General features: G+C 46.5%; 1 protein-coding gene across 1 annotated transcript; it reads left to right on the top strand.

The window, feature by feature from the left end:
* The first annotated feature begins 19973 nt into the window (after positions 1 to 19973).
* On the top strand, positions 19974 to 62032 carry LDLRAD2 (low density lipoprotein receptor class A domain containing 2). Its single transcript, XM_088464164.1, has 3 exons — positions 19974 to 20188; positions 60364 to 60861; positions 61776 to 62032. The coding sequence occupies exons 1-3, from the start codon at positions 20095 to 20097 to the stop codon at positions 62030 to 62032; spliced, it is 849 nt and encodes a 282-aa protein (XP_088320290.1). The 5' UTR covers positions 19974 to 20094.
* Positions 62033 to 72089: the final 10057 nt, after the last annotated feature.

Raw genomic sequence — 72089 nt, 5'->3', positions numbered from 1 at the left:
ATCACTATCATTGTATATAGCATGGCTACCGTTTAAAAAATGTGAACGTAACCCTCTATATAAGCAGAGAAAATGTATTGACTATAAATGAATAATGTCCTGTTACTGTCCTAGTAGTAAAGCCTCTATGGGGGTAATTACTCGGATAAGGTTACCGGAATTTGGACAGACATGGAGCGTGCGTGTCCATCATATCAAAGGCACGCACAGTCCCACAAAGTGAATAAACCACAATCAATAGAATCCCGAACCGGGTACAAACTTGTGGTGAGGAAGCTGCGCAGTGCAACCACAGACATCCATCCGTCCCCGACGCGCGTTTCACCACTAGAGCTTGGTCACGAGGGTGATCACATGTGGCAGAGTTCCTGTTAAATACAAATGTGTGTGCTTGATTGACCAATCAATTTCATGAGTTTGGACTGACTCATAGTCCAGCTTGTCAGTATACCGGTTTAAGGGAGACAAGGTATAGGAACACCTCGTCCAACAATTAACCCCTACTGATACCGGATTTCCCTACCAACAATATAGCTGCAAATATTTATTCCCAGGAATGTAAATTATAAAGGATTTGGGATTGTGGGGATCGAAAAAGGGGGGTACATATCAGTGATATTCGATAATTTTCAACTATTGAAGTTGGACAAAAACTGGGCATCAATGAATCAGTAATACATGGTATACAAATAAAAATTATTATGTAACGTGTCATGCGAGTGCTTATGTATATACCGGTTAATTGCGCTACTGACCATCCAAAATAGTATTTACAATAATAAAGAATAAAACATGTGACCTTTAAGTGGCACCCACCCATCCTCAAAGTGTCACTGTTGCAGATAGCAGATACTCCGTATATAAACTCCATTGGAGACAGGAGTTACTAATCGTTGTTCACTATCACCCTTCCCCTATGCTACATATGAGTGACAGGGGAAGCAGTTTGTAGGTGGTAACGGGCTGGCCATTAAAAACAGGGGAGTGGAGGTGCAAACGCAGGCATGTCTGAGCATCTCAACGGTGTTTTAGAGGTGTGCATAATTATATACAGCGTCATAGTACACGTCACCTGGCTTGTTTTTACACTGAAGTGCTCGCAGTGCTTGGGGCAGGGTATGGTCAACCTCAAGCGCTGCGATAGCATCCGATGTATCGATGGTTGCATACACTTCCTGGACATGACTTTCACAAGTGGGTGTCTTAAAACAGGCAGGTGGGTGTCTGCATACACTATGCGATCGCTCTCTAAGAAATACTGGGCGTCCTAATGCATTACTGTGTGATTGTACTGCCTACGCAATTTACATACACATCGTGCGAGCGATCGCACCTAGCGAGTGGCTCTGAATCAGGCCATGAATTCCCCAGTAGAAACGTTCCTTACCAGAACATTATTTTAGTTTAAAACTGGATAAATCTGGATAAAGAAAATGCTTTTATTTTATTGTCAGGACACGAGGCGGTCTCCGAGACTCACAGTTCGGAGAGAGATCTGAGGGGCGCAGAACATATAGCAAAAATATTATTTACAGATTATGCTGCCAGCTGCCAGGCACAGTACAGTGTAAGCTACGAAACATATTGCTGTATTCATTATTTCATTCATTCTACACCAGTCATATCAAATGTAATTTTATAACAAAACAGAACAATTTCCCAAGAGAAGTAAAACCTGAATGTTAATTTTCCCATCAAACTAATAAGCTCCCAGCGTCCAGTGGTAGACATAACATAATAGGGGAAAAGCAGCTCCAAACCATGAGAAACTCAGTAACAGTACACAAGCATGGTAATAGGAAGTTTTATTTTACAGTGGGCACAAACACACCTTACTAAGGGGCCTATTTACTAATAATCGCGGACCCGCCGCGATTATTATCTATCCAGCTCGCCGTATCTCCACTATGTAAAAAGAGGAACTTGCAGGGACAGCGGTTGTGGTAACCGTTCTCCCCGCAAGTTATATCCCCGGCATTTAGCAGAAGTCTTTCACAGAATGCGCACAGTGTCAGCCTCCGAAGCCGGCCGGGGGCTGCCGGGGAGAGATTGAAAGATCTCTCTCCTGAACCTGGAGCCCCCATAGGCTTACAGTAGTTTACACCATCTAAAGATCTCTCTCCTGCACCTGGAGCCCCCATAGGCTTACAGTAGTTTACACCATCTAAAGATCTCTCTCCTGCACCTGGAGCCCCCATAGGCTTACAGTAGTTTACACCAACTAAAGATCTCTCTCCTGAACCTGGAGTCTCCATAGACTTACAGTAGTTTACACCATCTAAAGATCTCTCTCCTGAACCTGGAGTCTCCATAGGCTTACAGTAGTTTACACCATCTAAAGATCTCTCTCCTGAACCTGGAGTCTCCATAGGCTTACAGTAGTTTACACCATCTAAAGATCTTTCTCCTGAACCTGGAGTCTCCATAGGCTTACAGTAGTTTACACCATCTAAAGATCTCTCTCCTGCACCTGGAGCCCCCATATGCTTACAGTAGTTTACACCATCTAAAGATGGAGTAAACTACCAGGGCTAAACTCCAAAAAGCTTAATACCTCGAGTTTAGTACCAGGACCATTTGTAGGGGCTGGAGCTCCCAGTGCGAGCAGTCATAAAGCGCCATCCCTCTCTAACACCCCCCCTGAAAGGAGAGTGGTCTCACAATAAGGGGTGTGGCGTCAAATTAAAAAACTGACTTATGAATAAATTACCTTAAAATAACCATATGATTAGGGACAGCAAAATCTGTTAACATTTCCAAGGCACATAATATTGCTTCCCACAGAGATAAATAACATTGCTTCCCCACAGAGAAAAATAACATTGCTCCTCCATAGCAATAAATAACATTGCTTCCCCACAGAGATAAATAACATTGCTCCCCCATAGCGATAAATAACATTGCTTCCCTACAGAGATAAATAACATTGCTCCCCATAGCAATAAATAACATTGCTTCCCCACAGAGATAAATAACATTGCTCCCCCACAGAGATAAATAACATTGCTCCCACACAGAGATAAATAACATTGCTTCCCCACAGAGATAAATAACATTGCTCCCCCACAGCGATAAATAACATTGCTTCCCCACAGAGATAAATAACATTGCTCCCCCATAGCGATAAATAACATTGCTTCCCCACAGAGATAAATAACATTGCTCCCCCACAGAGATAAATAACATTGCTTCCCCACAGAGATAAATAACATTGCTCCCCATAGCGATAAATAACACTGCTTCCCCACAGAGATAAATAACATTGCTCCCCCATAGCGATAAATAACATTGCTCCCCCATAGCGATAAATAACATTGCTCCCCCATAGCAATAAATAACATTGCTCCCCCATAGAGATAAATAACATTGCTCCCCCACAGAGGAAATAACTTTGTTCCCCACAGAAAAAAGCACATTGCTCCTTCTATGTCCCCAGCCTGCCAGCCTCCAATCTATGTCCCCAGCCAGCCCCCCTTCTGTGTTCCCAGCCAGCCAGCCAGCACTTCCTTCTGTCTCCCACCAGCACCACCTTCTGTGTCCCCAGACAGCCTGCTATCATCCCCTTCTGTGTCCACAGACAGCCTGCTATCATCCCCTCCTGTGTCCCCAGACAGCCTGCTATCATCCCCTTCTGTGTCCCCAGACAGCCTGCTATCATCCCCTTCTGTATCCCCAGACAGCCTGCTATCATCCCCTTCTGTATCCCCAGACAGCCTGCTATCATCCCCTTCTGTGTCTCCAGCCAGCCTGCTATCATCCCCTGTATCCCCAGACAGCCTGCTATCATCCCCTTCTGTGTCCACAGACAGCCTGCTATCATCCCCTTCTGTGTCCCCAGACAGCCTGCTATCATCCCCTTCTGTATCCCCAGACAGCCTGCTATCATCCCCTTCTGTATCCCCAGACAGCTTGCTATCATCCCCTTCTGTGTCTCCAGCCAGCCTGCTATCATCCCCTTCTGTATCCCCAGACAGCCTGCTATCATCCCCTTCTGTATCCCCAGACAGCCTGCTATCATTCCCTTCTGTATCCCCAGACAGCCTGCTATCATCCCCTTCTGTGTCCCCAGACAACCTGCTATCATCCCCTTCTGTGTCCCCAGACAGCCTGCTATCATCCCCTTCTGTGTCCCCAGACAGCCTGCTATCATCCCCTTCTGTATCCCCAGACAGCCTGCTATCATCCCCTTCTGTGTCCCCAGACAGCCTGCTATCATCCCCTTCTGTGTCCACAAACAGCCTGCTATCATCCCCTTCTGTATCCCCAGCCAGCCTGCTATCATCCCCTTCTGTATCCCAAGACAACCTGCTATCATCCCCTTCTGTATCCCCAGACAGCCTGCTATCATCCCCTTCTGTGTCCCCGGACAGCCTGCTATCATCCCCTTCTGTATCCCCAGCCAGCCTGCTATCATCCCCTTCTCTGTCCCCAGACAGCCTGCTGTCATCCCCTTCTGTATCCCCGGACAGCCTGCTATCATCCCCTTCTGTGTCCCCAGCCAGCCTGCTATCATCCCCTTCTCTGTCCCCAGACAGCCTGCTATCATCCCCTTCTGTGTCCCCAGACAGCCTGCTATCATCCCCTTCTGTATCCCCAGACAGCCTGCTATCATTCCCTTCTGTATCCCCAGAGAGCTTGCTATCATCCCCTTCTGTGTCTCCAGCCAGCCTGCTATCATCCCCTTCTGTATCCCCAGACAGCTTGCTATCATCCCCTTCTGTGTCTCCAGCCAGCCTGCTATCATCCCCTTCTGTATCCCCAGACAGCCTGCTATCATCCCCTTCTGTATCCCAAGACAACCTGCTATCATCCCCTTCTGTATCCCCAGACAGCCTGCTATCATCCCCTTCTGTGTCCCCAGACAGCCTGCTATCATCCCCTTCTGTGTCCCCAGACAGCCTGCTATCATCCCCTTCAGTGTCCCCGGACAGCCTGCTATCATCCCCTTCAGTGTCCCCGGACAGCCTGCTATCATCACCTTCTGTATCCCCAGCCAGCCTGCTATCATCCCCTTCTGTATCCCCAGACAGCCTGCTATCATCCCCTTCTGTATCCCAAGACAACCTGCTATCATCCCCTTCAGTGTCCCCGGACAGCCTGCTATCATCCCCTTCAGTGTCCCCGGACAGCCTGCTATCATCACCTTCTGTATCCCCAGCCAGCCTGCTATCATCCCCTTCTGGGTCCCCAGACAGCCTGCTATCATCCCCTTCTGTGTCCCCAGACAGCCTGCTATCATCCCCTTCTGTGTCCCCAGACAGCCTGCTGTCATCCCCTTCTGTATCCCCAGACAGCCTGCTGTCATCCCCTTGTGTCCCCAGCCAGCCTGCTATCATCATCTTCTGTCCCCAGCCAGCCAGCCAGCCAGCACCCTTCTGCATGCCTCTGAAATGGCGTTGAGACACTCAGGCACGCCTGCATTCGCACCTCCACTTCCCCGTTTCCAGTGTCTAGCCCCTGTCACCATCCACAAACGTCTTGACCTGTCACTCATTCTGCCGGGCAGTCTATGCACAGCGAGCGAACGCATCCCGATCTCTTGCACTGGTTCGTGCACGCGCATAATGATACATACGCATGCACAGATTGAAATAGGTAGAACACCTACGCTGTTGAATGGTTAAAAACACAGAATATAACACTGATGGACAGTGAATAAATAATAAATGTTTAATACATCAATATAATTAAATGAACATATAAAAATGCTCGCAATGAGCTAGAGAAGTGCTCTAAAAAATACACAGGGTTGGGTATATATATTATACAGATGAGAATAGGATCCACTTGATCCGCTCCTGTAGTCATTGGTAATTGGGACTGACTCTCATTTGCATGATAGATTGTATTAAGGCAGCAGAACTTTACCAATAATGGATATGTAGTTCCTGGGGAGATCCTCTGGCATCCAGCCCATCAAAAGATGGTAGTGAAGCACAAATGTTGAAGGTATCCTCCAAATAGCTGCATATAGTTCCAAAATTGAGAGAAATAGTCCAATAATGTCCAAAGTAACACTGGAGTCCGGAAAAAGTGTGATATGAAGTCTCAACGCGTTTCCCTGAACAATGGTCGCTCAGCTTCATCAGCAGATTGCAAGTATCGGCCAGCTACGAGCATTCGCATCATAGCGAGCGGGTCTGAATCAGCTCCTCAGTCCCCAATGAAAACAATGGGAACTGCAATCTGAAGTGCTAATTAGCACTTTGCCAGAGATTTCTGTGAAATTTCCTACATTGTGCTATTAGTACATAGCAACAATACATAACAACAATACATAACATTATGCAGAAACTGCAGTTTCTGCATAATTTTATGTAAAAAAATAAAAAAAAAAGCTTGGTACATAGGGGGTACCAGGTGATATCTTGATAAAAAGATACCCCCTCTGAAACATTGACCTCCACAGCTTTCCCTGTGTCTTTATTTGTGGACAAATCCCTCGGAGTGCCGTCCACTACTGGCTCTATATATATATATAATATATATATATATATATATATATATATATAAAGCCTGCAGAATTTGTTAAGTGATATGGTGCAAAAAGTGTAAATTTTTTTTAAGTCGCGTATCCAAATTAATTTTAAATAGGCCCCTGTATTTGTAATATTAACCCAATACAGGTTGAGTCTCCCATATCCAAATATTCCGAAATACCGAATTTATTTAGCATGAATTGGATAGTGAAACCTTTGCTTTTTGATGGTTCAATGTGCACAAACTTTGTTTAAGACACAAAATTATTAAAAATATTGTAAAAGATTACCTGCAGGCTCTGTGTATTAGGTGTAGATGAAACATAAATGCATTCTGCATTGAGATTTGGGTCCCGTTCCCAAGATATTTTATTATTTTATGCAAATATCCTAAAATACGGAATATTCCAATATCCAAAATACCCCTGATCCCAAGCATTTTGGATATGGGAGACTCAACCTGTACAATCTAATATGGGCAAAGCAGGGAAGAGGGGGGAGGCTGGACAGAGTGGAGGGCGGAGACAAAAGTGACCCAGCTCCAATATATCCGATATACAGTATATGTGCTTATACAAATGCAAATTTAGTTGGTTTTAGACAGAGAATTAGCATGGGAGCCAATACAAGAAATACTGGAGAACTGTGAGTAGGCTGAAGCAACACTCCAAAGGAAATAGCACAGAGCAACACTTGGTGAGTATCACAAGTCACTGGAACCGCAAAGTTGAACAGCAGTTTCCTGTTCCTGGAGTCAGACTTAAATACCCCTGGGTAGCTGATCATTGGATCAGCTGAGTGACCACAGGACTACCATTGGGAGAGACTAGTCAGGTGATATGGACCAACATGGCTGCGCTCATGCCCAGCACCCCAGAAACCAGGACGCATGCACGGAAGCCCTAGCAGACCCTGGGGAGAATACTCAGACACCACTCACAGTGAGTGGACACCTAAGCCTAGATCCCATTGCAACCCCTCCACTGGGCATGCGCCAGAGATCCCATTGTAACCCCTCAGAGCTGACAGCGCTGATGTGCCGACATTGCGGCAAGTTTGAATTTTTAAACTCAGTTTGTAATACAGAGACCCCACTTTTAAACAGAGCCCACTACTTGTTTCTAAAGTCATGAAATCACTATAGTGTCTAAGAGGGGTATTTAATATGGGAGCGAAAAGTTAGTGCTGGACTTTTCGCTCCACATCGGAGATTTTCCTGGGATAAAGTATCGGGCGCGCGCTTTATCCCTGTATTCAATATAAAACCTACGAAAATGGGAAGGTGCGAAGTGGGATCTGCGCAAAAAAATGAAATTTTCCTGGAATAAATTGTAGGACCCCCCTAAAGTTGTAAAAACATGGGGGATCAATATTGGGTACCCCCGTTTTAGCCTGCAAATGAAAGTCGGGGATTTAAATAGCCGCAGCAGGTGTTTTTTCCTGACATTGAAGTTTTGCAGAAGAGCACAGATTATTTTTTTCGTTTTTTTAAGTGGTCCTATCAAATTTGGGGTATATGAAAATGGGTACTAGCATATTTTTATGTCCCTAAAGTAAGTTTTTAAACATTCTGCAACTATGCAACTGCCGCTAATAATCTGTTCTAGAAAACACCTGCCGCTAATATCCTATTCCAGAATACACCTGCCGCTCATAGCCTGTTCTAGAATACACCTGCCGCTCATAGCCTGTTCTAGAATACACCTGTCGCTAATAGCCTGTTCTAGAATACACCTGCGCTAATAGCCTGTTCTAGAATACACCTGCCGCTAATAGCCTGTTCTAGAATACACCTGCCGCTAATAGCCTGTTCTAGAATACACCTGCCGCTAATGGCCTGTTCTAGAATACACCTGCCGCTAATAGCCTGTTCTAGAATACACCTGCCGCTAATAATCTATTCTAGAATACACCTGCCGCTAATAGCCTGTTCTAGAATACACCTGCCGCTCATAGCCTGTTCTAGAATACACCTGCCGCTCATAGCCTGTTCTAGAATACACCTGCCGCTAATAGCCTGTTCTAGAATACACCTGCCGCTAATAGCCTGTTCTAGAATACACCTGCCGCTAATAGCCTGTTCTAGAATACACCTGCCGCTCATAGCCTGTTCTAGAATACACCTGCCGCTAATAGCCTGTTCTAGAATACACCTGCCGCTAATAGCCTGTTCTAGAATACACCTGCCGCATCCTTGCAGAATAGCCCTGAACGTATTTCCCTATTTTTAAACACTTTTTTCCCATTTTTTTTTTTCACCCCAATTTTTAAATTAATTTTTTGGGGTGTCCCTATTTTTTTTTTAAACTTTTTTTGACACAGTTATTTTTAAAATGTCATTCCCAGGGGTGCAGGCTATTTTTTTTAAGCCTGCACCCCTAAACCCCAATTCTGCACTTTTTTTTCGCCACCTATTCAGTGGTGAAAAGTTATCCACGTTTTTTTTCAAAGACTTTTCGAACCTGCGAAAAGTCTTTGAAATTGAATACGGTGTAAAATCAAAACCTCCGAAAATTACGTCATCTGTGCGAAAACTGAGTTTTCGCTCCATATTGAATACCCCTATAAGTCCCATTGTGTGTGACTCCCGACACACTGGGCATGCGTAGTGCTATGATCCTCCTTACGCCACAGCATGGCGCGACTCCCAGGGTGCTACATGGCTACGGAGCAGCTCCACTGGGCATGCACCAGAGATCCCACTGTAACCCCTCAGAGCTGACAGCCACCAAAGCGCCAACAGAGCTGACATTGTAGCAAGTGAGCGCCTTGAAACGCGCCCTCAGTGTGTAATACAGAGACCCCTCTTTTAAACAGAGCCCGCTACTAAAGTCATGAAATCACTAGTCTGGGACAGCGCCGACATTGACGCAAGTGTGCAGTTTCAAACACAAAGTCAGTGTGTAATACAGTGCTGTGCCTGCCTGTGATATATTTGTATATAAAAACAGGACTCACACACTTTAGGACTTAAAACTTTATTAGACTTTTCATCTTTTTGTCGTCTGTTCTCATTCCATATTTGTGTTAAAATGTAAAATAGAAACGATTAGTAATGGATAATAAGCAGCCCACACTTAATTACTCGTTATTAGGGGTCTGTTTATCAATATAGCCAGAAAAGAAAGTTGTGTAATATATAGAGGACGCTATCGCTGGAGACGGTCACTGCCAGCGCCTTCATAAATAGTAATAAAATCTTTATCTAAATAAATACCCCGATAAATTCACATCATTATTCATGATTGGCCAGGAGAATCTGCAATCGTAATTTTTCGTTGCATTTTTTCCTATCATTCCATATGAAGGGCTACAAAAAAAGTTTAAATTTTTTTATTTTATTTATTTTTTATTATTTTAGTTTGACACAAATTCACAGTATTACATTGTTACAGAATTCTTTTTGAACAATATGAAATTATTACAGAGCAAAAACAATTTCTTTCTCTTCTCTCCTTCCCATACTGACATTTAATTAAGAATTGCACAATCCTAGGACACAATGATTGTCTGTTAAATTATGAATAAGTTACTCCAACTGTCATCTGGAGTAATAGTGTCTTGTTTAACCTTTATATTAATCATCAGCTTCATTTGTAAATAATTTCCTCGTAAATCTACCAAAAGGAGAAGGAAGAAAAACAAAAATCATACAAATTTTTAAATCATTAACAGTAACACTTGTCTTGTCCTACACATTAGAAAGGTGTTTGACCAGGGCCGGATTAAGGGGGGGGCATTGGGGGCATGTACCCCCGGGCCCCCCTCTCGGAGAGGGCCCCCTGCCACCAGGCCTGGCGACGGGGGGACTAGGGGCACATCTGTGCTGGGCCCCGAAGTTCAGAGGGGCCCCGAGTGCTCAGGGCACCAAGCACCTTTCTGCCGCGTTTCCGCGGCAGAAAGCCAGGCTCCAAGTGGAGACTCTGCATCGCCTCCACCGCCGGCCCTGGCCCCCGTCTTTCTTACTTGAATGGGCTGTGGGCGCCACCGACAGAGGTCAGATGCTTGCACTGCGCATACTCTCTATTGGCAATGTGATGCGCGGCGCCGCGTCAGCGTCATGAACTCAATCCCATCTCATGACGCTGCGCGACTGCCTGCGCCGGTCCTCCACTCTGGCCTCCTTTCTTATTCACCACTGAGGAGCGGGCACTGGGCTCAACAACGACAGCAGGGAGCCTGGTCTGTGCACTGTCTGTCCCAGTGTTAGGGTAAGTCAGTGACATACCTTATTCGTTTAGGCAGCTCAATTTTTGTTATATAGATTTATATATATATCTATCTATGTATATATATATCTATCTATGTATATATATATATATATATATATACATAGATATATATATATATAGATCTATATCATATACATATAAATCTATATATAAATCTCTCTCTCCATATATATATATATATAGATATATATCTATATATTATACATATATATCTATATATAGAGCTATAGAGAGCGATAGATAGATGTGTGTGTGTATATATATATATATATATATATATATATATCTGGTATAGCTAGAAGTGATATGCTTGTACTTTAACACAATAATTGGAGATTGGTTTGTGTGTCCCTATGGCCAAGTCCCTATATTATTTTACTCCCTGGACAAGATAGTCTGCCTGGATTATACAAGGTTTTTTTTGATTGCTTATCCCTGCTTCTTTATACCGAGATTGTGTATTTATCATGTTGCATAGCAACTCTCTTTTGAAGCGCCCATTGGTTAACACACACTGGTCACGTGCGCAGGGGTTTGCGTGCCGCGGGTGGAACGCATCGCTGTTCAGCACGCAGCAAACGCGCTGTGTTATACAATGCCTATGATGCCACAAAAGTGACATGGCTTCAGTTGGCTAAATGAGTTGGAGATGTAGGTTATCGGTAAGTCACTTTTTTTTAAATGTGAAGTTTGGCACTCTGGAAAAGAAACAGTATGCCGGAGTGCACTCCTACTTTAGTAGACGCAAATAGGTACAGTATCCTGTAGAAAGAAAGAAGCATCACTCCACATACTTTTAAATTAGTGTAAATATGTACCCTGAGGAAAAGATTCATAGAGGTCTTGAAATATCGGTAACTATTTAAACAAATTTGAACTATTTTAAAAGTCTGTGGAGTGCAGCTTTTTCCTTTCTACAGGATACCTATATGCTATATATAATATTAATATTTACCACCGAATTGTACCGTAATTCTCTCTCTAGTGATTGATGATGAATGATTTTAATTTTAGACTTTAGGGCCCCCCTGTCTTAAGTGCCCCGGGCCCCCCAAAGCCTTAATCCAGCTCTGTGTTTGACCGTCCATAACTGCTAAACTGTACCAGGTTGTCCATTGAAAACTGCGCTTGAGAGCCGCTTTCAGTTCAGGCGATAATGTATGAGTGAGAGGGAGCCATATTGAAAAAAATTTCCCTGACAATTTTTCTTTGTCAATAGATGTAGAGGACCAATCCATATTAAACAGATAAACTATTCTTGGCAACATCAGGTTAATAGAGGGTACACTGGGTTCAACCCAACGGGATAAAATAGTTTTTTTGGCTGTAGCTGCTATTTTAGTCAAAAGACATTTCTCTGATTTGGTCAGTGTATTTGTTGAGGATAATTCGCATCTGTTCTAAAAGGCCCATTCCGGGGTCAACACAAAATCTATATGTAACGTATTTTTAATATACCAATAGACCTGTTCCCAAAATTGTTGAACATATGTGCATGACCACACACAGTGATATATATCAGCGTCTGGTGCTTTACATTTAAAACAATTGGCGTTTGCAGATTTCCCGGCTAAATATTGTAATCTAGGGGTATAGCATGCCCTGTGTAGGATTTTATAATTCATTTCTGCGTAAGAAATGGATATCAATTCTTTGTTTAATCGTCTGGTGGCTTGAGATAAGAAAGATAAATCTAGCTCTGGAAAATCCTTTTTCCATTTGGCAAGACCTCCTGTTATTTTAGATAAATCTATTGTGGGTCTTATATATGAGTATATATCGGAAGAAGAAAAAGGATCACCAAGTTTTAAGCGAAGTGCGTCATCCAGTTTAAACTGATTATCTGTCTCCATAAGCCCTCTCTTTGTTCTTTGTAAATAGCTAGATACTTGTAAATAAGGAAAAATAGGAATAGATAAATTAGGGAATCGCTGTTGAAGTTGACCATGTGAGTAAGGCTGTTGAGTATCAACATCTATCATATGACATAAGTAATGTAAACCATGAAGGGACCAGGTTTTTGTGTAGGGGGATGTCCATCCACCAGGGAAAAGAGGGTTATCTGATAGTGGGAGAAAAAATGTGTGAGACCAAGATATCTTTGACATTGAGCGAGTTTGTCTCCAGGCCGCACATGTGGTAGATAAAAGTATATTCTCTTTGATATCTGTCGGGAGAGAGGATGGGGCATATGTAATAAAGTTACCAAATGAGTTCCAGGACTAAATGCTTGTTCATTGCCATAATTACTATAATGACTATGACCTCCCATCCAGTCCATGGCGATCCGATAATTAGCCGCCAAAGAATAGGTTTTAATGCATGGTAAGTTCACCCCACCTAGATCAGTAGTTTGCTGGAGTTTAAAAAGAGAGATTCTGGGTCTCTTTCCAGCCCAGATAAATTTCCTCATCTCCTTGTTCAAAAGATCTTTTTTCTTGATTAATAAGGGCAGCATCTGGATTATATATAAAATGCGTGGGAAACTCACCATTTTAATAACATGACAACGTCCAATATACGATAAAGGCAGGTTGGACCATAACTTGAAGTCATTCAGCATTTGAGTGATAGCTCCCCCATAGTTAGCTTTATATAACTGGGAGGGATGTGTAGGTATATTAATACCTAAATAACGTATCTGTGAGGAAGCCCATTTAAAGGGGAAAGTATCACCCCAGTTACTACGTGCTTGTGGATGAAAGGCTAAAGCCTCCATTTTAACTATGTTGATTTGGAAACCCGCTATGTCCTCAAATGTAGTAAGTATATTCTGAAGCAGAGGGATTGCCTGTCTGGGGTTTTGGATGTACAATAGTAAATCATCCGCGAATGCTGAGACTTTGATCTCTTGATTAGCTATTTTAATACCTTTCTATCCCGTCTGAAGTACAAAGTGTCTTATTAATGGGTCGATTGCTAGGTTAAACAGCAAGGGAGACAGCGGGCAGCCCTGACGAGTACCTCTGTGTAAGGGAAAGTATCTAGTGTTCAAATTGTTTATTGTTAAAAAAGCAGATGGGGAGTTATAAAGAGTTTGAAAAATATGTAAAAAGTGTGGGCCAAATTCTTGTAATTGGAAAATTCTCGTCAAGTGAGACCAGTAGACCTTGTCAAATGCCTTATCGGCATCACAACTGACAATGATGTTAGAGAATTCTCTAGCCTGATGTGTATGTGTCATTGCCGCAATCAGGGTTCTTATATTGTGTACAGAGTGTCTCCCCTTTATAAAGCCCATTTGGGATGGATGGATAATTCTAGAAAGAATGGGTTGTAATCTTTGTGCTATTAATTTAGAGAATATTTTGAGGTCTTGATTTAATAACGAAATGGGGTGGTAGGACGAAGTTAGAGTAGGATCCCGATTAGGCTTATGAAGGACAATGATACGAGCCACATTAAATTGCGGTGGGGCTGCGTTACCATTCAAGATGGAATTAAATAAATCTTTAAGATAAGGGGTAATGTGCGGTAGCAGCATCTTGTAATATTCTGCACTCCATCCGTCGGGACCTGGGGTTTTACCTCCTGGTAAAGATTTGATAATAAATTTAATTTCCTCTTCGGTTATTGGGTCATTTAAGCTAGAGCGTTCCTCCTCATTGAGTCTAGGTAACCCTGCTTGATGTAAGAATTCTATTCCCAGGTTTTGGTCGGTTGTTGGGGCTTTATAAAGTTGTTGATAATATTGAAGATATTCTTCCGCTATTTTATTGGGGTCTATAAGGGTCTCTGAAGTAGTAGAGCGAATTGTAGTAATGTGTTTGGGAGACGTGTGTTGTTTAAGCATACAAGCTAGCAATTTGCCAGATCTATTACCCCATTTGAAGTACCTTTGTTTTTGGAATGTGACATCTAATAAAGCTTGTTCCGCACATGCATTGTCATAGAGCAATTTGGCCTCTTTATACCTATTTTTGTTGTCTTCCGTGGGGTGTCGTAAGAAGCAGGAATATATTACTGATGGTGTCTGGCTGAGTTCCCTTAACTTAGCAAACAGGTTTCTTCGACGGTGAGTGACATATCCAATAATGTGGCCTCTCATCACTGGTTTCGAGGCACTCCACAACAGATTAATATCAGGAATGTGCTGTGAATTATCTGTAGCATAATTTGTAAAATTATGTTCTAATATTTTTTTGAAGTGTTCAGAATTTGCAAGATAAGCGGGGAATCTCCAGTTGTAAGAGCTGGAGACTGGTTTATTTAATTTAAGAGTGAACCAAATAAGGGCATGATCTGAGATCATAATGGCATATATGCCAGTGTCTAACACTCTGTGAAGTAAGGAAGGGGATAGTAACCAGAAATCTATTCTAGATAGTGTGTCGTGGGGGTGGGAATAGAAGGTGTATTCCTTAGCAGCTGGGTTTTGGTATCTCCAAGGGTCTACTAATTGCAATGATTCCTGCATATATGCCAGAGAGGAGAATATGGTTACCCCTGACCTATCAGAGACTCCAGATCTGTCTAAGGATGGGGATAATACTGTATTAAAACACACATGAGCTTTTAAATTATCTACACACACTGAAAATAACATTTACAACCAGTCGCCATAAAAATCTTTCGGACAAATCCAACAATTATATTTATATCTCTCTCCTGCTGCTTCTATTAGCTGGTGACATATCACCAAATCCAGGCCCAACCCACATGCCACACCCACAACGAACTATAAATCCAGCTAACCTCATAAACATTGCATGCCTCCCTTCACCATCCAAGTCACTAAAATGTGCCTTATGCAGGGCCGGATTAACAATGGGGCGGATGGAGCTACAGCTCCAGGCCTCCCATTGAAAATAGGCCCACAGGATGCAAGGACTGCAGTGCAGACAGGAAAAAAAATATTTTTTTTTTCCTGTCACCACCGACAGCCCAGCTGACTCACTTATGGCCCACTCACCTCCCAGCTCACTCTCCCGCCAGATGCTGAGCCCATTGTCACCCCCAACCCCTCCTCTCGGCTGCTCGACCTAAGCCCCGCCCACTATTGGCCGTCGAAGCCCCGCCCCTATGTGCCTTAAGCTCCGCCTCCTGTACGTCCTACTGCAGAGCTGTGTCCTGTGACTGTGCACCAGACCAATCGCCCAGTTCAGGAGGGAAGGCACTTCAGCCCAGCATGTCACATTACACAGGTCAGTGTAATGTTTGGCCCCTGTGTACAATTTATGTATGTTTTGTATATATATTTATTTACATGGCTATATATATGTGTGTGTTAAATTAGGTGGGTACAGGAGCATATAATGTATAAATATGTATATGTATGTATATACATATATATATATATACATACATACATACATACACAGTATGTGTATGTATATATACATACATAAGTACAGTATGTGTATACATTATATATATATATATATATATAGACACACACAAACACACACACACAGTAGGTGCTTGTTCAATCCTAGGAAAGACAGAGGGGGCACTCCGGGACTTGAGTGCACAATGTATTTACTTGAAAATGACTGACGTTTCAGAGCCAACCTTGATAAAAGAGTTGGGTGGGCTCTGAAACGTCGGTAATTTTCAAGTAAATACTTTGTGCATTCAAGTCCCGGAGTGCCCCCTCTTCTTTCCTAGGATTGAACAAGCACCTACTGTATGAATATTCCTTGGGAGGGCACCTGGGCACCCTGCCTTTAGTTTGGACTGTGAGTCCCGATTGATTTTGGGTGATATACTGTATATATATATATATATATATATATAAAACACACACATTGGTAAATAGAGAGGGTACAGGAGTTTGAGGCACACTTATGGGGACGAAAGTGGGTGTGGTATTATATGTCGACATTCATCATGTAGACAGTGATGGAATGCCGACATATCATCCCTGTTGGCCCACTAACATGCTCCTGATGGCTGTAGCAGCTCCAGTGCGGCTTCCGGGTCCCAGCAGTCATGACCTCTGCTGCTCCTGCCTTCCGATGAGTATTACTCCCATCCCTAATCCTAATCCCTACCCCTCCCTGTAGTGCCTAACCCACTCCTCCCCCTGCAGCCTAACCTTCCCCTAGTGCCTAACACCCCGGCACAGCCTAACCCTAATCCCTACCTCTAACCCTCCCTATAGGGCCTAACCTTAGCCACGCCCCCCCAATCTAACTGTAACCTCCCCTAATGCCTAACCCTCCGTGCAGTGTCTAAACCTATCCTCTTCCCCCGCAGCCTAGCCTTAACCTTCCCCTAGGTCAGGGATGGGGAACCTCAGGTCTGGGGGCCGTATAAGGCCCGCAGAATCATTTGGTCTGGCCCTCTGAACTTTTCTCTGCTAGTCTCATCTGGCTACCAGGGTGCCTAGAATAGCACCGTGCAGCCAGAGTCGATGCACCAGTGCCGCCAGGAGCCCTTACAGCTCCCTGGAAAATCCTTAGGATGCCCCGGGCATAGCTGTAATCGCCAGGGATTGTGGCCCCGCCTCATGTAATGTCACATGGAGGGAGCGTGGCCTGCACCTGGCCCGCGAATAATGTTATAAAATGGCCCTTGGCAGAGAAAAGGTTCCCCTGCCCTAGGGTCTAACCGGAATCGGTATGAAATACCGCCGGCCGCATGGCCGACAAAAGCAGAGTTCCCGGCAGCTGAAGCCCGACAGCGCTGGAAATCCCGATCGTCACTAAGGTAAGTATAAACTAACCTAACCCTCCTTAGGCGTGCCTAACCCTAACCTCCCCCCTCTAAGTGCCTAACCCTAACCCCCCCTTCCTCGCTGCCTACACCTAAGTCCCCCGGGGGGGTGCCTAACCTTAAGTCCCCCCCCGGGGGTGCCTAGCCCTAACCCTCCCTCTCCCTAGCCTAAATGGCTGTCCGCTCGCGGCGCCCGGCATCCCTTCGGTCGGGATGCCAGGCGCCTGTCTCCCGGCGTCGGGGAAATGACAGGCGTCTAGATATAGACGCCCGGCATTTCACCCTCGCCGGGATATGACAGTCGGGAAGCCGGCTATCGGTATTAAGGCAGCCGGTTTCCCGATTGTATACCGGCCTAACCCTTTCACAGTCATTTCTAAATTAACTTTAATGTCAACATAATGAATATTGACATTATAACTGTCGACTTGTATAAAACACACTAGAATACATTTAGGTAATCAACGTCTCAGAACTTGTATTCATTATTTCATCAGGATTAGCAAAGTGACAAATACAAGTTCTGAAACATTGCTTACATAAACGGGTCAGTGTGTTTTATACAAGCCGTCCAGAGTGTCACACACACAATCAGCTGGCTCCAGAGTGTCTCACACAAACACACAAACAGCTGGCTCCAGAGCGCCCTGTGCCGGCACTGCCCCTTAACCACATGACGTCATGCTGTCGTGTAGAGGGGCCTGGGCCACCGGCACCTGGAAGTGCAACACTGCCCAGAGCATCCGGAGGAGGCTGCAAAGACTGCAGGGTGTCTGTCTGGGCAGTACTGCAGCAGTGATACTGGCTGCAGGGTGCAAGCACCCTGCTAGCCAGTAACAAAGGCCATGGGGTAGTGATGGTGCTGCAAACAGAGCCCTGCGCTCTGTGCAGCATCACCGGTCGCATACCTGCGGTTATGGCACTGTATGCAGTCAAAACACACCCACAACACAGGCCACACCCCTATGTAAATCACAGCTACACCACACTAGCCACAACCCCACATCACCAGTCACACTGCTGCAGCGCTGGTCACACCCCCTGCAGCGGCACACAATAGGCCCTTCATAAATTTCAGCTCCAGGCCCATGTGGACATTAATCTGGCACTGGGTGCAGGAGAGAGATCTTTAGATGGTGTAAACTACTGTAAGCCTACGGGGGCTCCAGGTGCAGGAGAGAGATCTTTAGATCTCTCCCCGGCAGCCCCCGGCCTGCTTCGGAGGCTGACATTATGCACATTCTGTGAAAGATTTCTGCTAAATGCCGGGGATATAACTTGCGGGGACAACGGCTACCACAACCGCTGTCCCTGCAAGTTCCTCTTTGTACATAGTGGGCATACGGCGAGATGGATAGATAATAATCACGGCTGGTCCGCGATTATTGTAAATAGGCCCCTTAGTAAGGTGTGTTTGTGCCCACTGTAAAAAAAAACTTCCTATTACCATGCTTGTGTACTGTTACTGAGTTTCTCATGGTTTGGAGCTGCTTTTCCCCTATTATGTTATGTCTACCACTGGACGCTGGGAGCTTATTAGTTTGATGGGAAAATTAACATTCAGGTTTTACTTCTCTTGGGAAATTGTTCTGTTTTTTTTATAAAATGACATTTGATATGACTGGTGTAGAATGAATGAAATAATGAATACAGCAATATGTTTCGTAGCTTACACTGTACTGTGCCTGGCACCTGGCAGCGTAATCTGTAAATAATATTTTTGCTATATGTTCTGCGCCCCTCAGATCTCTCTCAGAACTGTGAGTCTCGGAGACCGCCTCGTGTCCGGACAATAACATAAAAGCATTTGCTTTATCCAGACTTACGGCTTTAAACTAAAATAATGTTCTGGTAAGGAACGTTTCTACGGGGGAATTCATGGCCTGATTCAGAGCCACTCGCTAGATGCGATGGCTCGCACGATGTGTATGTAAATTGCGTAGGCAGTACAATCACACAGCAATGCATTAGCGCGCCCAGTATTTCTTAGAGAGCGATCACATACTGTATGCAGAAAGCCACCTGCCTGTTTTAAGACACCCACTTGTGCACGTCATGCCCAGGAAGTGTATGCAACCATCGGTACATCGGATGCTATCGCAACGCTTGAGGTTGACCATACCCTGCCACAAGCACTGCGAGCACTTCAGTGTAAAAACCAGCCAGGTGACGTGTACTATGATGCTGTCTTATAATTATTATACCTCTATAACGCCGTTGAGATGCTCAGTCATATTAGGCCCGCATGATAGTGCCGACATTGCCAGTATTCCCTCTCATCTCTATGGGGTACAAGGGGAAACTCGCAATGCTGACAGGATGCAGCGCGCCATTCTGGAACGGCACATCGAGTCGATATCGCGTCAATAGTACCCTTCTATATAGTAATAAAATGGATAAGTGTAATACCTCGGTCCACTGTGGTCATGTTTAAAAGCTCCCATAGTTGTCATAGATACCAAGAGACACAAATGCAGAGCACAAAGGACCTCTAGGCTGTGATAAAAACTCAGCTCAAGGGCTCATTGTGGTGCAAAGTGAAAACAAATCCTAATAAAACAAGTGTCCCTGGCTGGTGCTTCCTGCAGCTCGCTGACGAGTAACATCCAAGTTTACTTACTGGAAGAAGAGGGCATGAGCCCGGCCTGGTGCACAGCTGTTACCCTCTCACTCCCAAGGTGCCACCGCTGAGGACTACGCAGGGACACTCAGAGAGGAATGTCACCATGCTGCTCTGCAAGGCAACCGGTTTACAACCACTGTCACAACTATTTGTTCTCACGGCTTTAATGATGCAGGCAGCCGACCCCCTAGAAACAGGTAGGTAACTGGGAGCTGGGCAAGAGGGGTTTAAGTGAGGTTTGGTGTTTGTGGACACAGTATGGCCGTGTGTTTACTCTTTGTGTCATCCATGGACATGTCAGTATGTGCGCACCCTTCCAACTATACATCCAAAGCATGGAGAAAGGGGGCGACTTCAGTTCACATTGTTTGGATGAGAGTTTGTGAGTGTCCTGTAGTTTACGACGGAGATCCTGGTGGTGTAGGTGACACAATGGGGCTGCTTCAGGGCCGGACGCAATGGCGATGTTCACGTATTTCAGCGATTTGTTGCAACTGCATGTGCGTACATTTCTAAGGACTGGCACAGCGCATGCATACGCACAAAGGCTGTATCGATCGGGGCAGAAGGTATCAGAGATGTACTATAGAAGTGATGGGCATTCCTAGGTACATTTCCAGACGCTCAGGAGAAGGCACAGGAGGCCATAGCCAGACGCAGAAACTGCATCCGCCATAGAGCTGGTGCGAGTATCGATGGGGCGACCGATGGCTGCGTATAAGGACGCCCCAATCGGTATCACTATGTGCACAGACGCTAACAGTGGGCGCCTCAGTTCTTCCACATTCGGCTGCAGGGGATGGAGTTTGTAGCAACATAAAGTCACAGCCGGCCTACCGCCAATAGTCGCTGCTGCGTCAATGTGTCTTGTACGCTTAACGTTAGGGGGTCAATCCAATTAGGTGCGAATTGCGAGAAGCGAGTTTGTTTCAGGAAACTTGATGACTTCCCACGAATGCGCGCTCCCGAGAATTCTCCAATCCAATTTTAAAAAATGCCTATTCGCGGTACTCGCAGCGAGGGTTTGCGCATTGTCTGCCAAATGCAATGTGAGAGAAGTGCATGAAAAAGTGGGGAGACCATCCTGGAACCCCTAAAAATAATAATTTTGTTAGCAGGACCGTATAGGTGGCTGTTTGTGGGCATAGGGGAAGGTACTGCAGGTTTTTAAATGGTGTAAAATGGCTGATTTGTGTATTTGTTTGTTTTTTAAATGCAACAATTATAAAAAGCAACTTTTTTCGTGTTATCTCAAACTAATAAAAAAATGCAAAAAAAAAAACATTTTAGTTTTTTACCCCCGAAAAATTACATGTAATTATTGGACTAATTAAATTAATTAGAAACTTCCAATTGCCTAATTAGTCATTAGGGGGGTGTCCAACGAGTTCAGCACGGTGTCCCGACATTTTAACCTTAAAATAAAGATCTTCCTCTCCCAAATGTGAATTCACTCTGACTGGCTCAGTACGAGTTGCTAATTATTTCACTGTGCGAGTTCAAAGAGAAAACCGCAACTCGCACCTAATGGATTGTCCTGTCTCACCCAGTCCTGCCATTCTCCCTTACACGTCACAGCTGGTTACTTTGCTGTCTTCCGTAATTAATGGTTTCTTCATTTGTACATATAAATAGTGACGGGATGTTTTACTATTATTTATCAAACTATTGTAGTAAATTAAGTTGTTTTTTTTTTTCTGACGACAGAGATTTCTACATGTCGCTACTTTGGTTTAATAATTTGTATCTTTTCATCACATAAACCTGTCCTGCTACATAACATATCATTGCTGTACACGGCACACGCAGAGACCATGAGCTGCACATATAATATCATTGCTGTACACCACATGATGACATTACTGCACACGCAGAGACCATGAGCTGCACATAACATATCATTGCTGTACACAGCACACGCAGAGACCATGAGCTGCACATAACATATCATTGCTGTACACGGCACACGCAGAGACCATGAACTGCACATAACATATCATTGCTGTACACGGCATGCTGACATCACTGTACACGCAGAGACCATGAGCTGCACATAACATATCATTGCTGTACACGGCATGCTGACATCACTGCACACGCAGAGACCATGAGCTGCACATAACATATAATTGCTATACACGGCATGCTGACATCACTGCACACGCAGAGACCATGAGCTGCACATAACATATAATTGCTGTACACGGCATGCTGACATCACTGTACACGCAGAGACAATGAGCTGCACATAACATATAATTGCTGTACACGGCATGCTGACATCACTGTACACGCAGAGACCATGAGCTGCACATAACATATAATTGCTGTACACGGCATTCTGACATCACTGTACACGCAGAGACCATGAGCTGCACATAAAATATCATTGCTGTACACGGCATGCTGACATCACTGTACACGCAGAGACCATGAGCTGCACATAACATATAATTGCTGTACACGGCATGCTGACATCACTGTACACGCAGAGACCATGAGCTGCACATAACATATAATTGCTGTACACGGCATTCTGACATCACTGTACACGCAGAGACCATGAGCTGCACATAAAATATCATTGCTGTACACGGCATGCTGACATCACTGTACACGCAGAGACAATGAGCTGCACATAACATATCATTGCTGTACATGGCATGCTGACATCACTGTACACGCAGAGACCATGAGCTGCATATAACATATCATTGCTGTACACGGCATGCTGACATCACTGCACACGCAGAGACCATGAGCTGCACATAACATATCATTGCTGTACACGGCATGCTGACATCACTGCACACGCAGAGACCATGAGCTGCACATAACATATAATTGCTGTACATGGCATGCTGACATCACTGCACACGCAGAGACCATGAGCTGCACATAACATGGCATGCTGACATCACTGCACACGCAGAGACCATGAGCTGCACATAACATATCATTGCTGTACACGGCACACGCAGAGACCATGATCTGCACATAACATATCATTGCTGTACACGGCACACGCAGAGACCATGATCTGCACATAACATATCATTGCTGTACACGGCACACGCAGAGACCATGAGCTGCACATAACATATCATTGCTGTACACGGCACACGCAGAGACCATGAGCTGCACATAAGATATCATTGCTGTACACGGCACACGCAGAGACCATGAGCTGCACATAAGATATCATTGCTGTACACGGCACACGCAGAGACCATGAGCTGCACATAAGATATCATTGCTGTACACGGCACACGCAGAGACCATGAGCTGCACATAAGATATCATTGCTGTACACGGCACACGCAGAGACCATGAGCTGCACATAACATATCATTGCTGTACACGGCACACGCAGAGACCATGAGCTGCACATAACATATCATTGCTGTACACGGCACACGCAGAGACCATGAGCTGCACATAACATATCATTGCTGTACACGGCACACGCAGAGACCATGAGCTGCACATAACATATCATTGCTGTACACGGCACACGCAGAGACCATGAGCTGCACATAACATATCATTGCTGTACACGGCACACGCAGAGACCATGAGCTGCACATAACATATCATTGCTGTACACGGCACACGCAGAGACCATGAGCTGCACATAACATATCATTGCTGTACACGGCACACGCAGAGACCATGAGCTGAACATAACATATCATTGCTGTACACGGCACACGCAGAGACCATGAGCTGCACATAACATAGCACTGCACATAGACATGCAGATAAGTGGGCACAATGCATGGGGCACGTGTCTCAGTTTATGGCTTATATACAGTTCCCCTGGCAGCCTGAGATAGGGTTTATGTGCGGGAGGAGAGGTCAGATAAACACCTCTGTCCACATCAGCCCCACGTGTCAGGCCTGTTCCTTTGTGTTTTATCTCACACATCAAAGCACGTAATTTTCCTTTCCCGTATCTGCTGCGCCATACGCTGCTATAGAGTGCGTAATTTCTGCTACACACGTGTTGTGCTTTATTTTCCCCTAATATACTTCATATATAAAATCTGTGGATTTCCCTGCTGTGCTTATCTATCTGCACACAGACTGAGTTACTATGGCCCCGCTGTGTGTGTGCCCTGATATATTACAGGACGTACAGGTGTGTCCTGCTCTCCTGGCATATTTGCCCTTATCAGTGTTTATAGTCAGAGGCGGAGAGGTAAGAGAGCTTTATGCCGATAGTAATTAGTTACAGGGCCTGATTCAGAGATGGACGCAGTAGCACAGCCGCTATGTATTTCTACACAGCGACTGTGATAAAATATACTAATGCCTTGTGTATATAGATGCCTCTTGTCGGCTTCTCTGATCCCCTGCTGCGTCTGGAGATGCAGCATCGGATCATCTGCGTGACCCTCAGGTTACTCAGGGTGACCGGGGAATACACACTGCTGAAGCCAGGGAAGCTGCGTCCAAAGGCGCAGCCACTGGCTTCAGCAAACCCAGAAAAATTGCCGTCATGCTGCGGTCTAGGGGGCACTGCGACACAGATCGGCACATGCGCTGATCGATAACCATTGTAGATCTATGTTAACCATCAAGTTTGCATACATCTCTCGCTGGAACCTGTGCATGCACACATGTGGTGGTGGGGCCACGTTGGTGCACAACACCGGCTACTATGGACTACATCGGCTGCAGCACCTAGAAGCAGGGTAGGGCTGCCTGATAGGCAGAGGAGTGTCTTCCTACTGGAAGCTTTCTCTCTGCTAACTGCAGCCTGAACTAGCAGTCCCTGGGGGTAAAAAAAACATCTCCCCCTGGGACTGCCTGTCCTGTGTGTGACTGGCAGGTAGCGCAAAGTGTAGCCAGTGGAATCACGGACAGCAACTGGCTCACGGAGGTGGCAGATTTTACTGAGGGGGGAGGGAGGGAGGGGCTGCTGCCCCTAGGTAAAAATCTGAGATATAAGCGGGGAGACTTTTCTCCATGTCACCAACCAGCCTGGCGCAACATGGTGATTAAAGTAGGTGCACTGGGTGATTTGAGGCACCTAGCTACAGGCCAGTTGTGCCAGCTTCTGCTTTATGCGAGTGGTGAGACACCTCAATGTACATTCTGTATAAGGTTGTAGAAAGATGGCCTGGCTGGGGATCTGGTCCTGTACCTGGTCCTGTACCTGCACTGTGATTAAAGCACTTGGCCATTAGACCTTATACTATGGCAGCATCATAGTTCCCAATGTCATCTGGTCTGGCGACTGAGCCAAGGAGCTCATCTTTGCTGAAAGAGTGAACCTGGCCACTAATCCACTGAGACAAAGGAGCTCATTCAGACCCGCTCGCAAGATGCGGTCGCTCGCTGTCCAAAATGGGCCGGATATTTAAATTAAGCGCTCGCACTACGTGGCGTAAGGACCCCCACTATGTCTTAGTGAGCTACGGCACTGAGCGCTCGATAGTGTATAAAGACGCCCCCTTTCCACTCGCAACACACGTCATCTCTGGGAATTGTAGGATTAATTGGTTACATCGAGAGCCATCGGAGCTGCTCGCAGCCCTTGAGGTTGCCTTTCCCGGCCGCAAGCACTGCGATCAGTGCTGGCTGAAACACATGCAGGTGACGTGTACAATTACGCTACTTAGCTAATTATGCACGCCCTTTAAACAGCATTTTGGCGGCCTGACACGCCTGCATCCGCAGCACCACTCCCCTGTTTACAAGCACCTTACCCCTGTTACCACCCACAAACGGCACTATCTGTCACTCATAGTAGCCGGCAGTCTGTGTGCTATGAGCGCACGATTCCCCATCGCTAAGACAGGCTTGTGCACGCACACTGCAAATTACATGCATGCGCACTGAGCAACAACCACCTGGCAGCGAGCGATCGCGCCTTAGAGACCAGGTCTGAATCAGGTCCAATGTCCATTTTAGCAGAAGAGAAGACTGTCCTCATTGTCCTCAGCACGAATGGTGCAATACTGAAGGGTGTAAATGGAAAGTCTGCTGATGTGGGTCCCCAGCTCTGATAGAGGAGACCTTGGTTACAAGTCTACTGTGCCCTGGGCAAGTGAAGGGACTTCTTATTGTAATCAAGCAGCCGGCTGCAACATTCCAGACTAAAATGTCTGATTGTGGGACTGGTGCCAGGGACTCCACCTTGGTTGTCCTTAAAGCTCCTGGCTACTAGTCCACCAGATCAGCTTCTCTGCAAGAAGTTCATTTCTATGTCATCCACCAGCCTGATGCCTCATCCAAAGATATGAAAGTGTAGTGCCTATAGGGATTTGTACCTGTGTGGAAATTGATTAGTAGACCACTGACCGAGCTTATGATTTGGCAGCTGGAGAATTTTCTCAGTCTCACCCACTATCCTGGTGCAACAATCACTAAACATGAGGCTGACTGGTGATTCATATCTGTATATAGAGAACCGGCCTCGGTGCATCACTGGTGTGGAGACTTTTCTCAGCATTGCCCATAGGCCCCGGGGAGGGAGGGTTAGGATTAGGGTGCGGGGAGGGGGGTGTTCTGACCAGCGGCATCCTGACAGCCGGGATGTCACACCCAACCCATCGGCTACATCCTGATCACTTTCCCACTCCCCACACAGCTTATTTTTTCCCTGTACTTTGTTCCTACAAAAAAGTCATTTTATTGAAATATTTGATTAAATAATTTATATTAACCCTTCAAAATAACATACCAGTTAATTATTAACAAAATTCAAATATTAAAATAATTTTTATTCAAAACTCACACCCCTTAGGGGTGCTGAGAACTGACAGGTGATAAAGTGAAAAATAGGTCGACCAATATTTTTTATCACGCCTAATTTCCAACAATTGAATAGCCCTGGCCATGTTACAGATATGCTGAAATTTAGGCGTGATAAACTACAATTATCACAACTAAAAGCTGTTCAATTGAATAGCGACTACATTTTATCACACCTAAACACGTTTATCACGAGGAAAAACACAGTGATAAAACAATTGAATTCCCCCCTCAGTCTGCTGGCAGCTCCTTTTATATGTCTCTCTGTCCCTGTCCTACTTTTCCTGACAGGAACCCAACCACTCCCAGCCATATCACTCCGCCACCCTCCTCTCCTGTGCATGTGCATCCCACACACTGGGCACATCCTCACCACAGGGAAAAAAGCACCACATAAACTTATATGTAAATATATATATATATATATATATATATATAATGAACTACAATAATCCATTATAAATACATGACATACACATACATTTTACCTCATGAACTGTGACTATAGTACTTATTTAGGCGTGATAAACCACAATTATCACAACCAAAAAATGTTCAATTGAATAGCGACTACATTTTATCACACCTAAACACATTTATCACAGAAATAACAGAGTGATAAAATATATATATATATATAATCTATCATGAACTACAATACTCCATTATAAACACGACACGCACATACATTTTACCTCATGAACTGTGACTATAGTACTTATATATTGACCTCATATATGTACTTATTAATATAGTATGTTATTTAACCCTTAACCAGGGTTGCACACACATGCGCATTTTGTCATACACACATAGTAATGGCGTGCGCATTTTGTCATACACACATAGTAATGTCGTGTGCGCATTTTGTCATACACAATTAGTAATGGCGTGCCCATTCTGTCATACACACATAGTAATGGCGTGCACATTCGGTCATACACACATAGTAATGGCATGCGCATTTTGTCATACACACATAGTACTGGTGTGCGCATTCTGTCATACACATGTAACCCCCCTTTTTACAACTAAAGGGTCACCAGGTTACTAACTCCCATTTCACTAGTCTAATGTACCCACCTATATCCTCCCAATAAGTGGTGTAACTCCTTTTTAAATCAGTGCCTCCACCCAAGTATAATACCCCTTTTACACCTAAATTCCGAGTTGGAACAAAGTTCCTATCCGGATCAGACCCGGAATTTTACCGGCGCCGACTTGGGATATTCCCGAGTCAGCGCCGCTCACACCGCAGTCGGGTCTGCATAGACCCGGCTTTTGTGGAGTAAAAGTGGTCATGACGTCATCTCCAAGCGCCACTGAAGCCGGACCAATCGGCCGGCAAGCAGCGCACTCCAGATCATCGTGACCCGGAGTGCGCTGTTCTCATAGCAGGGTTTCACGGGCTACGCCCGTGTTAAACCCTGCTAGTTGCCTGGGTTGGATTGCCGGGTCACTCGACCCGGCGATCCAACTCTCTCCCCTTTTACACCAGGGAGCTGCCCGGGTTAACCCTTCAAAAACCCGGGTTTTAGCTCCGGTGTAAAAGGGGTATAAGTAAGTAGTATGGGCCTACTTAGGAAAACCCTAATTTAAGTGTTGAATTATAGGTGTGTCATGTAACGTGGGTTCACACAAGGAATATACATTTTACCAGAATAATTATGTACTTCATCCCTCCACTACTCCTAGAGGAAAGTGACCCACAAGATACAGTTTGAAAAATACTTATACTTTAGTAAGATGGTTGTAAATTAATGTTAACACAAATTCTACTTTATCACTCCAAGCATTGTACATATGATGTTTATATGTTAACCAAACAAATTAGGCATATCATTTAAAAACATATATACGGTCCGTTAACTTAAATAAACGTAAACTCACGTCATGCACTAGTACACCAGCAAAGTCCCCTGTTTAATTAGAGAGTCCAAACATCAGACAAAAGTGATGCATTTGCAATTTGTAGAATGTTCCTTATGCTCTCACAGTATTTTGGGAGCATCCTTCAATTTATACTGCTTTTCCACCAAAGTCCAGGGTCAGACACTGTTTACACAGCACCATAAGGTCATAAAAAGTGGGAGGTGACTGCTCCACAACCACCAATCAGCTCATTTAAGGCATGACCCAGGTCAGATAACCCGGGTTGCGCTATTTACACTGCACCATTACCCAGGTTTATCCTGGGTCTGACCCTGGTAGCTACCTGGGTTGGATTTCCGGGTCACTAGATCAGGGTTATTTTTAAGATGGCGTTGCCTAAAGAAGCCTATGGGCTTCTTTCAGCAGAAATCCCCGGAAGGATCCCTCCTTTTCCTGAAATGTGCTGGCCGACTGTCAGAAACCTGAAAGTCGTAACTTCGCATGGGACAGCTATTAACGTCAAAGCTGTCCCGTACATAAGTACATAAGTAATCAAGCATACGTCGTTAACAAATGCTGGTATGCATGCGATAAGGGGAGGGATGCACATGATATATCCCACCTACAGTGACTACATGTGATACATCCCGCCACTTAACGGGAACGTACCGGCATTAATAACGCCTGTATGTACCTAGAAATGCAAATAGAATCGCAAAGGACAGCTCTCTGTCCTTTGCGATAGAGAGACTTTTGGGTTTATGACGCTGGAGTCCTTCTGCGGGGGGTGCTGGTAGGGATCTGATTGGATCTCTCCCGGATGCAAATGTAAAAAGAAGCCCATAGGGGCTTATGTATCAAAGCTTGATATGTGATTAAATTGTGAAATTATATCACCAACCAATGAGCTTCTAACTGACATTTTGCAGGCTGTGTTTAAGAAATGATAGTTAGGAGCAGATTGGTTGGTGATATAATTTCACAATTTTATCACACATCAAGCTTTGATACATATGCCCCATAGTCTTCTGGCATTACCCACCAGGTCCAAGGATACATTTCTGAGCTAGGTACAAATGGAAATGTGGTCTAAACAATATTTTGACTGTATTTTTGCCCTTAGTACAGTACATCCCACCCATATAGAAATTGCAATTATCAATGTGACTAACAAACTAAAAACAAAATAAACAAAAAAAACCTGTAAAGGGGAGGAGTCAGGATACATCATTAAGTCGCCCCCCCTAAAAGAAAAGTCTAGATTCGCCCCTGCACCGATCCATCTCCTCTACCTTCACTGAATCGGTCAGGGTAAGCTGTAATACTCTCCTCGCTGACAGACGTCTGTGGAGCGGTGCAGCTGTACTACTCACTGCAGCCAGGGCCGGTGCCAGGCTGTGCTGCGCCCAGCGCCGTCCTGTGTTGCCGCCCCTTCCCTCCTCTGCTCCCTCCCCCTGAGTTTATTTATCTGCAGTAGCGCCGGGAGGGAGGGTGGGCGTTTCGTGTGCCCTCCAGAAACAGTAGCGCTCCGGGTGACGGACCGGCTTGCCCGTGCCTGGAGCCGCTACTGACTGCAGCTCTTATGCTCACCACCTCCCTCCCTGAATGGCTTGGGATCTCTGTTGTCTGTGCGCTGATCTGTTCCCCGACTGTGTACTACTGATTACCTGCCTAAATTATTAGGGGTGACTGTGTGCGCTGGCCTGTCTGACAGTGGCTCAGCCTCTATCTTGCAGCAGACACCGATAATGTCTGACTCCCACCACCGCTGCTGGCCACTACTGCTGCAGACACAGCTCCCTGGCTGCTGACAGCTGATCAGGAGCCGCCCGCTCACTGAACGCCACACTCTCCAGTCCCTTGCTCCCGGACAACCGCAGACGACTCCTCCACCCCATCGCCAATGAGAGCCGGACCTGGCCAACAAGCCCACAAGCTCCCCCTCTGGCTCCACCCTCTGCACCCGGCAGCCTCCATTGGACGCAAGGGGGTGGGCACTGAAGGGAGGGATCAGCAGACTAACTCTCAGGGGGCGATTCAATTGTTTATGTTTTGGCCGTGATATTTCACTGCCCTGTCTCTTAGCCATCTTCACGGCCAGCCAGCCTGCTGGTTAGGTCGTAATTCAATTGTTTAGGATGTGGGCGCGTAAAACAGGTGGTCGGCGATGAGCTTTTCTGCACGCCCACTTGTCTTGCGCACCCAGACCCAGCATCCCTAACCAGCGACGAAGACCCAGCAGTTACGAAGTAGCAACCCCGCTGTCACGGACCTCCGGCCGATCTCTCCAGATACGCCAATCTGAGAATCGCCGCCCGTGACTTATACCAGTTATCTCAGCACTTGTGGTTTTAACTCCGGTAACTGCCACCAGCAAAAGACCATTTTAACGCTAAAACGTAAGGCAAGCTTCTGCTCTCACCTGTACACACAACTTATCAATATTTAAATATGGGTAACATGCCAAACATGGGCGTTTGGGGTCATAAAAACACAGTTCCAGAACTAGAATTAGTTTAGTTTAATTCAAGAAATATCTTCAAAGCTTATGTACAAAAATTACAAAGGATATAAGGATGTTACAAAAAGTCACAAACACAGTTAATTCGCAATTTCAAGTAAACCAAAGAAAATAATAAAATGGGAGAAAACAGACCATTCAGATCACGACGGATAGAACAATCTTTGGGAATGAGGCGTTTCCCTGTGACGACGTCCGGTGCCCTGTGTCTTGTAGACAACCTCAAGCAGAGAATCACCCACTCTTACCAGTGAGCCTGTATTTTATCCATGTGTGCCCAGCTCCTTCCCCCTCACCCCCCCCTGGGGGGTGTTAACCCTTCTCAGCCCAGAGTGTATTGTCCCTCTAGCTGGACTATGGGGTTTCTCTATCATTTGGGCAGGGGTTCTTAATTACCTTTCAGACCTTCCTAAGGGTTGAGAAGTGGGCTTAGGTCAACAAACGTGCACACAGAGTAAGTGAGTAAACATACACCTCTGTAGCCTGACTGTCTGTGAGTATAACCAACAATTCTTTGATCTCTGACCATACACAGAACACAGATCTCTTACAGACTGGTTATCAAGGATCTAACCAGCTGTCAGGTAATTTCCCTGGACATCCTTCTTATGGGCTATATACAAGTTGACATAATTATGGCTGGCAGGGAAACAATCTTCCTATAACCTCTGGTTAAACCTTTCTGTCCATCTTCAAAGGTTTGTCATTTCCTTTACACAAAACAGTACATATACATTTACAAGGGAAAGTTACGGATTCTGCTGACGCAATCATGTGCAATTATGACCATGCGGACGCAAAATCCGCTTTTTCTCTACACCCGCCCCCTCTCGACACTCACCGCACACCCTGGGCCTGCACAGCAGCAGCACGGCGATTGCCCAGGGGGATCGCAGGCAGGGGACCCTCTCCACCTCCTTCTCCATGCCATGCCTGTATGTGCCTCCTCTCCCCGGCTCACAGGAGCTGCTGCCGTAAGGTAACACAAGGCGGCTCACGCTGCTCGGAGGGAGAATGGTAGGGGGTGGTGGCTGGATGCGCCGCAGCAGAACCCGAGCCGACTGGAAGCGGCCAGGCCAGACAGTACTCAGAGGTCACCGGAGAGCCTGGTACTGGTGGCGGCGAATCCCTGCCAGGACCATGTGCCACATCCTGACCTGCCACACCAACTGTGCACAGCCCGTGAATGTGCGAGGATCCACGGGAGACCCTTCCCCTCCAAGCCCCGTGCAACAGCCAGGATGCAGCGTGTGATCAGAGGAGAGAGGCATCCTCCAGTACAGCCAGCGCTGGTTCCGTATTCCCCACACGTCTCTGCCAGCATGGACTTCCCCACCATAGCCGTGCCTTGTTTTCCCTTATCTGTTGTTGTGTGACTATGAAGTGACCCCCTCCCCTCCAGTCACCGCTGCTGCTCAGAATAGTTGCAGTAGTCTGGGTTCCAATTTCTCACACTGTCATGTAGATTAGAGACGGCTCCTGATCAATTGCCACATAGGTTATTATTATATTCATATCAGTTATTATGCACCCAAAGCACTGATCGTCCATAGGTTGTTCTGCATGAAGAAGCTCCTGTCATACTTTGGTACATGACGGCTAATGTACTAATTTAGGGTTAGGCACCGGGGAGGGAGGGTTAGCATTAGGGTGCGGGGAGGGGGGTGTTCTGACCAGCGGCATCCTGACAGCCGGGATGTCACACCCAACCCATCGGCTACATCCTGATCACCTTCCCACTCCCCACACAGCTTATTTGTTCCCTGTACTTTGTCCCTACAAAAAAGTAATTTTATTGAAATATTTGATTAAATAATTTATATTAACCCTTCAAAATAACATACCAGTTAATTATTAACAAAAGTCAAATATTAAAATATTTTTTATTCAAAACTCACACACCTTAGGGGTGCTGAGAACTGACAGGTGATAAAGTGAAAAATAGGTCGACCAATATTTTTTATCACGCCTAATTTCCAACAATTGAATAGCCCTGGCCATGTTACAGATAGGCTGAAATTTAGGCGTGATAAACCACAATTATCATAACCAAAAACTGTTCAATTGAATAGCGACTACATTTTATCACACCTAAACACATGTTTATCATGGGAAAAAAACAGAGTGATAAAACAATTGAATTCCCCCCTCAGTCTGCTGGCAGCTCCTTTTATATGTCTCTCTGTCCCTGCCCTATTTTTACTGACAGGAACCCAACCACTCCCAGCCATATCACTCCACCACCTTCCTCTCCTGTGCATGTGCATCCCACACACTGGGCACATCCTCACCACAGGGAAAAAAGTACCACATAAACTTATATGTAAATACATTCTATATATATATATCATGAATTACAATACTCCATTATATAAATACATGACACACACATACATTTTACCTCATGAACTGTGACTATAGTACATATATATTTACCTCATATATGTACTTATTAATATAGTATGTTATTTAACCCTTAACCAGGGTTATACACACATAGTAATGGCGTGCGCATTTTGTCATATACACATAGTAATGGCGTACGCATTTTGTCATACACAATTAGTAATGGTGTGCCCATTCTGTCATACACACATAGTAATGGCGTGCCCATTCTGTCATACACACATAGTAATTGCGTGCGCATTCTGTCATACACACATAGTAATGGCGTGCGCATTCTGTCATACACACATAGTAATGGCGTGCGCATTCTGTCATACACACAGTAATGGCGTGTGCATATTGTCATACACACATAGTAATGGCGTGCACATTCTGTCATACACACATAGTAATGGCGTGCACATTCTGTCATACACACATAGTAATGGCGTGCACATTCTGTCATTCTGTGCTGCTGGCCACTACTGCTGCAGATACAGCTCCCTGGCTGCTGACAGCTGATCAGGAGCCGCCCGCTCACTGAACGCCACACTCTCCAGTCCCTTGCTCCTGGACAGCCGCAGACAACTCCTCCACCCCATCGCCAATGAGAGCCGGACCTGCCCGCCAAGCCCACAAGCTCCCCCTCTGGCTCCACCCCCTGCGCCCAGCAGCCTCCATTGCTAAGCTGCCACTCAGGACGCAAGGGGGTGGGCACTGAAGGGAGGGATCAGCAGACTAACTCTCAGGGGGCGATTCAATTGTTTATTTTTTGGGCGTGATATTTCACTGCCCTGTCTCTTAGCCATCTTCACGGCCAGCCAGCCTGCTGGTTAGGTCGTAATTCAATTGTTTAGGATGTGGGCGTGTAAAACAGGTGGTCGGCGATGAGCTTTTCTGCATGCCCACCCAGACCCAGCATCCCTAACCAGTGACGAAGACCCAGCAGTTACGAAGTAGCAACCCCGCCCCCTCTCCGACACTCACCGCACACCCTGGGCCTGCACAGCAGCAGCACGGCGATTGCCCAGGGGGATCGCAGGCAGGGGACCCTCTCCACCTCCTTGTCCACGTCATGCCTGTATGTGCCTCCTCTCCCCGGCTCACAGGAGCTGCTGCCGTAAGGTAACACAAGGCAGCTCACACTGCTCGGAGGGAGAATGGAAGGGGGTGGTGGCTGGATGCGCCGCACCAGAACCCGAGCCGACTGGGAGCGGCCAGGCCAGACAGTACTTAGAGGTCACCGGAGAGCCTGGGCCTGGTAGTGGTGGCGGCGAATCCCTGCCAGGATCATGTGCCACATCCTGACCTGCCACACTAACTGTGCGCAGCCCGTGGATGTGCGAGGATCCACGGGAGACCCTTCCCCTCCAAGCCCCGTGCAACAGCCAGGATGCAGCGTGTGATCAGAGGAGAGAGGCATCCTCCAGTACAGCCAGCGCTGGTTCCGTATTCCCCACACGTCTCTGCCAGCATGGACTTCCCCACCATAGCCGTGCCTTGTTTTCCCTTATCTGTTGTTGTGTGACTATGAAGTGACCCCCTCCCCTCCAGTCGCTGCTGCTCAGAATAGTTGCAGTAGTCTGGGTTCCAATTTCTCACACTGTCCTGTAGATTAGAGACGGCTCCTGATCAATTGCCACATAGGTTATTATTATATTCATATCAGTTATTATGTACCCAAAGCACTGATCGTCCATAGGTTGTTCTGCATGAAGAAGCTCCTCTCATGCTTTGGTACATGACGGCTAATGTTCATCCAAACTTTTATCATGCTTTTGTTTGAACACATAAAGGGGGGCATCCACTACACGATTTTAGCAGGCGATTGAACGATAACGACGTCGTTATCATTCAATCGTTTAAAAATCGTTTATAAATCGTGCACTGTTTGGTCATTAACGATCAACGATACGTGCTCCCGCTGGTCGTTTGATCGTCTCTTCAGTCGACTGAACATGCAGGTCAATTAACTTGATCTATTAAAGATAGTTTGCAAATCGTTCAGACTGAAAGATAAAATTTCAAGGGAAAAAATCAAGGGAAAATCGTTTACAGATTGGACAGGGAGTAGATCATCTAGTGCAGTGTTGGCTAACCTTGACACTCCAGCTGTTATGGAACTACATAACCCAGCATGCACTGCTACAGTTTTGCTATTAGGGCATGCTACAACTGTGGCAGGGCATGCTGGGATACATAGGCCCTGATTCAGAGCCGGACGCTCTTACCAGAGCACTCGCTCTGAATCAGGGCCCACCTCCATTAATATGGAGCGTCCTCCTGGACGCTCGTATAGCTGTGGGTCACCACCCACAGCATATACGAGCGTGCAGAATGATGGTTGCGATGGTCTTGACCATCGCGACCATCGGAACTGCGAGTAAAAGCCTGCGGTTGGGTTTTTCAACCGCAAGGCCAGGAGTGATTTTGGCTCTATCATCCTCACCACAGGGAAAAAAGTACCACATAAACTTATATGTAAATACATTATATGTAAATACATTATATATATATATATATATATTAGGGATGAGCGGGTTCGGTTCCCTGAGAACCGAACCCACCCGAACTTCGGGGATCCGGGGCGATCCGAGCCCAAGCTCGGATCTCCCTGTCTGCCCCGGATCCCTCTCCCGAGGCAAAACCTCGAGATCTGCTGTCGGATCTCGAGGTTTTGCCTCGAGCGGCCATTTAAAAAAAAATGCCTTTGCCTTTAATGGGCAAAGTGCTGATTGGCTGACAGAGCCGTCTGTCACGGCTCTCAGCCAATCAGCATTATGGTGCTCATTTGCATGTAGCACGGACTCGTGAGATCCGTGCTACATGCATCTGTGTGATTGACAGTGACACAGAGCACAGATGGGTCAGTGAGACCCGTCTGTGCTGCTGTGTATTTCAATGACACAGATGCACGCACGGACCAGGAGATCCGTGCTACTTGCATCTGTGTCATTGACACAGAGCACTAACGGGTCCGTGAGACCCGTCTGTGCTGCTGTGGTAAAAAAAAAAAAAAAAACCTGTGTAAAAAGAGAAAAAAATGGCGTGCCCCCCCCCCCCAAAAAAAGAGCAACCAGCCCCGGGCATTAGTGACCCAGTGCTGGGTGTGCTTAAATACAGGGGACAAACGACATAGGGGTCCCCTGTACTTAAACACAACCAGCACCGGGCTAGTCAGAACCAGAGCTGGTTGCCAAAATACGGGGGACAAACGACGTAGGGGTCCCCCGTATTCTGCGCAACCAGCTCTGGGCTCTGATCCGGTCCTGGTTCTGGAAATACAGGGGAAAAAAATGAGTAGGGTTCCCCTGTATGTTCCAGAACCAGCACTGGACTTTTTCTAGCGGGGGGCTGATGCCACAGCCAGGGGAGCCCTTTCACCGGGCCCCCCAGCCGCAGCATCAGCCCTGACCGCTAGTCAGCCCAGGCCGGGGATCCCTGGAGAGCTGGGGACCCCCCCAATAAAGGGGTCACCCTCTCCAGGGCTCCCCAGGCCCATGCTGATAGCCCGGGGCTATCCCCGCCACCCCTGGTGGCGGGTTGATTGTGTGGTGTGGTGTAAATAAAGAATATCAAACATTGTCTTTACAAGTAGAACTGCAAGTCCCAGCAAGCCTGCCCCGCATGCTGGTACTTGGAGAACCACAAGTACCAGCATGCAGGGCATTAAGGGCCCACTAGTACCTGTAGTTCACCTGTAAAAAAATGTTTAAAAAAAACACAGGACACACACACCGTGACAGTATAAGTTTATTAAACATACATACACACACACACACACACATGTACACATACTCACCTATGTAACCCTGTAGCATCGGTCCACTTGTCCGGTAAAGTATCCATAGGGGACCTGTGAAAAAAAACATACTCACCATCTCCTATGCGAGGTTCTGTCCTCTTCGTTCCAAAGTAGGCATCCCCGGACTTGGCAAAAAAAAAAAACGAAAACGCGATCCACGAACTTAGTACCGTTCTATAGAACGGTACTTCCCGAATGAGAGCTTAGCGGCGGGGTATCACCATGGAAACCCCGCTGCTAAGCGTTCATTGGCTGAGAGAGGCCATCTCCCGTCTCTCTCAGCCAATGAACGGCTCCCTCCATTGTAGTCAATGCTGGGAGCCGCAAGGTTATTAAAGTTTACCCTGCGGTTCCCACCATTGACTACAATGGAGGGAGCCGTTCATTGGCTGAGAGACGGGAGATGACCTCTCTCAGCCAATGAACGCTTAGCAGCGGGGTTTCCATGGTGATACCCCGCCGCTAAGCTCTCATTCGGGAAGTACCGTTCTATAGAACGGTACTAAGTTCGTGGATCGCATTTTCGTTTTTTTTTTTTTGCCAAGTCCGGGGATGCCTACTTTGGAACGAAGAGGACAGAACCTCGCATAGGAGATGGTGAGTATGTTTTTTTTCACAGGTCCCCTAGGGATACTTTACCGGACAAGTGGACCGATGCTACAGGTTACATAGGTGAGTATGTGTACATGTGTGTGTGTGTGTGTGTATGTATGTTTAATAAACTTATACTGTCACGGTGTGTGTGTCCTGTGTTTTTTTAAACATTTTTTTTTACAGGTGAACTACAGGTACTAGTGGGCCCTTAATGCCCTGCATGCTGGTACTTGTGGTTCTCCAAGTACCAGCATGTGGGGCAGGCTAGCTGGGACTTGCAGTTCTACTTGTAAAGACAATGTTTGATATTCTTTATTTACACCACACCACACAATCAACCCGCCACCCACCGCCACCAGGGGTGGCGGGGATAGCCCCGGGCTATCAGCCTGGGCCTGGGGTGCCCTGGAGAGGGTGACCCCTTTATTGGGGGGGTCCCCAGCTTTCCAGGGATCCCCGGCCTGGGCTGACTAGCGGTCAGGGTTGATGCTGCGGCTGGGGGGCCCGGTGAAAGGGCTCCCCTGGCTGTGGCATCAGCCCCCCGCTAGAAAAAGTCCAGTGCTGGTTCTGGAACATACAGGGGAACCCTACTCATTTTTTGTCCCCTATATTTCTAGAACCAGGACCGGATCAGAGCCCAGAGCTGGTTGCGCAGAATACAGGGGACCCCTACGTCGTTTGTCCCCCGTATTTTGGCATCCAGCGCTGGTTCTGACTAGCCCGGTGCTGGTTGTGCTTAAGTACAGGGGACCCCTACGTCGTTTGTCCCCTGTATTTAAGCACACCCAGCACTGGGTTACTAATGCCCGGGGCTGGTTGCTCTTTTTTGGGGGGGTGCACGCCATTTTTTTCTTTTTTTACACAGGTTTTTTTTTTTTTTTTTTACCACAGCAGCACAGACGGGTCTCACGGACCTGTCATTGCTCTGTGCCAATCACACAGATGCATGTAGCACGGATCTCCCGGGTTCGTGCTACATGCAAATGGGCACCATAACGCTGATTGGCTTCCTGTCTGCCACTGCAGTGCCACTCCTAGATGGGCCACGTGTTTGTGCCGCCCCCTTGTGTCGCTTAGCATAGTCATCCAGCTTCCTCGGTACAACCTTTTGGCCTAAAAACAATATTGTGAGGTGTGAGGTGTTCAGAATAGAGTGGAAATGAGTGGAAATTAATGTTATTGGGGTTATTAATAGCGTAGGAACAAAAAAAGGCCCATTTATGTGATTTTAGCGTTTTTTTTTTATTTTTTAAGAAAAAATCCAGATCCAAAACACAAAACCCAGAACCCAAAACACGGAAGGGTGGTTTTGGCAAAACCAATCCAGATCCAAAACACGAAGAAAGATCCAGATCCAAAACCAAAACACAAAACACGAAAAGTGTCCGGTGCACACCCCTAATATATATTAGGGGTGTGCACCGGCCACTTTTTGTGTTTTGGTTTTGGATCTGGATCTTTCTTCGTGTTTTGGATCTGGATTGGTTTTGCCAAAACCACCCTTCCGTGTTTTGGGTTCTGAGTTTTGTGTTTTGGATCTGTATTTTTTTTTTTAAAAGCATAAAAACAGCTAAAATCACAGAATTTGTTGGTTTCTCTGCTCCTATGCTATTATTAACCTCAATAACCTTAATTTCCACTCATTTCCAGTCTATTCTGAACACCTCACACCTCACAATAGTGTTTTCATGTCCAAAAGGTTGCACCGAGGTAGCTGGATGACTATGCTAAGCGACACGAGTGGGCGGCACAAACACGTGACCCATCTAGGAGTGACACTGCAGTGGCAGACAGGATGGCAGTTAGAAAAACTAGGCCCCAAACTGTACATAATGCAAAGAAAAAAAAGAAGTGCAAGATGGAATTGTCCTTGGGCCCTCCCACCCACCCTTATGTTGTATAAACAGGACATGCACACTTTAACAAATCAATCATTTCAGCGCCAGGGTCTGCCACACAACTGTGGCTGAAATGATTGGTTCGTTTGGGCCCCCACAAAACAAGCTGGCAATTAATGTGTCCCTGCACAAACTGGCTCTACGGAGGCAAGATGTCATCCTCATCCTCCTCATCCACCGATTCCTCACCCTCTTCAGTGTGTACATCCTCATCCTCACAAAGTATTAACTCGTCCCCACTTGAATCCACCACCACAGGTCCCTCTGTACCTTCTGGAGGCTGGTCTCCCTGGAAGAGCTGATAATTCATTTTGATGAACATCATCTTCTCCACATTCTGTGGAAGCAACCTCCTACGCCTTTCGCTGACAAGGTTCCCGGCTGCACTAAACACTCTTTCGGAGTACACACTGGAGGGGGGGCAACTCAGGTAAAATAGAGCCAGCTTGTACAGGGGCCTCCAAATTGCCTCTTTTTCCTGCCAGTACAGGTATGGACTGTCTGACATACCTACTTGGATGCTGTCACCGATGTAATCCTCCACCATTCTGTCAATGGTGACAGTATCATATGCAGTGACAGTAGACATGTCAGAAATTGTTGCCAGGTCCTTCAGTCCGGACCAGATGTCCAAACTTGGTCCTGCCTGCCCTGCATCACCGCCAGCGGGTTGCTTAGGATACCTAAGTTTTTTCCTGGCAGCCCCAGTTGCGGGAGAAAATGAAGAAGGAGCCGTTGACGTGTCACGTTCCGCTTCAGCTGACAGTGTGTTCACCAGCAGGTCTTTGCACCTCTGCAGGCTTGTGTCAGCCGGAAAGAGAGACACCACATAGGCTTTAAACCTAGGATCAAGCACGGTGGCCAAAATGTAGTGGTCTGATTTCAACAGATTGACCACCCTGGAATCCTGGCAAAGCGAATGAAGGGCTTCATCCACAAGTCCCACATGCCGAGCGGAATCGCTCCGTCTTAGCTCCTCCTTCACTTTCTCCAGCTGCTTCTGCAAAAGCCTGATGAGGGGAATGACCTGACTCAAGCTGGCTGTGTCTGAACTGACTTCACGTGTGGCAAGTTCGAAGGGCTGGAGAACCTTGCACAACACGGAAATCATTCTCCACTGCGCTTGAGTCAGGTGCATACCCCCTCCTTTGCCTATGTCATAGGTGGATGTATAGGCTTGTATGGCCTTTTGCTGCTCCTCCATCCTCTGAAGCATATAGAGGGTTGAGTTCCACCGCGTCACAACCTCTTGCTTCAGGTGATGGCGGGGCAGGTTCAAGAGTGTTTGCTGGTGCTCCAGTCTTCGGCACGCAGTCGCTGAATGGCGAAAGTGGCCAGAAATTTTTCGGGCCACCCAAAGCGTCTCCTGCACGCCCCTGTCGCTTTTCAGAAAATTCTGCACCACCAAGTTTATTGTGTGAGCAAAACATGGGACGTGCTGGAATTTGCCCAGATGTAATGCCCGCACAATATTGGTGGCGTTGTCAGATATCACAAATCCCCAGGAGAGTCTAAGTGGGGTAAGCCACTGGGCGATGATTTCCCTCAGTTTCTCTAAGAGATTGTCGGCGGTGTGCCTCTTACTGAAACCGGTGATACACAGCGTAGCCTGCCTTGTAACGAGCTGGCGTTTCTGAGATGCTGCTACTGGTGACGCTGCTGCTGTTGCTGCGTAAGGTGATACATCTACCCAGTGGGCTGTCACAGTCATATAGTCCTTAGTCTGCCCTGTTCCACTTGTCCACATGTCCGTGGTTAAGTGGACATTGTGTACAACGGCATTTTTCAGGACACTGAGGACACTTTTTCTGACGTTTCTGTACAGTCTCGGTATCGCCTGCCTAGTGAAGTGGAATCTAGACGGGATTTGGAACCGGGGACACACTACCTCCATCAATTGTCTAAATCCCACTGCACTAATGGCGGATACCGGACGCACGTCTAACACCAACATAGCAGTCAAGGCCTCAGTTATACGTTTTGCTTCAGGATGACTGCTGTCGTACTTCATCCTCCTCGCTAAGGACTGTTGGAGGGTCAATTGTTTAGTAAAAGTAGTGGTGTTCCTACTTCCTCTCTGGGATGATGAACGACTCCCAGCAGCAGCAACAGCAGCAGCGGCAGCAGTAGGCGTAGCAATGCAGGATCCTCCAGAGGAATCCCGGATAGGAGAGTCAGTCATGCCAGTGACATGGCCTGCAGGACTACTTCCGATCCTGACTAAGGAGGAAATTGACGAGGAGGGAGTTGACGGTGTGGTTTGCAGGCGCTTGGATACAACAGGACAACGGGATTTAGGTGTCCCTGGACTGCTTACGGTCTTAGCCAAAGTTTCTGAACTTGACAGTAACTTTTTATGAACGCGCTGCAGGTGCCGTATAAGGGAGGATGTTCCTAGGTGGTTGACGTCCCTACCCCTACTTATTTCACCTTTACATATGGTACATATGGCAAGACAGTTGTTGTCCGGATTTGGATAGAAATATTGCCAGACCAAAGAGGTGGAATGTTTGGTCTTCTGCCCAGGCATGACCGTGATGGGCTTTTTCATCCCACGGACAACAACTGTCTCCCCCGGAGCCTGATTTAAACAAACCACATCACCATCAGAATCCTCCTCGCCAACTTCCTCCTCAGCGCCAGCTACACCAGTATCCTCATCCTGTTGTACTTCAACAGTGACATCTTCAATTTGCATATCAGCAAGTGGACTGTGGGTGCTCCTTTCAGCACTTGCAGGGGGCGTGCAAATGGTGGAAAGAGCCACCTCTTCCCGTCCAGTGCTGGGAAGGTCAGGCATCGCAACCACCACCACACTTGGACTCTCCTTGGGGATTTGTGATATCTTCTTAGAAAGCACAGTTCTTCGCTGTGCTTTTGCCAGCTTAACTCTTTTGATTTTTTTAGTGGGAGGAGGGCTTCCATCGTCATGTGAAGCTGAACCACTAGTCATGAACATACTAGGGATCGACCTTAGCCGTTCCTTGCCACTCCGTGTCGTAAATGGCATATTGGCAAGTTTACGTTTCTCTTCAGCTGATTTAAATGTCTTTTTCAAGGTCATTTTCCTGAACTTTGCCATTTGGGATTGTATGTGCCCTCTACTATGACATTGGGCATCGGCCTTGGCAGACGACGTTGATGGCATGTTATCGTCTATGTCATGACTAGTGGCAGCAGCTTCAGCACTAGGAGGAAGTGGTTCTTGATCTTTCTCTATTTTATTTTTATCGGAGAAAGTTTGGTCCTCCATTTATGTTATATCGATTTGATATATACGTGCGGCTAAACACAGAAAATGATTTTTTTTGGGGTTTGGACTGGAGTGTACTTTGTGGGTAACAGCACCCTTTAACGGTCAAGCCAGCCGGCCCTTTACTTATGACACAGGCGCACGCTTGGCACTACTTTGTTGATGCACGTGCGGCTACTGCGCACACAATTCACAAACACAGAAAATAATTTTTTTTTGGTTTGGACTGGAGTGTACTTTCGGGGGTTACAGCACCCTTTAACGGTCAAGCCAGCCGGCCCTTTACTTATGACACAGGCGCACGCTTGGCACTACTTTGTTGATGCACGTGCGGCTACTGCGCACACAATTCACAAACACAGAAAATAATTTTTTTTTGGTTTGGACTGGAGTGTACTTTCGGGGGTTACAGCACCCTTTAACGGTCAAGCCAGCCGGCCCTTTACTTATGACACAGGCGCACGCTTGGCACTACTTTGTTGATGCACGTGCGGCTACTGCGCACACAATTCACAAACACAGAAAATAATTTTTTTTTGGTTTGGACTGGAGTGTACTTTCGGGGGTTACAGCACCCTTTAACGGTCAAGCCAGCCGGCCCTTTACTTATGACACAGGCGCACGCTTGGCACTACTTTGTTGATGCACGTGCGGCTACTGCGCACACAAATCACAAACACAGAAAATAATTTTTTTTTGGTTTGGACTGGAGTGTACTTTCGGGGGTTACAGCACCCTTTAACGGTCAAGCCAGCCGGCCCTTTACTTATGACACAGGCGCACGCTTGGCACTACTTTGTTGATGCACGTGCGGCTACTGCGCACACAATTCACAAACACAGAAAATAATTTTTTTTTTGGTTTGGACTGGAGTGTACTTTGGGGGTTACAGCACCCTTTAACGGTCAAGCCAGCCGGCCCTTTACTTATGACACAGGCGCACGCTTGGCACTACTTTGTTGATGCACGTGCGGCTACTGCACACACAATTCACAAACACAGAAAATAATTTTTTTTTTGGTTTGGACTGGAGTGTACTTTCGGGGGTTACAGCACCCTTAACGGTCAAGCCAGCCGGCCCTTTACTTATGACACAGGCGCACGCTTGGCACTACTTTGTTGATGCACGTGCGGCTACTGCGCACACAATTCACAAACACAGAAAATAATTTTTTTTTTGGTTTGGACTGGAGTGTAATTTCGGGGGTTACAGCACCCTTAACGGTCAAGCCAGCCGGCCCTTTACTTATGACACAGGTGCACGCTTGGCACTACTTTGTTGATGCACGTGCGGCTACTGCGCACACAATTCACAAACACAGAAAATAATTTTTTTTTTGGTTTGGACTGGAGTGTACTTTCGGGGGTTACAGCACCCTTAACGGTCAAGCCAGCCGGCCCTTTACTTATGACACAGGCGCACGCTTGGCACTACTTTGTTGATGCACGTGCGGCTACTGCGCACACAATTCACAAACACAGAAAATAATTTTTTTTTTGGTTTGGACTGGAGTGTACTTTCGGGGGTTACAGCACCCTTAACGGTCAAGCCAGCCGGCCCTTTACTTATGACACAGGCGCACGCTTGGCACTACTTTGTTGATGCACGTGCGGCTACTGCGCACACAATTCACAAACACAGAAAATAATATTTTTTTGGTTTGGACTGGAGTGTACTTTCGGGGGTTACAGCACCCTTAACGGTCAAGCCAGCCGGCCCTTTACTTATGACACAGGCGCACGCTTGGCACTACTTTGTTGATGCACGTGCGGCTACTGCGCACACAATTCACAAACACAGAAAATATTTTTTTTTTGGTTTGGACTGGAGTGTACTTTCGGGGGGTTACAGCACCCTTTAACGGTCAAGCCAGCCGGCCCTTTACTTATGACACAGGCGCACGCTTGGCACTACTTTGTTGATGCACGTGCGGCTACTGCGCACACAATTCACAAACACAGAAAATAATTTTTTTTTTGGTTTGGACTGGAGTGTACTTTGGGGGTTACAGCACCCTTTAACGGTCAAGCCAGCCGGCCCTTTACTTATGACACAGGCGCACGCTTGGCACTACTTTGTTGATGCACGTGCGGCTACTGCGCACACAATTCACAAACACAGAAAATAATTTTTTTTTTGGTTTGGACTGGAGTGTACTTTCGGGGGTTACAGCACCCTTAACGGTCAAGCCAGCCGGCCCTTTACTTATGACACAGGTGCACGCTTGGCACTACTTTGTTGATGCACGTGCGGCTACTGCGCACACAATTCACAAACACAGAAAATAATTTTTTTTTTGGTTTGGACTGGAGTGTACTTTCGGGGGTTACAGCACCCTTAACGGTCAAGCCAGCCGGCCCTTTACTTATGACACAGGCGCACGCTTGGCACTACTTTGTTGATGCACGTGCGGCTACTGCGCACACAATTCACAAACACAGAAAATAATTTTTTTTTTGGTTTGGACTGGAGTGTACTTTCGGGGGTTACAGCACCCTTAACGGTCAAGCCAGCCGCCCTTTACTTATGACACAGGCGCACGCTTGGCACTACTTTGTTGATGCACGTGCGGCTACTGCGCACACAATTCACAAACACAGAAAATAATTTTTTTTTGGTTTGGACTGGAGTGTACTTTCGGGGGTTACAGCACCCTTTAACGGTCAAGCCAGCCGGCCCTTTACTTATGACACAGGCGCACGCTTGGCACTACTTTGTTGATGCACGTGCGGCTACTGCGCACACAATTCACAAACACAGAAAATATATTATTTTTTTAGCACTTGGGGGGAGCACCCCTGATGGACAGAGCACCCCCTGGACAACACTACAGCACTCCTTTAGGACTGGGACACTGCACAGGACTTTGGAGTGGACACAGCCCCTATGGAGAACTGACTGCACAACACAGTCCAGCCAGCCCCTATGGACTTTGAAGTAGTGGACACAGCCCCTATTAACAACAGCAGCACAGCACAACACAGCCAGCCCCTATGGACTTTGAAGTAGTGGACAACAGCAGCACTACACTACACTACACTACACAGCCCTAACTCCCACCCTCCCTCTTCACTGTCCACAGCCGAGTGAGAAAATGGCGCCGACGCGGGTACCTTATATAGGATCCAAAACCCGCGAGACTCGGAAGGCGGGATGATGACGTTTTGCCTCGATTTCAGATCCGAGTCAGGCGGGAAAAGTCGAGCCTGACTCGGATCGGACTCGGATCGGGGGGGCTCGGGGGGGTTCGGATTTCAGAAATCCGAACCCGCTCACCCCTAATTATATATATATATATATATATATATATATATATATAAAAAATATCATACAAACTCGGCACTCACATGCTTTTCAAACTGCAACTCCTTTGAACATAGGGAATGTTGGTTCCAAAATATTGCAATAATTTGTTAAGCTGGCCACCGCTTCACGGTCATTCCTATCTAGCCAGTCCCTACACTGATTCTCAGATAAACTTGATCTGCCATCTTGGCCTCAAGCTTGCATACATTTTAAACAGAAAACTGGGTCCTGCCTTAAAGAGACAGGACCACACCCAGGGCTATCAGTTAATAAGCACCTGGAAAAAGAAAAAAGTTTGTCTTACATTTGAAAAACAGGGTGCCCTAGCAAGTGTGACCACAAAATATTGGATTGAGTCTATATATATATATATATATATATATATATATATATATATATATTATATATATATCATGAACTACAATACTCCATTATAAATACATGACACACACATACATTTTACCTCATGAACTGTGACTATAGTACATGTATAATTACCTCATATATGTACTTATTAATATAGTATGTTATTTAACCCTTAACCAGGGTTACACACACATAGTAATGGCGTGTGCATTCTGTCATACACACAGTAATGGCGTGCGCATTTTGTCATACACACATAGTAATGTCGTGTGCGCATTTTGTCATACACAATTAGTAATGGCGTGCCCATTCTGTCATACACACATAGCAATGGCATGTGCAGTCTGTCATACACACATAGTAATGGCATGTGCATTTTGTCATACACACATAGTAATGGTGTGCGCATTCTGTCTTACACACATAGTAATGGCGTGCGCATTCTGTCATACACACAGTAATGGCGTGTGCATTTTGTCATACACATAGTAATGGCGTGCGCATTCTGTCATACACACATAGTAATGGTGTGCGCATCTGTCACGCATGTGGTAATGGCGATCATATTCTGTGATACACACAAAGTATTGGTGTGCGCATTCTGTCACGCATGTGGTAACGGCGATCATATTCTGTGATACACACATAGTAATGGCATGCGCATTTTGTCATATGCATATGGTAACAGCGATCATATTCTGTCATACACGTGTGGTAACAGCGATCATATTCTGTCATACACATGTGGTAATGGTGTGCACATTTTGTCATACGCATGTGGTAATGGTAATCATATTCTGTCATACACGTGTGGTAATGGTGTGCTCTGCTCCTGGACTTACCACCTAATTATTGATTGCAGGCACCTGTGTTGAACTAGGTGATTGATGAGACAGGTGTTTCACCACAGGTGTCTGCAATCATCAATTTAGAAGGAAGTCCAGGAGCAGAGCATTTTGTATATAATGGAACGGGTCATGTTGGAGGGTCTGATTTTATCATACGCATGTGGTAACGGGGATCATATTCTGTCATACACGTGTGGTAATGGTGTGCACATTTTGTCATACACATGTGGTAATGGCGATCATATTCTGTCATACACGTGTGGTAATGGTGTGCACATTTTGTCATACGCATGTGGTAATGGTGATCATATTCTGTCATACACATGTGGTAATGGCGATCATATTCTGTCATACACGTGTGGTAATGGTGTGCACATTTTGTCATACGCATGTGGTAATGGCGATCATATTCTGTCATACACGTGTGGTAATGGTGTGCACATTCTATCATACACGTGATAATGGTGTGCACATTCTATCATACACATGTGGTAATGGTGTGCACATTTTATCATACACATGTGGTAACGGCGATCATATTCTGTCATACACGTGTGGTAATTGTGTCATAGGCAAATGCAGGGGGGGTTTCTGTCTGCCTGGAAACCCTCCACCCCAGCACACACCATGACCACAATAGAAATAGTAATATAATAGAATGTTACTAGTGCTGCATGTTCTTCCCAGTATCACAAATGAAATGATTAGCAACACCTGTGAATCTTTTAATGTGTCAGCCAGTAATAAATATACCTGTGCACCAACTAGGAGATGTGGAAAACATGCACTGTTATGGGTGCACTGCTATAAACCATCAATAAGGTTAATAATTAATACTGTATAATAATACACTATCCAGTAAATACGGAGACCAATAGGTACATATATGTCCAGGGCAGTGCTAGGTTCTTCTGCTGTTACCCCAGACTCTCGGACTTGCACCAATGCTCTGCAATGGTGCCCACATCTGAAGAAAAATATTCTGCTCAGACAGGATGGACCTACTGCCGTATCTAATGGCATACTGTGATCGCTGGTCTTGTATATGCTGGAATTATGCAACACAATATACTTTGTATGATGCATATTAAAGCTGGATAAGTGCTAATTATGTCCTCTTCATGAGCCAGTCCACTCGCTCTAAAATCAAGCATTTGGAAACCCCCCTCTAGAAATCCTGCGTTTACCACTGGGTGTGCACATTTTATCATACGCATAAGGTAATGGCGATCATATTCTGTCATACATGTGTGGTAATGGTGTGCACATTTTATCATACGCATGTGGTAATGGCGATCATATTCTGTCATACACGTGTGGTAATGGTGTTCACATTTTATAAGCATGTGGCAATGGCTATCATATTCTGTCATACACGTGTGGTAATGGTGTGCACATTTTATTATACGCATGTGGTAACGCCGATCATATTCTGTTATACCCAACCCATCGGCTACATCCTGATCACCTTCCCACTCCCCACACAGCTTATTTTTTTCCTGTACTTTGTCCCTACAAAAAAGTCATTTTATTGAAATATTTGATTAAATAATTTATATTAACCCTTCAAAATAACATTCAAATTCAAATATTAAAATAATTTTTATTCAAAACTCACACCCCTTAGGGGTGCTGAGAACTGACAGGTGATAAAGTGAAGAATAGTTCGACCAATATTTTTTATCACACCTAATTTCCAACAATTGAATAGCCCTGGCCATGTTACAGATAGGCTGAAATTTAGTGATAAACCACAATTATCACTACCAAAAAATGTTCAATTGAATAGCGACTACATTTTCTCACACCTAAACACATGTTTATCACGGGAAAAAACACCATGATAAAACAATTGAATTCCCCCGTCAGTCTGCTGGCAGCTCCTTTTATGTCTCTCTGTTCCTGCCCTATTTTTCCTGACAGGAACCCAACAACTCCCAGCCATATCACTCCACCACCTTCCTCTCCTGTGCATGTGCATCCCACACACTGGGCACATCCTCACCACAGGGAAAAAAGTACCACATAAACTTATATGTAAATACATTCTATATATATATATATATATATATATATATATATATATCATGAATTACAATACTCCCTTATACATGACACACACATACATTTTACCTCATGAACTGTGACTATAGTACATACATGTTTGCATCATATATGTACTTATTAATATAGTATGTTATTTAACCCTTAACCAGGGTTATACACACATAGTAATGGCGTGCGCATTTTGTCATACACACATAGAAATGGCGTGCGCATTTTGTCATACACAATTAGTAATGGCATGCCCATTCTGTCATACACACATAGTAATGGCGTGCCCATTCTGTCATACACACATAGTAATTGCGTGCGTATTCTGTCATACACACATAGTAATGGCGTGCCCATTCTGTCATACACACATAGTAATGGCGTGCCCATTCTGTCATACACACTTAGTAATGGCATGCGTATTCTGTCATACACACATAGTAATGGCGTGTGCATTTTGTCATACACACATAGTAATGGCGTGTGCATTTTGTCATACACACATAGTAATGGCTGCGCATTCTGTCATACACACATAGTAATGGCGTGCGCATTCTGTCATACACACATAGTAATGGCGTGCGCATTCTGTCATACACACATAGTAATGGCGTGTGCATTTTGTCATACACACATAGTAATGGCGTGCGCATTCTGTCATACACACATAGTAATGGCGTGCGCATTCTGTCATACACATGCGGTAACAGCGATCATATTCTGTGATACACACATAGTAATGGTGTGCGCATTCTGTCACGCATGTGGTAATGGCGATCATATTCTGTGATACACACGTAGTATTGGCGTGCGCATTCTGTCACGCATGTGGTAACGGCGATCATATTCTGTGAAACACACGTAGTAATGGCGTGCGCATTTTGTCATACGCATATGGTAAAAGCGATCATATTCTGTCATGCATGTCTGGTAACGGCGATCATATTCTGTCATACACATGTGGTAATGGTGTGCACATTTTATCATACGCATGTGGTAATGGCGATCATATTCTGTCATACATTTGTGGTAATGGTTTGCACATTTTGTCATACAGATGTGGTAATGGCGATCATATTTTGTCATACACGTGTGGTAATGGTGTGCACATTTTATCATACGCATGTGGTAATGGCGATCATATTCTGTCATACATGTGTGGTAATGGTGTGCACATTTTGTCATACGCATGTGGTAATGGCGATCATATTCTGTCATACACGTGTGGTAATGGTGTGCACATTTTATCATACGCATGTGGTAACGGGGATCATATTCTGTCATACACGTGTGGTAATGGTGTGCACATTTTGTCATACACATGTGGTAATGGCGATCATATTCTGTCATACACATGTGGTAATGGTGTGCACATTTTGTCATACGCATGTGGTAATGGCGATCATATTCTGTCATACACGTGTGGTAATGGTGTGCACATTTTGTCATACGCATGTGGTAATGGCGATCATATTCTGTCATACACGTGTGGTAATGGTGTGCACATTTTATCATGCGCATGTGGTAATGGCGATCATATTCTGTCATACATGTGTGGTAATGGTGTGCACATTTTGTCATACGCATGTGGTAATGGCGATCATATTCTGTCATACACATGTGGTAATGGTGTGCACATTTTATAAGCATGTGATAACGGCGATCATATTCTGTCATACATGTGTGGTAATGGTGGGCACATTTTATCATATGCATGTGGTAACGGCTATCATATTCTGTCATACGCATGTGGTAATGGTGTGCATACATTGTCATACGCATGTGGTAACAGCGATCATATTCTGTCATACACATGTGGTAATGGCGATCAAATTCTGTCATACGCACGTGGTAATGGCGTGTGCATTCTGTCATACACGTGGTAATGGCATGTGCATTCTTTCATATGCAAATGGTAATGATGTCTGTATTTTGTCATGTGCCCGTGGTAATGGCATGCATGCTCTGTCAGAAGCAAATGGTAATGGTGTGCGCTTTCAGTCATACATACATGGTAATGGTGTGCACATATTGTCATACATACTTGGTAATGGTGTACGCATTCTTTCATACACATATGGTAATAGTGTGCACATTTTACCAGATGCACATGTAATGGCGGGCACATTCAATCAGACACACCTGAGAATGCCGTGGACATCTGTCAGACGCACATGGCGGGCACATTCTGTCATACACAAGGTAATGGTGTGCGCATTCTCTCATACACAAGGTAATAATGTGCGCATTCTGTCATACACATGGTAATGGTGTGCGCATTCTTTCATACATATGGCATACCTCCCAACTGTCCCGCATTTAGCGGGACAGTCCCGTTGTTCAGGGACAGTCCCGCTGTCCCGCCCGTGGGCCGCAGTGTCCCGCGGTGGGGGGGAAGTTGGAAGAAGCATACACGCTGCCCTGCTATGCAGAGCAGCGTGTATGCAGAGCTAGAATAGACGCTGTGCGCATGCGCATAGCATCTATTCAGCATACGGGGGGGAGCCCGGGGGCTGCCCAGCATCTCAGAGATGCTGGGCACGCCCCATTAGTGATGTAAACGGGGGCGTGTCATCAGACCATGCCCCCTTTACGATTAGGCCACGCCTTCGGTGCACGCGTGTCCCGACTCCCTCCCAACAAATGTTGGGAGGTATGCATATGGTAATGGCGTGCGCCTTCTGTCATACACATGGTAATGGCGTGCGCAGTCTGCCACACAAGAGAATGGCGCCCCTTAAAAGCCTCTGTCTGTCAATCAGGCAGAGGCATCGAAGGGCTGCGTGCGACTTCTCAGTAGCTATTCTGCACTCTCTCAGAATGTGTCCTGTGCACGCGCAGATTCACGATAATTGGGAATGGCATGCATTGCTGAATTAGCCACTTATTGCATGCTACGATGCGATCATGGGCGCCAATATCGCATTATTATACGATTTATTGTTAAATGGTCCCCTAAAGGGGGGAATCCCCTATAGCTTCATTGTGTTGTACACAACTCTCCATGACCTCTAGAAAGGTAAGAAGCCCCTTAAAGCTGCTTTCTTCCAGACCTATAGATCCTTCTGCCTAATGAGCGATTGTGTTCAGTCATGTAAACCCTTTGTGCGTCCATGTTTCTATCCTCGCAGTCACGTGCGCGGGCGCTGAGACTTGTGTACGCTGCCCCTCACTATTTGCTAAATACTTATTATTTTGTTGGCCTAACCCGGAATATTTCTTGTAATTGGATGTGTCACTCACATCATTTCCTTTGTGTGAGGCAGAAGTGAGATCTCATTATTGGCAGACACCCCCATTCTGCCCAAAAACAAGCTGGTTCTCACACCGCGCAGACGGATTCCGGGAGACACGTCTCCCTGGAGACCCAGGCCATAAATGTTTGGGGGCTGTAAATCTTCCCAGCTGGTATCTTTTCCAGATGGTGTTAGTACTATGAAAGGGGCTGTCTGAAGTGAGGATTTACACCTAGTGAGAATGATTGCCTGGGCCACACCATGCTGCCTACAGGTGCATGCGGGCAATAAGTCGCCAGATTGTCCTACTGAATGACTAGGTTAGCGCCTATTGGCTCACTAGGTGGGGGCATATTTATCAAAAGAAAGTTGACGGATATTCCCTCTCAAACATTTGTTTTTGGGTGATATCTGCACATTTCCAGTATCACCAGGCTGTACTTCGGGGACCAGAGCAGATATTGGAGACATCTGCTGCAGTCCCCCATTTTCGATCACACAAGCGATAGGGGCTACTATTGGTGAGATTAAACAATCTCTGTAATTCTTAGCATTAACTAATGGGGACAAGCTCCAGAATGTAATCTTCAGATGTTGTTAGCCCCTAGTTGTTAATGGATTACTCCGATGGTTCTCAAACTCGATCCTCAGGACCCCACACAGGTCGCGTTTTCCAGGTTACCCAGCAGGAGCACAGGTGTACTCATTGCTCACTGACACATTTTAAAAGAAGCACAGGTGAAGCTAATTATTTATTTCACTTGAGATTCTGTGAGGAGACCTGGAAAACATGTACTGTTTGGATCCCTGAGGACCGAGCATGAAAACCTGTAGTCTATTTTAGAGGTTCTCAAATCGGTCCTCAGGACCCCTCACAGTTCATGTTTTGCAGGTCACCCTGCTGGTGCACAGGTGTATTCATTACTGGCCAGGGGCGTTTCAAGAGAGAAGGGGCCATGTGCAGTCTCTGTCCAGGTCCTGCTCCGCTTTCTCCGGTGGCTGTAGTGGTCTACTGCGTATGGGCAAAACGTTGGGGAAATGGCCGTTGCGGCCATTTTCCAGGCGCTTTTTACAGTGCTGATACCAGCGCTGATGTGGGACTCAAGAGTGGTAAGTATTAAAAATATGGGTGCAGGCTGTGCAATGTGGGGCCCCCTGGACCCAGGGACCTGTGTGTCCTGCACACATTATAGATATGCCCTTGTTACTGGCTGACACATTTTAAAAGGTCCACAGGTGGAGCTAATTATTTCACTTGGGATTCTGTGAGGAGACCTGGAAAACATGCACTGTTTGGGGTCCTGAGGACCGAGTTTGAGAACCTGTGGACTACTCTATCACAATTTTTATTAAAATTGTATTTCTATATACCTCACAAAATTATGCAATTTTTCTACTTTTACTTATCTAGGGAGACATTGGGGCTGATAGTGTAGGGGTGTACACGGCCTCATGTCACTGGCCACACCCACACAATGCTGGTCACACCCACATGGCACTGGTGACACACACACAGCTCTGGCCACACTGATGTGACACTGGCCACACCCACACAACACTGGTCATCCACATAGGCACTGGTCACACACTCCCAGCCCATGTGATACTGGCCACACCCACAGCATTGGTCACACCTCCTCCACTTCTACAATAGGCCCTTGATCATTTTCTACCCCAGGCCCAGGGGCATATTAAGAGAGGAGGGGGCCCCCTCCTCTCTCCTCGGCTGCCATTAGCAAACCGATGGCAGCAGTAGACTCCGGGCACTAGTCTGTGCCCGGAGTCTACTGCGCAGGTCACCGGAAAAATGGTGCGGCAGCCTTTTTCCCGGTGATTTCCTACCGCACATGCGCAAAACGCCAGGAAAATGGCCGCAGCGGCCATTTGCCAGGCGTTTTATGTAGCGATACTTGTGGGACTTAGGAGAGGTAAGTATATATTCCCCCCCCCCCCATCAGGTACAACATGCTCTGCTCCTGGACTTCCCACCTAAGTTATGATTGCAGTCACCCGTGTTGAACTAGTTAACTGATGAGACAGGTGATTCGGCACAGGTGTCTGCATTCATACATTAGGTGGGAAGTCCAGGAGCAGAGCATTGTGTATCCAATGGAACGGATCATGCTGGAGGGTTTGTATATCCAGCATCTGGGACCGTTTCCCACTTAGGAAGAGACAAGCACGGAGGGTCCTGTCCCATGTGACGTGAATGATCCGAGCGACGGTGGAAAGGTTTAGTCCCATGGAGAGAGAGGACACACAGTTGTATTTTCATACTTAAAACTAATTGACTGTATCTTGAATTGTAACACACATGGACATTAATATTTATTCATATTTACCTGCTGTTGGCCCTCTATGGTCATAAGGTTTGGTACATACAAAATGTGTGAGGTGCTGCACAGGTGTTTGTTTGCGTTCTGAGGGCCTGGTCCAGAGATTTACGCAATGGCGCAATCGCAGACTAAGAGATTATTTGCCATTGTGCCTGCGTATAAGCCGCGTTGTGCATGCACAGCGATCGCATTGCGATTACCAGGACCGGATTAAGGTCTGTGGGGGCCCCTGGGCAACAAACTTGTGGGGGCCCCTATATACCACCATTTCTCGTCACCCTAGGATTTTTTTTTTCTTTCTATTCACCTTAATGCCCCTCTTGCTATGCCCACTGTAGAAGTGCTCCTTATGCAGTGCCCCCAGTATTGGTCTTCCCTATGCAGTGCCCCTTATATAATGCCCCCAGTAGTTGTCCCCCCTATGCATTGCCCCCAGTAGTTGTCCCCCCATGCTCTGCCCCCAGTAGTAGTCCCCTCATACTCTGCCCCCAGTAGTAGTCCCCTCATACTCTGCCCCCAGTAGTAGTCCCCCCTTTACAGTGCCCCAGTAGTAACCCCCCTATACATTGCCCCCAGTAGCAAACATCCCCCCTATACAGTGCCCCCATGAAGTGGGCCCCCTATACAGTGACCCTTGTAGCTGCCCCCCTACATAGGGACGCCTGTAGCGCTCCCCCCCCCCATCCAGTGACAGTGCCACACACACACACACACACACACAAAAAAAACAAAAAACTTACCTGAATCCCCGCTCCTGACGCGAGTCCGGGCTCTTCTGTTGCACAGTAGGGAGAGCCGTCAGCGTCATCACCAGCTGCGGGGGAAGTTGGCTCCCTTCCATTGTGCAGCAGCCAATGAGAGTCTGTGTGACTCTTATCGGCTGCTGTAACATACACACAGCTGCTGCTGCCGGCTGTGTGTATGTCACTGTGTAGTGTGGTCGTGCTCACTGCGCGGTCTACACTACACTAGCGGAGGGGACACTAGCGGCGGGCGCAGACAGCGCACTGCTGCTAGTGGGGGCCCCTCCGTGTGTGGGGGCCCAGGGACGACCGCACCTGTCGCCCCCCCTTAATCCGCACAGAGTAATCCGTCACAAAGTGAGTGAAAGGTTGTCAGCGTTTGAGAGAGGTAATGGGGGGTGGTCAGGAAAACGCAGGCGTCTGTCCGTTTCAACACTGTTTCTTGGGCGTGCATAAATTAACCACTGCGATTGCGTGCGCAGCATGAGAGCCTATCTGCGTGTCAGGAGAGCTGCCGAGTCTGCGGCTGGTCAGACCTGTCACCAGGGCAAGATGGCCGCTCAATGTGTGTCAATGTCTCCGATATTTATGCAGGTAAACGACGTCATACGCAGATAAGAAGGCAGCAGTGGGCGTCCCTATCCTCGGGTGATCCTTGGGACCATTAGCATATTTTTGCTGCTGCGTTACGTATGAAATCGCAGCCGCGATCTCATTAGCGTCCATCTCTGCACCAGGTCTCGAGTCTGCGCAGTACAAATCACAAAAAAAATGCTATGCAGCTGGCGTGGTGCTCATTACATTAGGGTTGTCCAGCGACAGGTGAACCAGCGATGGTCGATGGTTTTTAACCATTGATGTGATTCTGGTCTCTGCATGTGCAACCAAACTTGGACTGCAGCCCCACACGCGAGGTATGGAAATACAAGGATTTTGCCATTGCGCTTCCGCCATTGATGCTAAAACGATCGACCATCGGGAGGAAACCATTGCTGGTTGCTAACCATAAGTGGCCGATGTCCATCCTTAGTACTTACTGATAGTTATCACAACATTTATCTAATTTATATTATTTCCCTAATCTCACTGTTACGTTTACAAGTGGGGTCGTCTCCTGGAAGGCTTATAGGCAGGGCCGGCTCTAGGGGTGTCCGACCAGTGCGGTCGTACAGGGGTGCCACCCATAGAGGGCGCACCCCTCCCCAACATCCCGATTTCAGCGGGGCTGTTCCACCCGTGGGCCGAATTGGCCCGCGGGTGGTCAAATTGGGAGGTTGTGCGGCGGTTCCGGACCCCGGAGTCTGAATGGATGCTGCGCGCATGCGCACGGCATCCATTCAGTGATGGGAGAGCTGGTGAGGCTCCCCCTAGCCTGACGTTGTTTGGAGGTGTGCCATGTGGCCTATTGTAATTAGGCCACACCCCCCATTTTCGGTCGACGTACTAGAGAGAGCCGGGCACAGGGTCCTCCGACCCCTGGAGCCGGCCCTGCTTATAGGGGTCTTTCTGCTCCCTGCAGCAACATTGGGGCTGATTCTGGGGTGGGAGTAGAGCACACTTGTCGTCTTTTGAAGTTTCCTCTGTGGGAGAAGCCAAGAGAGGAGATGCAGGTGGGTGATGATGGGGGCTTTGCCGGTCCATTTGCATCATTAGGCCGCGCCCTCTCCTCATAGACCACAGATTCCCGTGTTATTCTCCCCACTGTACATTCTGAGTCGTGCGCTGCTCTGTATGCGGCCGTGCTAGCGAATGTAGATTTTTTGCTAATGAAACTACACGCCTATCTTCAGGCGTACGCATGGCACTGCCCACTGAGCAGCCGCCATGACTAGTATCAGCACTTACACCTACCCCATGCTGGAAGATCCGTCTGAGGTAGGAGTTCTCTTAGCATACGTGCAACTCAGAATAGGACATAACTCTGGCTACACACCGACTATACTTGCAGGAGGCGGTTATCTCTTCTGCGCCTTCACCCAGCTGAGGCCGGGAAACACAAATTTCCTTACCGCGAACGCCGCATATTTAAATAAGGGTTGGGGTCACATTATGCAGTTCTCATAGAAACGTGTCATTAGGTCCCGCACCCTACTCACGGATCCGCTGATCCCTGGCAATATTCGCCCCATCCTGCCCACTTCGCTAGGAAGTACCTACTCTACCTGGTGTGCGGGGGGGGGGGGGTTACCTGACAAATCGAGAGCCTCCGGCAGGTACGGGGGTGAAGGGGGGGCATGTATGTTGCAAGCATGACAAAAAGTGTAAAATTAATGGTCAACTAAAACAAATCGTAACTTTGCTTCCGATTGTGGCAGAACTTTCATGTTGGGATTGTTATACAGTTAAATACAATCTCTCTTTGGTATAGTTCTCAATGCAGAAGCTGCAGCCAGACTGAAAAGAACACAGAGACAGAGGGGTAAATTTACTAGAGTGACAGTTTTTAGAAGTGAGTTTTAAAAGTGATGTTGCCCATGTCAACCAATCAGATTCTACTTAACATTTAACTAGCACCTTCTAGAAGATAAAAGCTAGAATCTGATTGGTTGCTATGGGCAACATCACTTTTAAAACTCACTTCTAAAAACTCTCACTTTAGTAAATTTACCCCAGAGAGACTACAAGACAAGTCTGAACTTGCCAGTTGGAATGGGATTGAAATGCCGGATGGCTGTGTAGCCGCCGTTTCAAATCCCGATAGCGGAGGTAAGTAATCTAACCATCCCCTCCCCAAACTTCCTTTAAGGGTGCCTAAACCTAACCGCCCCTTCCTGCACTCTAAACCTAACCCTGCTGGGGGGGGGATGTCCCTAACCTCCCCCCCTAGTGCTTAAACCAGTGGTTCCCAAACTGTGCGCCTAGGCACCCTGGGGTGCCTCAGGTTGGTGGTCCACCACCAAATCAAATTATTTATGGTCAATGTAATGTAAATATGTGGATAAATAGAAGCACAAACCTGTCCACCACTATATAACCAAACTTAAGGATGACAGGTAACACAATTTACTTCACTTTACTATTTTACAAAAAAAATTTCTGAATTTCTCAATAACAAACTTTTGGCTTAGAGGTGCCATGAGGACAATGCTGATAATCTAGGGCGCCGTGATTCAAAAAAGTTTGAGAACCTCTGGCCTAAACCATACTTGCCGACCTATCGGGCTGCCCCTTCCGGGAGGGAGCAGCCACATCGGCATGACTGGGGGGCGTGTCAGCACACGGGGGCGAGGGGCCGGCCAGACGAGTGTTTGCGGGTGGGGGCGGAGCCACGCGATCACGTCATTTTGGCTCCGCCCCTGCTACACACTGCCGATATTACAGGCATTGGGCATTGTGAAGCAGGGGACGGGGCCAAAATGACACGATTCAGCGTGAATCGCGTCACCGCCCCCCACTCTACGGAAGTTATACATGTAATTGTGGGGGGGGATAGGAAGGGTCAGCGGCATCCGGGAGGCTTGCCTGCCTTCCCGGGAGATCGGGAGCGGCACCCGATTTTCGGGAGGCTCCCGACCAAATCGGGAGTGTAGACAAGTATGGCCTAAACCTAACCCCCCCTTCCCCTATCCTATCCCTCCCCAGGAGGTGCCTAACCCTAAGTCCCCCCCCCTGTGGGGGCCCTAAACCTAACCCCCCCATCCCCGGCTACATCGCTACTTACCTCCGGCGCTGGATGATCGTTTCGGCGTCCTGTCGGAGTCGGGATTAACATAGGCGTCGGTATTTCAATGACTAAATTAAATCCCCTGTCGGGATTGTAGTGTCGGGATTATAACTACATCCCTTGCTAGTTGCATGGGTAGTGCAAGAAGGGTTCAACCGCCGTGTACTTAATATTTGTTTTACTCCTGTTTCCAAAATGAAACTTATACCAAAGAGAGATTGTATTGAAGAGTTTAACATACTTTATGTACAAAAAAAATTAAACATACTTTTTTTAGATATTCAAGGTCAAAGTTCACATCATGTGACCTTGAAATGTAGAAGTTAATATTTAAAAATAAACCATTTTTTTTAATGAAAACTATGGTCCCTTAGCTTCAAAACAAGACCAACATGAAAGTTCTACCACAATTAGAAGCAAAGTTATGATTCGTTTTAGTTGACCTTGCAAGCCTAAATTTTACACTTATTTGTCATGTTTATAACGCTGTTGCATGAACACTGTGTATCACTGAGGGCTAAAATTTTATATATGAAAGTTACTTTATACCGTCTATCATCCTACCAAATTTCATGAAAATCTGAGATGGTCGGGTTGAAAAGTTACTGTTTTTTGTGGTGATTTGGCACGGAATGACCCTGCAGTAAAATACCTTTGTGTTTCTACAGTCTGTGTGTTTACATCTTTTTAACCGTTTTGTTGTTGTTTGTTTACGTGTCCTCTTTAGTGAGCATGGTGGACTTTTGTGGTCAGACTATCAAAGGTGATGGGATGATTGTGAATTCACATGGGGACTCCAGAAAATACTACTTCGTGTCTATGGGCACAGACTGCCGACTAACCATGCAAGCTGCTGCTCCGAAGGACAAGGTTCAGTTCCAGTTCCGCTTCTTCCTGGTATACAGCCTCCTGCGCATGTCCAACATTCAGAGCCAGACATCTGGGCCTGGTGTGAGCAGCAGCCTGCGAAACGCGTCTTCTCAAGAGACTTCAAGGACACCTGGAATAGGTGCAGACACTCTCAGTGACCCCTGTAATTCTGGCTCATATGTACAGTTCTATGATGGCAAAGACCACTACTCAGAACCTCTAAGCACTCATCTTTGTGGGAAGACCATCCCCAGGCCAGTCCTGTCCACTGGCAACTATCTAACCCTACGCCTTGTTACCCGAGGCCAGCAGCCTAGAGTGGACTTTGTGGGTGATTTTACCTCTTTCCGAATAGGTAAGTGTTCTGTTTATACATCTTCTTGCAGGTCTGCATCAGGGGCAAAGGGCTCATTGAGGAGATGACATTATAATGGAATTATTTGTTACAGTAGAACGCAGATTATCCAAACTAATTGGGTTCAAGATGTAATATTCTGGGGTCATTTAGCTTGCTAGAGGGGTCAGTGGTAAAGTATCTAGGTGCATAACAAGGGTCCACATGTAGCTCTCATGGTAAACAAAACAAATGGTGCTTTATTTTCTGCATATAGGAACAAAATAATAAACAACCTAGCCCCCATGCAGGGCACTACCTCACTGCTTGAACCCTCTCTATAATGAGCAGCTAGTCTGTAAACGTAACTCGGCCTCAGTCTTTAGTGGTGTTTCTCACAGGTATAGACACAGAAAGTCACTCTTGTGGTCCTCGCTGCCACATGCAAGTATAGACACTGTCCCCCTAGCCTGGCATTCACAACCCCACCTGGGCTGTATACACACTTGTCTGCCCCAGTCCCCCTTGGACTGACTCCACTGAGCAGCTGTTAGGTGTGGTCACACCTCCTTGATCTTTCCGATGTGGGCAGGTCCCTCCAGCCCCACACAGAATCAATGGCTCACTATCACCACCTAGCTTGGTATTGCCACAAAGAGCAGTTCAGATAATCAGTTTCTTTGGCTAACTACACACATTTTAAACTATGTTTTTTTTGGTGTTGTAATTTTACGATACAATATAGTTTTTTTATGCGGTAATCATGTGTTATTATTGGTTTCCGTATATCCTGCTCAGATAATTGGCAAGAACTCTTTATTCACCCAATAAACAGGAGCAAAGAACAATTATATGGAATCCTCGTCACGCTGCGATATACTTGTTTCGCTCACTAGTGTATTTAACCTGCTACAAGTAATGTTTCCACATCACAGGCTTCAACACCTCAGAGTGCAGGTTGGAGCCATACTTCAGCTGCCATAATGGCAAATGTATCCCGTCTAGCCTGGTGTGTGACGACCGGAACATCGATAACTGTGGAGATGGGAGTGATCAGTCTGCCAGCCCCCCAGCCAACTGTGTCTCCTTGTACAGAAAAGGAGGGAACAGCAGAGGTAACACCCTATATATGCTCCTACACCTGCCCTTATACCCCCATCTATATACTGCACAAGGTGGTGCCCATCAGTGAGATTGACAACTCGCATCAGGAGGTGACGGCTTGTTGGTGCTGAGTGTGGTACTTATACACAACTGCACCTGTAGTGTGTAACTACACCTGCCCGAAAACGTAAATATACAGTCAGGTGCATAAATATTGGGACATTGACAGAATTTTTATATTTTGGCCAGTCTTTCAGATTTAATTTGAGGGTAATTACATCCAAATCAGGTGAACGGTGTAGGAATTACAACGATTTCTATATGTGCCTCCCACTTTTTAAGGGGCCAAAAGTAATGGGACAAACTAAACAATCCTAAATCTAACTTTCACTTTTTAATACTTTGTTGCAAATCCTTTGCAGGCAATTACAGCCTGAAGTCTGGAACGCATTGACATCACCAGACGCTGGGTTTCATCCCTGGTGATGCTCTGCCAGGCCTCTACTGCAAATGTCTTCAGTTCCTGCTTGTTCTTGGGGCATTTTCCCTTCAGTTTTTTCTTCATCAAGTGAAATGCATGCTCAATCGGATTCAGGTCAGGGGATTGACTTGGCCATTGCATAACATTCTACTTTTTAGCCTTAAAAAAACTCTTTGGTTGCTTTTGCAGTATACTTCGGGTCATTGTCCATCTGCACTGTGAAGCGCCGTCCAATGAGTTTGGAAGCATTTGACTGAATATGAACATATAATATTGCCCGAAACACTTCAGAATTAATTCTGCTGCTTTTGTCAGCAGTCACATCATCAATAAATACAAGCGAACCAGTTCCATTGGCAGCCATACATGCCCACGCCATGACACTACCACCACCATGCTTCACTGATGAGGTGGTATGTTTTGGATCATGAGCAGTTCCTTTCCTTCTCCATACTCTTCTCTTCCCATCACTCTGGTACAAGTTGATCTTTGTCTCATCTGTCCATAGGATGTTGTTCCAGAACTGTAATGGCTTTTTTAGATGTTGTTTGGCAAACTCTAATCTGGTCTTCCTGTTTTTGAGGCTCACCAATGGTTTACATCTTGTGGTGAACCCTCTATATTCACTCTTGTGAAGCCATCTCTTGATTGTTGACTTTGACACATATACACCTACCTCCTGGAGAGTGTTCTTGATTTGGCCAACTGTTGTGAAGGGGTTTTTCTTCACCAGGGAAATAATTCTTCTGTCATCCACCACAGTTGTTTTCCGTGGTCTTCCGGGTCTTTTGGTGTTGCTGAGCTCTCCGATGCGTTCTTTCTTTTTAAGAATGTTCCAAACAGTTGATTTGGCCATACCTAATGTTTATGCTATCTCTCTGATGGGTTTGTTTTGATTTTTCAGCCTAATGATGGCTTGCTTCACTGATAGTGACAGCTCTTTGGATCTCATATTGAGAGTCGACAGCAACTGATTCCAAATGCAAATATCACACCTAGAATCAACTCCAGACCTTTTACCTGCTTAATTGATAATGAAATAACGAGGGAATAGCCCACACCTGTCCATGAAATAGCTTTTGAGTTGATAGTCCCATTACTTTTGGCCCCTTAAAAAGTGGGAGGCAAATATAGAAACCGTTGTAATTCATACACCGTTCACCTGATTTGGATGTAATTACCCTCAAATTAAATCTGAAAGTCTGCAGTTAAAGCACATCTTGTTTGTTTCATTTCAAAGCCATTGTGGTGGTGAATAGAGGCCAAAATATGACAATTCTGTCAATGTCCCAATATTTATGCACCTGACTGTATGTGGCTATGTTTAGTGCCAACAGGACGGGAAGCCGACGGACGAAATCCCGACCGCCGGCTTCTCGACAATCTAATCCCGGCAAGGTACAAATGACAGGCGTCGAAATCCCGACGGGGGGGGGGGAGGGTTAGGTTAGGGACTCCCGGGAGGGACTTAGGGTTAGGCACCCCCCCAGGAGGTTAGGGTTAGGCTGCGGGAAGGGGGGGGGGGTTAGGTTTAGGCACTTAGAGGGGGGTTAGGCACCCCTAAAGGAGGGTTAGGGGGTAAAAATAGGTTAGTTAATACTTACCTTTCTAGCTTCGGGATCTTCACCCCTGCCGGGCTTCCGCTGTCGGGATTAGAACCGCCGGCCGTAAATCATACTGATTCCAACAGGACAATTATGTGCATATGCATGCTATAGAAAGGCATATTTCCCTTTCATACTCCTGGGGGACACTGGAACCTTGAGGTATAGAGCCGCAGTCTGGAGTCTGGTCACTGGTTCTGGACACATTGTCCGACGCTGCTCCGCCTCTATGCTGGTGACTGTGAACGGTTCCCCCTGACCACTTACTTGTGGATGGTGGTATAGTGGCTGCTGCAGCACCTCTATGCTGGTGACTGTGACCGCTTCCTCCTGACCGCATACTTGTGGATGGTGGTATAGTGGCTGCTGCAGCTCCTCTGTGCTGGTGACTGTGGCCGGTTCCTCCTGACCACTTACTTGTGGATGCTGGTATAGTGGCTGCTGCAGCACCTCTATGCTGGTGACTGTGGCCGGTTCCTCCTGACCACTTACTTGTGGATGGTGGTATAGTGGCTGCTGCAGCACCTCTATGCTGGTGACTGTGGCTGGTTCCCCCTGACCGCTTACTTGTGGATGCTGGTATAGTGGCTGCTGCAGCACCTCTATGCTGGTGACTGTGACCGCTTCCTCCTGACCGCTTACTTGTGGATGGTGGTATAGTGGCTGCTGCAGCACCTCTATGCTGGTGACTGTGGCCGGTTCCTCCTGACCGCTTACTTGTGGATGGTGGTATAGTGGCTGCTGCAGCACCTCTATGCTGGTGACTGTGACCGCTTCCTCCAGACCGCTTACTTGTGGATGCTGGTATAGTGGCTGCTGCAGCACCTCTATGCTGGTGACTGTGGCCGGTTCCTCCTGACCACTTACTTGTGGATGGTGGTATAGTGGCTGCTGCAGCACCTCTATGCTGGTGACTGTGGCTGGTTCCCCCTGACCGCTTACTTGTGGATGCTGGTATAGTGGCTGCTGCAGCACCTCTATGCTGGTGACTGTGACCGCTTCCTCCAGACCGCTTACTTGTGGATGCTGGTATAGTGGCTGCTGCAGCTCCTCTGTGCTGGTGACTGTGGCCGGTTCCTCCTGACCGCTTACTTGTGGATGGTGGTATAGTGGCTGCTGCAGCTCCTCTGTGCTGGTGACTGTGGCCGGTTCCTCCTGACCACTTACTTGTGGATGCTGGTATAGTGGCTGCTGCAGCACCTCTATGCTGGTGACTGTGACCGGTTCCTCCTGACCACTTACTTGTGGATGGTGGTATAGTGGCTGCTGCAGCACCTCTATGCTGGTGACTGTGGCCGGTTCCTCCTGACCGCTTACTTGTGGATGGTGGTATAGTGGCTGCTGCAGCACCTCTATGCTGGTGACTGTGGCCGGTTCCTCCTGACCACTTACTTGTGGATGCTGGTATAGTGGCTGCTGCAGCACCTCTATGCTGGTGACTGTGGCCGGTTCCTCCTGACCACTTACTTGTGGATGGTGGTATAGTGGCTGCTGCAGCACCTCTAAGCTGGTGACTGTGGCTGGTTCCCCCTGACCGCTTACTTGTGGATGCTGGTATAGTGGCTGCTGCAGCTCCTCTATGCTGGTGACTGTGACCGCTTCCTCCTGACCGCTTACTTGTGGATGGTGGTATAGTGGCTGCTGCAGCACCTCTATGCTGGTGACTGTGGCCGGTTCCTCCTGACCGCTTACTTGTGGATGGTGGTATAGTGGCTGCTGCAGCACCTCTATGCTGGTGACTGTGACCGCTTCCTCCAGACCGCTTACTTGTGGATGCTGGTATAGTGGCTGCTGCAGCACCTCTATGCTGGTGACTGTGGCCGGTTCCTCCTGACCACTTACTTGTGGATGGTGGTATAGTGGCTGCTGCAGCACCTCTATGCTGGTGACTGTGGCTGGTTCCCCCTGACCGCTTACTTGTGGATGCTGGTATAGTGGCTGCTGCAGCACCTCTATGCTGGTGACTGTGACCGCTTCCTCCAGACCGCTTACTTGTGGATGGTGGTATAGTGGCTGCTGCAGCTCCTCTGTGCTGGTGACTGTGGCCGGTTCCTCCTGACCGCTTACTTGTGGATGGTGGTATAGTGGCTGCTGCAGCTCCTCTGTGCAGCAGACACTGCACTGTGCTCTCATACATATATATGCAGTATTGCGCCTCAGCAGACACTGCACTGTGCTCTCATACATATATATGCAGTATTGCGCCTCAGCAGACACTGCACTGTGCTCTCATACATATATATGGAGTATTGCGCCTCAGCAGACACTGCACTGTGCTCTCATACATATATATGCAGTATTGCGCCTCAGCAGACACTGCACTGTGCTCTCATACATATATATGCAGTATTGCGCCTCAGCAGACACTGCACTGTGCTCTCATACATATATATGCAGTATTGCGCCTCAGCAGACACTGCACTGTGCTCTCATACATATATATGGAGTATTGCGCGTCAGCAGACACTGCACTGTGCTCTCATACATATATGGAGTACTGCGCCTCAGCAGACACTGCACTGTGCTCTCATACATATATATGCAGTATTGCGCCTCAGCAGACACTGCACTGTGCTCTCATACATATATATGCAGTATTGCGCCTCAGCAGACACTGCACTGTGCTCTCATACATATATATGGAGTATTGCGCCTCAGCAGACACTGCACTGTGCTCTCATACATATATATGGAGTACTGCGCCTCAGCAGACACTGCACTGTGCTCTCATACATATATATGCAGTATTGCGCCTCAGCAGACACTGCACTGTGCTCTCATACATATATATGCAGTATTGCGCCTCAGCAGACACTGCACTGTGCTCTCATACATATATATGCAGTATTGCGCCTCAGCAGACACTGCACTGTGCTCTCATACATATATATGCAGTATTGCGCCTCAGCAGACACTGCACTGTGCTCTCATACATATATATGGAGTATTGCGCCTCAGCAGACACTGCACTGTGCTCTCATACATATATATGGAGTATTGCGCCTCAGCAGACACTGCACTGTGCTCTCATACATATATATGGAGTATTGCGCCTCAGCAGACACTGCACTGTGCTCTCATACATATATATGGTGTATTGCGCCTCAGCAGACACTGCACTGTGCTCTCATACATATATATGCAGTATTGCGCCTCAGCAGACACTGCACTGTGCTCTCATACATATATATGCAGTATTGCGCCTCAGCAGACACTGCACTGTGCTCTCATACATATATATGGAGTATTGCGCCTCAGCAGACACTGCACTGTGCTCTCATACATATATGGAGTACTGCGCCTCAGCAGACACTGCACTGTGCTCTCATACATATATATGCAGTATTGCGCCTCAGCAGACACTGGACTGTGCTCTCATACATATATATGCAGTATTGCGCCTCAGCAGACACTGCACTGTGCTCTCATACATATATATGGAGTATTGCGCCTCAGCAGACACTGCACTGTGCTCTCATACATATATATGGAGTATTGCGCCTCAGCAGACACTGCACTGTGCTCTCATACATATATATGCAGTATTGCGCCTCAGCAGACACTGCACTGTGCTCTCATACATATATATGGTGTATTGCGCCTCAGCAGACACTGCACTGTGCTCTCATACATATATATGCAGTATTGCGCCTCAGCAGACACTGCACTGTGCTCTCATACATATATATGGAGTATTGCGCCTCAGCAGACACTGCACTGTGCTCTCATACATATATGCAGTATTGCGCCTCAGCAGACACTGCACTGTGCTCTCATACATATATATGGTGTATTGCGCCTCAGCAGACACTGCACTGTGCTCTCATACATATATATGCAGTATTGCGCCTCAGCAGACACTGCACTGTGCTCTCATACATATATATGCAGTATTGCGCCTCAGCAGACACTGCACTGTGCTCTCATACATATATATGGAGTATTGCGCCTCAGCAGACACTGCACTGTGCTCTCATACATATATGCAGTGTTGCGCCTCAGCAGACACTGCACTGTGCTCTCATACATATATATGGTGTATTGCGCCTCAGCAGACACTGCACTGTGCTCTCATACATATATATGCAGTATTGCGCCTCAGCAGACACTGCACTGTGCTCTCATACATATATATGCAGTATTGCGCCTCAGCAGACACTGCACTGTGCTCTCATACATATATATGGAGTATTGCGCCTCAGCAGACACTGCACTGTGCTCTCATACATATATGGAGTACTGCGCCTCAGCAGACACTGCACTGTGCTCTCATACATATATATGCAGTATTGCGCCTCAGCAGACACTGCACTGTGCTCTCATACATATATATGCAGTATTGCGCCTCAGCAGACACTGCACTGTGCTCTCATACATATATATGGAGTATTGCGCCTCAGCAGACACTGCACTGTGCTCTCATACATATATATGGAGTATTGCGCCTCAGCAGACACTGCACTGTGCTCTCATACATATATATGCAGTATTGCGCCTCAGCAGACACTGCACTGTGCTCTCATACATATATATGGCTGTATTGCGCCTCAGCAGACACTGCACTGTGCTCTCATACATATATATGCAGTATTGCGCCTCAGCAGACACTGCACTGTGCTCTCATACATATATATGGAGTATTGCGCCTCAGCAGACACTGCACTGTGCTCTCATGCATATATGCAGTATTGCGCCTCAGCAGACACTGCACTGTGCTCTCATACATATATATGGTGTATTGCGCCTCAGCAGACACTGCACTGTGCTCTCATACATATATATGCAGTATTGCGCCTCAGCAGACACTGCACTGTGCTCTCATACATATATATGGAGTATTGCGCCTCAGCAGACACTGCACTGTGCTCTCATACATATATGCAGTATTGCGCCTCAGCAGACCACTGCACTGTGCTCTCATACATATATATGGTGTATTGCGCCTCAGCAGACACTGCACTGTGCTCTCATACATATATATGCAGTATTGCGCCTCAGCAGACACTGCACTGTGCTCTCATACATATATATGCAGTATTGCGCCTCAGCAGACACTGCACTGTGCTCTCATACATATATATGGAGTATTGCGCCTCAGCAGACACTGCACTGTGCTCTCATACATATATGGAGTACTGCAGCCTCAGCAGACACTGCACTGTGCTCTCATACATATATATGCAGTATTGCGCCTCAGCAGACACTGCACTGTGCTCTCATACATATATATGCAGTATTGCGCCTCAGCAGACACTGCACTGTGCTCTCATACATATATATGGAGTATTGCGCCTCAGCAGACACTGCACTGTGCTCTCATACATATATATATAGAGTATTGTGCCTCAGCAGACACTGCACTGTGCTCTCATACATATATATGCAGTATTGCGCCTCAGCAGACACTGCACTGTGCTCTCATACATATATGAGTACTGCACCTCAGCAGACACTGCACTGTGCTCTCATACATATATATGCAGTATTGCGCCTCAGCAGACACTGCACTGTGCTCTCATACATATATATGCAGTATTGCGCCTCAGCAGACACTGCACTGTGCTCTCATACATATATATGGAGTATTGCGCCTCAGCAGACACTGCACTGTGCTCTCATACATATATATAGCAGTATTGCGCCTCAGCAGACACTGCACTGTGCTCTCATACATATATATGCAGTATTGCGCCTCAGCAGACACTGCACTGTGCTCTCATACATATATATGCAGTATTGCGCCCTCAGCAGACACTGCACTGTGCTCTCATACATATATATGCAGTATTGCGCCTCAGCAGACACTGCACTGTGCTCTCATACATATATATGGTGTATTGCGCCTCAGCAGACACTGCACTGTGCTCTCATACATATATATGCAGTATTGCGCCTCAGCAGACACTGCACTGTGCTCTCATACATATATATGCAGTATTGCGCCCTCAGCAGACACTGCACTGTGCTCTCATACATATATATGGAGTATTGCGCCTCAGCAGACACTGCACTGTGCTCTCATACATATATGCAGTATTGCGCCTCAGCAGACACTGCACTGTGCTCTCATACATATATATGGTGTATTGCGCCTCAGCAGACACTGCACTGTGCTCTCATACATATATATGCAGTATTGCGCCTCAGCAGACACTGCACTGTGCTCTCATACATATATATGCAGTATTGCGCCTCAGCAGACACTGCACTGTGCTCTCATACATATATATGGAGTATTGCGCCTCAGCAGACACTGCACTGTGCTCTCATACATATATATGCAGTTTTGCGCCTCAGCAGACACTGCACTGTGCTCTCATACATATATATGCAGTATTGCGCCTCAGCAGACACTGCACTGTGCTCTCATACATATATATGGAGTATTGCGCCTCAGCAGACACTGCACTGTGCTCTCATACATATATATGGAGTATTGCGCCTCAGCAGACACTGCACTGTGCTCTCATACATAATATGGAGTACTGCGCCTCAGCAGACACTGCACTGTGCTCTCATACATATATATGCAGTATTGCGCCTCAGCAGACACTGCACTGTGCTCTCATACATATATATGCAGTATTGCGCCTCAGCAGACACTGCACTGTGCTCTTCATACATATATATGGAGTATTGCGCCTCAGCAGACACTGCACTGTGCTCTCATACATATATATGGAGTATTGCGCCTCAGCAGACACTGCACTGTGTTCTCATACATATATATGGAGTATTGCGCCTCAGCAGACACTGCACTGTGCTCTCATACTTATATATGGAGTATTGCGCCTCAGCAGACACTGCACTGTGCTCTCATACATATATATGCAGTATTGCGCCTCAGCAGACACTGCACTGTGCTCTCATACATATATATGGAGTATTGCGCCTCAGCAGACACTGCACTGTGCTCTCATACATATATATGGAGTATTGCGCCTCAGCAGACACTGCACTGTGTTCTCATACATATATATGCAGTATTGCGCCTCAGCAGACACTGCACTGTGCTCTCATACATATATATGGAGTATTGCGCCTCAGCAGACACTGCACTGTGCTCTCATACATATATATGGAGTATTGCGCCTCAGCAGACACTGCACTGTGCTCTCATACATATATATGCAGTATTGCGCCTCAGCAGACACTGCACTGTGCTCTCATACATATATATGGAGTATTGCGCCTCAGCAGACACTGCACTGTGCTCTCATACATATAATATGGAGTATTGCGCCTCAGCAGACACTGCACTGTGCTCTCATACATATATATGGAGTATTGCGCCTCAGCAGACACTGCACTGTGCTCTCATACATATATATGGAGTATTGCGCCTCAGCAGACACTGCACTGTGTTCTCATACATATATATGCAGTATTGCGCCTCAGCAGACACTGCACTGTGCTCTCATACATATATATGGAGTATTGCGCCTCAGCAGACACTGCACTGTGCTCTCATACATATATATGCAATATTGCGCCTCAGCAGACACTGCACTGTGCTCTCATACATATATATGGAGTATTGCGCCTCAGCAGACACTGCACTGTGCTCTCATACATATATATGGAGTAATTGCGCCTCAGCAGACACTGCACTGTGCTCTCATACATATATATGGAGTATTGCGCCTCAGCAGACACTGCACTGTGTTCTCATACATATATATGCAGTATTGCGCCTCAGCAGACACTGCACTGTGCTCTCATACATATATATGCAGTATTGCGCCTCAGCAGACACTGCACTGTGCTCTCATACATATATATGCAGTATTGCGCCTCAGCAGACACTGCACTGTGCTCTCATACATATATATGGAGTATTGCGCCTCAGCAGACACTGCACTGTGCTCTCATACATATATATGGAGTATTGCGCCTCAGCAGACACTGCACTGTGTTCTCATACATATATATGCAGTATTGCGCCTCAGCAGACACTGCACTGTGCTCTCATACATATATATATGCAGTATTGCGCCTCAGCAGACACTGCACTGTGCTCTCATACATATATATGGAGTATTGCGCCTCAGCAGACACTG

The sequence above is a fragment of the Taudactylus pleione genome, unplaced genomic scaffold (assembly GCF_031769625.1).
Source record: "Taudactylus pleione unplaced genomic scaffold, aTauple2 ptg001603l, whole genome shotgun sequence".
NCBI lineage: Eukaryota > Metazoa > Chordata > Amphibia > Anura > Myobatrachidae > Taudactylus > Taudactylus pleione.
The sequence above is the reverse complement of the archived record's forward strand: the minus strand, read 5'-3'. Positions and strand labels throughout refer to the sequence as shown.

Excerpts from the sequence above, each read along its gene's own strand:
- LDLRAD2 (XM_088464164.1), top strand. The coding sequence starts at position 20,095 with ATGCTGCTCTGCAAGGCAACCGGTTTACAACCACTGTCACAACTATTT. Across the intron at positions 20,189-60,363 it reads AGCCGACCCCCTAGAAACAG|TGAGCATGGTGGACTTTTGT; the intron begins GTAGGTAACTGG and ends TGTCCTCTTTAG. Across the intron at positions 60,862-61,775 it reads TTTTACCTCTTTCCGAATAG|GCTTCAACACCTCAGAGTGC; the intron begins GTAAGTGTTCTG and ends TCCACATCACAG.